Below are 72089 nucleotides of genomic sequence, written 5' to 3'. Positions count from 1 at the left end.
AAGGGATTTAGGATTTTTGACTTTTTGGGAGCTAAAGAGTTAAGGTTTCAAGAAAATAAAAACTTTTGAGAAAAATCTCCCGGAAATTTCGTGCATTATTCTCTCAGTGATGATTAAATTCACAGCACATTATCCGTACAAGTTTTCCTCTCGGATATATGCTGCGCTGCTGTAGTTATATAAATGATATAAATAAATATAATTATGCTACAAATCTAGAATTTAATTTGAAAATGTCCTATAATCATAAGGAATCCCATAGTAGAGAACAGAACACTGATGAAGTCTGCAAGTATTAGACGAAATACGTATCTGTCAAGATATTAAAATATATAGCGGAATTAAAAGGAACAACTCGTCTCTTTGTATTCATACCATAGCTTATAGGATTTTGAAAAAAAAAACTTTGCACATTAAATGAATGAAAATAAAGAGAGTCATTAACTTGGGCAAGACAAAGGGTAGTTCTGAAAAGCAAAAACATCCAGCACCTCCATTAAAGGAAATAACATAAATTTGCAGAAAGAATTATGCTGCCTCGATCGTTTTGACTTTGTAATCCTCAGTGCTACAATTTGGCAGAAATATCCAATAAAAAAATACCTGCTTTGATGATTGATTACAATGTTATACCGCACAAAGCATATCCTTTACCCCAAAGAACTTCGCGCTACAATAGATCACACACCGCACCGGCCGCTTTCACACACACATCCAACCCACCATTCAGTGTCTTTCTGCCAAGCAAAAGTGAGGAATCGAGAAATAAGAAGGACAATGATGGGGTAATTTCCGGTCAATCCCCAGTGAACCGCAAATCGCAAAACCCATCCAAGTGGGATGATGAATGATTGATTGGATCCCACGCAATGAGGTTTCGGCTCTGCTTTTGGAGCTAGGCCGGTGTTATTGCTTCTGTGTGTGTGTTCTTTTCTCGTATAACCAATGCCTGCGTGTATATTTATCCCAGATTCGCTCGTTCCGGCCAGCGTTGTTGTTTGGCGAGAAAGGATCCACAAACGAATAATGCTCACCTGGGAGGCCATAATGTGTGACATAAAGCATGTCCGTCATTTTCGGTTCCGGTCACAAACGATTGCGCCCTCTATCGTGTGGCAACAATCTTTTTCGTTGGGTATGTTATCTCTTTTTAAAGTAGGGGTACAGGATTATTTTGACATTTATTTTTATCAAACCAAATAAAAAATCAAAATCTACTCATGTTGTGCCAAATGTGTATGCTAGATTGTAAACAGTTAACAGTTCTAAAAAAAAAAAAAAAAAAAATAGACCGCTATTAGAAGAAGTTCAACTCATCTGTATTTCGGTTGGCCAAACCATTAATATTTATTTTATTTTGAGCAGTGAATGATGCGAACAAAGTTTGGTTAAAAATAAGCAGAAGTTCAGTTTGCAGGCACAAGTTATTTTCAGACATTTTCCCCTTGGACCTTTGCATCAATTACTTGAACTTGATCTGACCTGGTCAACATGCAGTGACATGCAGGCCATCCGCGTGCGGTCGCACAGTCCACGACCTGGTGAATGAACTTAATCTTCTTACGTATATCGCCGTTCAAGTTGCTCACTTCGATTTCATAGCTCATAAATCGTTTGTCCAGTCCCGCTGTCCGGCACACAGTGCATAAATGAGGAAGTTCAGTCCAGCCCGGGAGACACGCTGAATGGTTTGCCGGTTGATGGTGTAAATGCAGTGCCACTTGGCTATATCCATAGACTCCCCCCTCGAGGCCTGTTCGCGGACCCGGCTGGAGAAAGAGCGAGAAGTGAATTTAAAATTAATTGCAGGAAAATGACAGCACGAATATTGCGTCTGGAAAGGGAGTGCTCACGACAATGGACAGCAGATTGTCGACACTTACCGCACAGCTCCACATGCAGTCGGGTTGTGTTCTCTGTTTGGGCCGTTGGACGTTTCCTTGAAGTTCGTGTACAACAGTTTACATTTGCATTTCCTGCCAAGGATTAAGCTTTTAAGCTAATGGCTAAACAGATTATGCTTCCAACCATCCAAGATGTCTCAATCCGCTTCCGGCAAATGTTCTACGACGGGTGGGTGGCATAAAACTTCCTCCCTTGCGCTTTGGGCGAAGACAAACGGCCCTTCAAATTCTACACGCCTCGAGAACGGATCCTATTTAATTAGGTCGTGGTTGGTTTGCCAATTCTAACCGCAAGGTAAACAACAGCCCAGTTTCAACAACTGGAAACAACACGTTGCACTAATGGTGATTGAACAGCATTGACCGCTTTCGGGGTGTGCTCGTCCGTCGAGCCAGGCCGAACCGGGCCAGGCCAGGGCGCAAAAGCTATGCAGCGTACTCTGGTCTTCAATTATTCCGGAGGTCTATGCCATGTCGCGACCGAAATTAGACCAACCCCGGTGACTGACAACGACTGTCCAAGTCTCGTTTCGAGTTTCGAAATGATCGACCCAAGAGCAGAGCCGCCGCCGCCACACACCCAAATCAGATCAGTTGCTGAATGCCCTGCGGCACGACGATTGTGGCGTGGCAACCGGCAACGAGACGATGAAAATTATCCGTAAATATTTTCCTACGAGCTGAGGGGACAGTTGGGTTTCTCGAAGCTCTATAGATTTTGGCAGCATAATAAACACAAAGAGCTTTTGCCTTTCTGATTGAGAACAGAGTTGGATTTGCCAAAAATTGAAGTCTAGTAAATGAAATCATTCTTATGTTTATAATAATAAAGAGGTAACAAAATTTAACCGATTTTTTACAGCTGGATGCTGATTAATTTTTGCCCCTGCCTCGATCCTGAATGAAATTTTTATATTATTCGATTTGTATGAAACCCTTTCTTCAGGTTTTCTTCATACAAGTCTTATCTGGTCAATTTGATGTTTTGAATTTTCTGATTTTTTAGAAGTGTATCATTTTTTTTTCCTGAATGGTCCTTATTATAACCTACAACGATGCCGAAGACACCAAATAGATAAGAAATACCCTTCTCGAGGGGCAGATTTTCGTTTTCGAATGTTTCCGTAGCACTTTTCCATTGATAGCCCCTAAATTTGTAAATACTAATGATGATGAATGGCTCATTTGGATATTTGGAAAGTCGATTTGCGAAATTCTAGAGAATTGCTTTTAGACAACGGATGCTCTGACATTCAATGCGAGTCCTGTGATATTTGCATCGGATAAATTCTCTGAGACTTCGAAAAAGCGATAAATTTTTGCAGACGTTATTTTTTATGATCCTGTCTGCAACTGTATGAGTAGCTTTCCATCATTTGTCTATCCACACTCGATCTCAAAACGCTTTTTTGATCGATTTTGTGACTTCGGCAAAGTGATGTATTAAAATTTCTTAAAATATTTGATTCTCTCTGTATAAAAATAATGATTTGAAAAACATAATAAATAATGATTTGAAAAAAATAAAAAAATAAAAAAAATAAATTACAAACCTAGATTTCAACATTTGGATGAAAAAAGTGTTTTAATAGTAGTTTATGCAACAAGTTGCAAAAAGAGGATTTTTTCAGCACGAGTCGTACATTTAACCAACGAGGTTCACCGAGTTGGATAAATACGAAGAGTGCTGAAAAAATCAAGTTTTGCAACGAGTTCCATATAACATTTTTTGCAATTCCGAAAAACACCCATGGAGTGAAATTTTAAATCAAATTTTCATGTATTTTGTCAATAAATCGTTTAAATCAAAAAAATGTTGAAAAGTGTTACTTTTCGAAACAAGTGCTGAAAAGTTCAACTTTTCAGCACCCATTTCAGTGCTGAAAAGTAGAACTTTTCAGCATTTATTTTGAAAAGTGTTGCTATTCGATTCTGTTATTTTTGGTACAGAAAAGTAGGCTATTTCGTCGTTCAAGAATGACAGGAAAAGTAAGCAGTTTCACGACGGAATTGCAAAAAATTCATTTTACAGGCGTACAGTTGCTTTCCAATCATTAGTTTTAAAAATATCGAGGTATTGACGGATTTTTTTTCCGCAAAAAAAAACTTTTCGTGTACATTGGTATGGCGTCATCCATAAAGTATGTCACGCAAAAATCGGCCAAAATTAACCCTCCCTCCCCCCTATGTCACACAAGGTTGAACTTCCCCCCCTCAAAAAATACGTCACATTTTGCCAGACCCCCCTCCCCTTGTTTTTGATGGGATTTTTTTTATAGTTTTTATATCTTTAAACTCTCATAATTTTGGTATTTTTGGCAATTTTAATATGAAAAAAATAAGTTAAATTATTCTAATTATTCATTTCTTAGAATAAACATTGCGATATACAAAAAACAGTTTTGTATCTTTTAAAAATAAAAGACCTGGTATATTCAAGTATTAAAAAATCTCGAAAACTGTTTTTCACAGCTTTGTACCTAATAAGATCAACTTTCAGTTTTCTTATGAAGACCCTGCTTTCAAAGCATTTATTTTTATCAAGCAAGAATTTGCAAAATATTGGAGTTCCAGCTGAAAAAAAATTTACTATATAATAAATTATAACGTGATACCGTCATCAGCGGTGACATTGGGTCTGGGGGGTGAGTTTGCGTCATACAAAAATGCAGAAATTTGTATGACCCAATATCACCCCTGTTGACGGTACTTCGAAATAATAGTAAGCAAACAATTTTAGAAAAGAGGATTTAATTTAATTGTGTACATTTATGCAATGCAATATAATGCAATCATAAAAAAAAACAAAAAAAAAACGTGACGTCACAATCTCGCAAACCCCCCCCCCCCCCTTCGTCACATCTTGTCACACCTTCGGTAACCCCCCCTCCCCCCCTAAGAGCGTACGTACTTTATGGATGACGCCTATTTCATGAAAATTTAAAATGTTTTCAAAGGAGTTCAAACATGCTAAACATGATTTTAAACGCGGGAAATGCATTTTAACTGGTTTTCAGTTGAATAAACTTTAATTTTCATTAAAATTTTGAAGTTTTTCGAAACAATATTTTTTTTGCCCCTGATTATTCAGGCAAACTTTGAAGAATATTTGCAACGGCCTAAATAAAATTACGCAAAAAAAATTCTTTTGGGATGTGTTTAAGATTACGTTAAATGTTTGCTTTGACAATCAAAATGTGGTAATCGACCTTTTATATTCTTATTTTATGATTACACAATCCAATTAGATTATACCTTGAATTTCAAATGTTTATTTATATTATTTATTTCCATCATGATGTGCTTCTTTATATCGTTTAAACATCAACTAATTACAATATGATAAAAATAATTGAATTTCAAACTTACCGTTCCGAACAGTTTTTTTTTTAAATCTATTGAAGTAATATCAAGCTAGTTCGAATCCAAAACGCTACGTTGGACTGCAACGGCACACCAAGGGAGCTAGCAAACTGGTCCAAACCAGTTCGAACACTCGCTGTTCAAGACTTTGACCGAGATTAGTTACCGTTTCATAACGTCAACGTCTCTCGACATGGAGACAGAGTTTGTTGGTTTGCGCGCGAATGTTTGGCGATCACCCTTCCTTGATGGTAATCAAAGTAAAGATGCTGACCTTGGTCATCGTATCCATTGTACCGGCTCTGCTCGAACTTCATCTGGGCGTCTCGAGTCTAAATAAAGGCAATCTTACTTCTTTTTGCACCCCGTTGGGGCCGAGTCTAGAGGAGAGCCCGTGAAGTGTAGAATATCCGTCTCGCAGCAAATGACACTAACCGGTCTGTCTTTTCCTTGCATACTTCATTGATCCAGAAGATGAAAATCGCGCTGCAGTTTGCACTGATGAGCTATCCATTCAAGATCTCTGACCGTTCCACATCATCAGGGTAAGAGAGGGAAAGGTGGCTGACGAAACGAAAGGGAAAATTGCGCCTACAGTTTACAACGAAGATCATATTCCCATTTCCTCTCATGAAAGCTTCAATGTCGGTCGCGTCGAGTGGCAGTGGTGCAGTTTTATTTACAATTACCCTACTGCCACCACTCCCCTCCCAGCCGAGGCCATGAAGTGTCTGTGCATAAATAATTGAGGCATGAAAAGTTCATTGGTCTTGTGTCTTACATTCGATTTGGTGTGGTATTTTTCATTCCTCTTTAGGCTCTTGTTTTTGATCTGATTTTGAACATTTTTTTTTTCTTTCAATTCAGTTCGACTCGATCTGATACAGGCGACAGTATTGAGTTGTTTTTTTTTCCATGTGCGAAGTGTAATTATTGCATAACGTGATTATAACATAAGGTGTGAAACAATTTGAATCGTGATAAACAAATAAAATTCTTTATTTTTGTCTGCTCAGTTTTCTCATACCTTTTCCGGTTTCTGTACAGAAGATAGCTGTCAAAAACATGGGGATTACTACGTACACATCAGGTTGTTTCAATAAACTGATGAACTCAATTAGTTGGTTATCTTGCAATGAGCCCTCTCCAGTAAAATTTAATAAAGATTTTCTCTGGGATGTCTGTTGTAGGTGCAAGATAACTCTGTTTTATAACATTTAAATAATTTGGTCAGTTGCTCGATATGTTTCACACAACAAATGAAGGAACTGTTCTGGAATATAAAAAAAAAGAATTAAAACCAAAAACCAAGATGGCAACATGAAATTGTACTACACCCAAAGTTAAAGAACGAGGGGATAGTCCTCACGAAAAGAAACGTGAGGAAAGTGCTATTTTGCGAGAGTATAGTCCTCTCGCGTGTTCATTCGTTCATTGGAACAGTTCATCCTATGAGTGGCTTACATGGGCAAATGTCCGCCACTTAGTCACCGAACCATGGTGGCCCATACGGCAAAGGCACGGTTCAATATGCCGAAGGTCTTGGGTTCAAGTCTCGATACCGGTCCGTTTTTTTTTGATAGATGAACTTTTTTTGAAGATGAACCCATGAGTAAAGTACTCTAGGTAATTTCGGGAATTATCCTCTCAGTCCGCACACAGTACCATTTTACTACCGAATCGTGCTCTTTATCCTCTCGTATGCCGATGCCCAGTTCTGGGTGTAGTTCTAAAACAGATCAAACACAATTTGTCTTGAAATTTGAATCTCATTCGATGGTATCTCCAATTATAGCAACAAGAATTAGGCTCAACAGCTTCTGAAAAACTTTTATCAACATAAAAACAAAATTAAATGTCATCTGAAAGGGCAACCAAATTTAAATCCAGGATGCTATCGATATTGCTTTTATTGGCCAAATTATGTAAGCTCTATTAAGTTCTCAGGCAATATTAGCGCGATTATCAGCCAAAGTACTGCCGGAAGTTCTACCAAATAGGCTTTTCAGGATGACATTATCGATTATGCTTGTTAGCATTGCAAATATGGGCTGAGGCCGTGATTTATGGGATTTCAGCAGGCATCGAGATGTTTCTACGCCGATTCTGCCCCTCCGCGAGGACACCAGGCCCATGGCGGTTGACACGTTGCGCACGGGCGTCCTTTTTCTTTCGTTTTGGGACAACTTCGCAGAGTGCGTGCCAATAGCCCGTGGAAAAAAAAACAGAGACATAAAAGCACACTCGCCCAGTATAACTTTTATTTTGAGTGAAATGCGATCAGATAAGTCAGTCAGCGAGCGAACATAAGCGCGGCATGCTTTTACAGCAATATGATTTGAATTCTCGATTGAACGCGTCGACATTTTGTGTGCGATATTGTGGAGTAGAGGGGGGAACCACTGTGGGTGGGTGGTTGAGTGAGCCGTCAAAACGAACATGAGGTGCTGAGCGGAGCATTTTGTGCATTTGATGGGACGCTTTTCGCTCCAAACAACAACCACCAGGCACGTGTTGAGGGTGTGGGGTAGGGGGGGGGGGATGGGAAGCTACGTGCGGTTAGTGTCCCAAAGACTGTTTTTTCACTTCATCCAAAAACAATCCCCCGCGCCAAACGCCAAAATGCCAGCCCGGGGACCGTCGACGGAGCGTCAACAACGGTTGGTTAGGTTGGAACAGTTCTACGTGTTTTGAATACAACTTTTGTAAATTCAGTGTTTCTCGTCGGAGCCGCCCGCATACTGGGAAAGATTTCATGTACAATAATGGCCAAAAAAACACGTTTGCCTTAGTTTGGTCTTCAATGATGAGGAACGGCGTAAAATTATTAATTTTCCATTCTATTATTTTTGGTACACCCAGAACTGGGCATCGGCATACGAGAGGATAAAGAGCACGATTCGGTAGTAAAATGGTACTGTGTGCGGACGGAGAGGATAAATCCCGAAATTACCGAGAGTACTTTACTCATGGCTTCATTTTCAAAAAAAGTTCATCTATCAAAAAAAAGTACCGGTACCGAGACTCGAACCCAAGACCTTCGGCATATTGAACCGTGCCTTTGCCGTATGGGCCACCATGGTTCGGTTACTAAGTGGCGGTCATTTGTCCATATAAGCCACTCAATAGGATGAACTGTTCCAATGAACGAATAAACACGCGAGAGGTCAATACTCTCGCAAAATAGCACTTTCCTCACGTTTATTTTCGTGAGCACTATCATCTCGTTCTTTAACTTTGGGTGTAGAGACAAGTAGGCCGTTTCGTTGCTCTAGAATGACAAGAAAAGTAAGTAATTTTACGATGGAATTCTTAAAAGCATTTTTCTGAATAGCATGCTATGCAGGATTTCAGTGAGTTTAATAAACCGGACACAATTTTATGGAACAAAGTGTTTAGATCAAGTTTAGATAGTTTATTTAATGATTTTCACAGAGTATTCTTCAGTTTAAAATATAGCAACCCTATTTTATGAAATAGCCACTTTTCTTTATACATATTATTTTTTTTAAATGCAAACAAAATCATTGTTTTCATCATATGTGTATAGTCCACAAATGTGTGGAGTTAGGTAGTTTTTGAAGCGACTCCGGCTTCTCAAAATTTGCCGATTCCGACTCCGTCTCCAATGCTCTTATTTCATTTATAGTCTAAAGATGGGATTTGAGTGGAAAAAAGCTTGATTCTGTGTTAAGATTTTCAATATTTGAAAATAAATATTTATCATTCGACTAATCATAGTCATTTATTATTTGTTATTTGGTAGTACAAGGTATATTTAATTGAAAAATTAGAAAACCCATGTTGTCCGTCCAACTGTGCATTCGTACTCCGGGCTTCGGTGACAGAATGAGAATACTTTGTCGTTCGCGTTGCAGTTTGGCTGTTACGACCACGGTGGTGGTGGCGACCGCCGATCGACGCGATGTTCGATGCCCATTTGATGTGGTGGGTGCTTGCTGGCTCGTGGTTTTTGTTCTTTGATGGTACTAAAAATAATGATTATTTTAACGGAATCACATCCTGTACTTGACTTCGGGCTGTCAAGCTTCTGCCTCTGGCCAGACTTAATTTATGTGCTCGAAACAACGGCACTCTCCGTGACCGTGATTAACGACAAGATGTTTTTTTGGATTCGAAACTTTGAAGTTATTGACCTAATTTAACCGTTTAGGTTTGCTTGGTACTTTGCTGCATTCCAATTTGGCTGAACGTGATGTAGTAAGAATTGTTGGAATATGAGGCTTGAGGCAGTTCAGAACACACATGATTTTGCAGACAGTTTAACATCCCAGGAAGGTTAACACAGTGAAATTACAACGATATTTCGAATAACCTTAATAAAATCGTCAGAGTAATGTATCCTAGTGGTAATGCTACCTCCTCCTTCCTCTTAAATTAATTAACAAGAAATGTTAATGAACCATTATTAGCTTTATCTGGACTCCTTGGAGAAGTTGATATGGATAGTTAAGCTAAAAATAGTCACAGAAATTGTTTAGTAAATCGTCGCTTGTGTGCTATTTTGTGACACATCTGCTGATAAATGTTGCACCGATACTCTCAAAGAGTGTTTCATTGAAGGAGGCATTGGAAATCGGCAAACAAACAAACAAACTTGCCCTTTTTGACAGTTTGCCTGCTTTGTTTGTTTGCAGAAATGTTAGCCTGCGTACATTTTGCTTTGTTTGCGTATTTGCCGCAAATATGTTTGCGAGTTTGGCAAATTGTCAAACACGAAAAGTTTGTTTGTTAGTCATAGTTTAATACCTCCTCAAGTTTACCTCAGTGAAGAAGGCAACAAATAGTGTGAACATTGTTCACAATCTCCTTGAAACAAATATTTACCTACTGCTAGCTTTCTAAATTTAAAAAAACGTGCAATAGTGCCATATGATTGATTAATCTGCCGTTCCCCGGTTGTAGATTTTTTCAGTTGTTTATTCTAACTGCCGTCGGTGACACCCCAATCCCAATAAGCGTAGGCGACGAACCTGTTATAAGTTTCTCGCTCTTTGTTGGCTCATTAGTTGTCGGCAACGATCACAAAACGCGGATGAACGATTCATTATTGATTTCTTACTCCACTATTAAAGTCCAAACTCCATTCGCATTAACACCGTCTATTTCGATTCTCCAAATCTAATCAGGCCATTTTGCTCAACAACACATTCACTTTCACGCATCGTCAACCCACCATGAATAGTGATCACTCATGTTGAGCCGGAGAATCGGCGGTGGCCAACATCGTCCAACGCTCTCCATTCATACCTTTTTTTGCGTGGTGGATTTTCCACGCAAGACATTAATTGCTTGCGTCTATTTGGAATTTGCTCCACTCATGAAAATTTGCAGAAAAAACCACACACAATCGATTCTGCCCCAAACAGTGCTGTCTCGCCGGGTCGAAATGTTTGTGGTTTTTTCGTTCACTCTCTCAGTTGCAGAACGGCGACCGCTAATTTAACAAGCCGTTCCAAATAAACAGAAATTATACACATTCATCGAGTTATTTAATGGAGAGAAGCAAGAAAACTGAAAAATGCGGCCAGAATTTCAGTTCACTGCTGATCGAATGTCCAAATAATGAAGTCCTTTTACTTTAAGGGCGGTTCCACTCGTCGATTGGTTGCGCCTGGTTTATAATGAACGCTGATATCGATATCAATTAAGTTTGCAAAACGAACTTTTTGCGTAAGGACGTTGAAGTAACGTTTTTCGGGGTGTTCTGTGTGTAGCACACCGTTTACACTCGACCAGAGTCGGTCGATGGTTGTGACGACAGTGTGACACGTAACCACCGGAGTCGATTGGGGAGCAGCAACTGTTTTTGGAACTGGCCGGAGAACCAGTTTCCGTATGCTCTCACCCTAAGGAACTCGGCGCGACCTATTGGCCACTCTGTCGATCAATGGCTCCGCTGGCTGCAGTGCACTCCACACAATCAACCCTTGGTCGTTCGATTATCTAACCCGGCAGTACCCTACCCATTGGGTTGGACCAACCATCGTCAAGGTGACCGAATGTAAGATAACTGGACCTGGTGGCCACGACGGTAACTGCGACGACGACGACCGCTGAATGAAAGCACTATTATTTTTTTTCGTCAACCAGTGCATTATGTTTTGCTTTCATTTGTATGGAAGCAGAGTGGTGAATGCTGAGGCCACTATGTATTTTGTGCACATGTAGTGTAAGTTCACTTAACCGATCACAACCAGTCAGTCAGCCAGCCAGCCAACCCGAATGGAAGAAATTGGTTCCAATCGACCACCGTAAACCGACTTGTGCACGCGGGTGCCGTTTTTTCGCAAACACTTCGTCGACCAGGGGACCAATTTATGAGATTTCCGTCAACAGCTCAAACGACACGGCTGCTCGAAGCACCAGTGAATGGCCGTGGCAAGGTTATTTTCAATTTTACTTCTCGTTCTACCGGCTCCCCGGTATTTTTGCCTGACGTAACTCCTCCTGCTATCATTAATTTCGAACGTTTAACAGTGCACGATCAACTTGGTACGTTATGTAAGGCTAGCTTATTTTCCGAGTTTTGATCAAAAATCATTAAATCTGTTTCCTTTCGATTGATTTTTTTTTCAAATGCATGGCTAAACTCTTATATCTAAAGTTCTTTCTGAATAGGTCCTATAAGCATATAAAACACAATAGCTTATAGGACCTTTAAAAAACTCTAGATATGTTCTCAATTTTTATTTGATGAATCTTCATTTTCATTTCGCTTTATAATTCGTTTGAATTTGAAGCATTGACGTATTCAGTACAACTGATTTTTGGATCAAATTGGACATTTTTAGGTTAAGTTGACATTAGGGTGGTCGATATATTCGGTTATTTCAAGTGGACACTTTTTTTGTAAATATCAATAACGGATTATTTATCTGACTTTATAAATGGATCGTATTTTTTAAATATTTGTTTTAATTGTAATATGTAGTGCAATTCTTAACTTCAAAACCCAATTTAGAGATTGTAAATCCGTTTTGACTGCCAATTTCAACACAACCATATTTAGACTGATTTTTGAATAACATACATGGTCCCAGACGTTCAAGGCAGGGTTGCCAGGTTTCACCGTCGGTAAGACACATTTTGTTTACGAATACGTTCCGATAGGTTAATGTTTTTGCATGTCATTATAGATTTAAAAATCCTACTTAAATAAAAACATATAATTTTGCAATTCTTTCTGTACATTAAAGTTGCAAATGTGCTAAACAGTCCAACTTCTCCGGAATTGTGGCAGAAAGTAAAACATTTTAACAGTTAACCTGAAAAAAATATCATATCAGGACAACATCCCAGTCTACTGGATTGCAAGCTGATAATTTGACTCTACCCAAGAATGGTAACAAAATGAGAGGAAACATAGAATGTGGGTACTCTGTGGTGGAAGTAAGGGGTTTTCCACAGATAAATCATACCCAAACAATTTTTTTTTTCTAGGGAACTCGTGCTTAAGAATTTCATTTTGCAACTGATTTCATAAACAACCTTGTAGCTTAAATTGGTGGGTCTACCGTCGTTTGTATAACATTACTAAACAAAGGACAACTCATATATTATGAAAACTCACAAAAAAAATTTCGCAAATCACAAGAATCTAAATTTAAATCATATTATCTATTTAAGTCTTGGTTATGGCCTTGATCATGGCTGTTGACACTCGTCATATTGAATGTTTTCCTGATCATAAGAATCAAATAAGGATTATTCTATAGAAACAAACGGCGTTCGCATGATTATGATGCATGGCGGCATGAAAGTATATCAGAATCTGCATGAAAACTGACCTCATGCATTTTTTGCGATATAGGGGTATGACATTTTTGCCCGTTACCGACAATTATCGACATTACCGACGGCTTTTTGGTTGTATTTCACAAAAAAACCCTTAGCAGAACGAGGATTGAATCACCAACTTTTTGGTTATTGATCCGACACGCTACCACCGCGCCATGGACGCTTGATGAAATGTGAGAGAAAGAGCACCAACATATTCTTCTCGAGCCAGCATTATATGTGTTGGTGAGAACTGCAGATCGCTGAAATGTTTACACGCGGGCAAAAATGATCTACGGGCTTGCTGCAAAAAATGTTACAAAATGTGACATTTTCTGCAGCAAATCCACTGTTGCAGATTTTGAGATATATTTTTCCTTTGGGTGTACTGTAGTTAGAGTACTACAATCATTTCCATCGAATGAAACAGTAAATAAACGAAACAAACCACAAACGATGAGTCATAGCCGTGGAATAACTGTCTATATTACCATAATTAAAGTTGCAGATGCACACATAAGATTTCAACTAAACTCGTTAAATCATTTCCAAAACCCATTCAGCACTTCCTTGCATTCCTACCGTGTTTGCAACTTTGGGACCCGTGGCACGTTAGCCGGTTGGCTGTTGGTAGTTTACCTTTTTTCTAAGAAAAGCAACATCAAGCACGCTCTCTTCCAACACACAATCAAACTGCAGCGTGTGTGTGCAGTATGTTCTCTTGAGGCTCAATACTGTTTTCGACCGCGCGAGCTAACAATTTGAGCCCCCCTTCGCGATCTCTACCTCATACTGGGTACTCCCCGCAAAAGGAGCATCACACACTGCCAAAGAGAGTGAGCAAAGTCGAGTCCCACACCCGACTCGATGCAGCGCGCCAAGACCCCAAGCCGAAGGAGTGCGCTAGATCGGCGCGTTCGGCTTAGGCCGGGGGAACCTGAACCGAATGCGCAAACGACGATGTCGACGAAAGAGTGCGACGCGATCGACGCGATTTCGTCGCCGAGGATAGTTCGCCGAGGTGTCGTGTGGTGGCTCTCGGGTTGGCCTTTTCCACCTACTGGGGTATAAAAACCGATTGTAAAATTACCTTTTAATACAGTTTTCTTAGAGGTTTTGCAGCGTTCGCAACAATTTGGAGGTGTCCTTTTGAGAAGAAGCCGTAGTTTGGTGTGTGCAGACGGAGATTAGTCCCCGCTGACTCAAGGATTGTGTGTGTGTGCCGCAAGGATCAGGAAGCAAAGTGTGCAAAAATTGTGTGGACATTTGACGGTGGAATAACCCCCAAAGGACATTCTGTTTAGCTTTTTGATAAGCGAACGAAGAAGTGGTGTGGCGAAAATGATGAAGTACAGCATAGTTTTTGTGGTCGCTTTGTTTGGAGCCGGTATGTAGAAAATCATCAAAAAAAATTAACAACGTCTCAAAGAATGTAAACTGCTGAAATTGTGCTGGGGATGTGGACTTTGAAAACAAATCTGTGAATAATCGTTGCGGTCTGCAATCGGTTGCAAGAGTGAGACAACACGAGGAAATCTATGTGTTTTGCCCTCTAATGGATTTGAGCAGAATGATCTCAACTCGAAGATCTAAGATATTGTCTAGTGATAGCCGTTCAGGGAGTTGTTGTTTGCTGGCAAGTGAAAGGAACAGTTTCGTTTAGCCAGCCAGACAGAACAATTGAACGGCGTTGGAAAAAAATGCTGCCAAAAGTCTATTGTGATCTTTTCCTGCACGAATGCATACATTCATGGGCGGATTATTGATTGAAGTGAACGATGAATTGATTGTTGCACAATGCACTGGACTTGATTGATGTGTGCAGTTTTTAAAATATGTCGTTAGGAATTTGTGAAGAAATTTGAAAATTATGATAATATAATAATAATTCATATAATAATTCTTTGATTCATACTTTGATTTATTCAATAAATGGTGGATATTCCCAAGTGCGTTCCAAATTTTGCGTCAAATGTTTTGTGAGTGAAAACTGAGTCAGTTTGCTCTGCATTTTTATCTTTTTACAACATTGACCTTAAACATCTATATTAAAAATCGTATTATTAAATTATTTAAAAAAATACAAACTTTCGAATGGGCCTAAATGTGTAACAATGTTTGTAAGAATATATTGTAACAATATATTGTTACCGTAAACTGGGGTCAATCGGGACACTTGGGGCGAATTGGGACAGCAGATTTAACCATGTTGGAGCACAATATTTTGATTTTTCTGGATGGTTTCGGTTAGAACAGACTCAGGCCAACAAAATGTGTACATCCATTTCCAAATTTAAAAGCTTTAAGTGCTCTAAAAACTGCTGTCCCTATTCAGACTGTAGTCCCGATCCACCCCAGATTACGGTAAGAATAATTATATAATCATGCGAAACAACAGAATAAGTAAAAAATCAGACAACAAAAAAACGAAAGTAATAAAATTAATAAACGGATACGTCATATTTATATTCATTAGAAATTATTAAATTCAAGCTTCAAGCAAAATCAAATTATTCGCTTTACAGCATTGCCTTGGCGTTCTCGATTGCGAGATTCCTACTCGAAACTTAGTGTCCGAAGGCTTGATTGTTGAGGCCTCTTTTTACACCTAAGCTTCCATCCACCCCGGGATTCCTTTGGTTTGTGAGTCCAACTGCCTACCAGCGACTCCACCGAGACAGTCAATATAGTCAAGCTTCAAAATCAAACCATCCACATTAACGACCCTTGGGTCTTTTGTGGTCTCTATTGCAAGTTTCTGCTCGAACCTAGGAGTCCGAAGGCTTGAATGGGGAGAGCACCCAAACCTCTTTCTACTCCAAGGAACCTTCCACCCTAGTGTTTGAACTGACGACCTTCGGATTGCGAGTCCAACCGCCGCCAGCGATTCCACCGGAGTAGGCTTGGTTAGGTGTGTTGTTTGTCCTTATGGCATGGAGACGACTCCTACACCTGGAATGACTTAACGGCCTTACAACCAAGGCCGGGACCGACATTTTACTTCCTCATCCGATGGAAGGTTGGAGCAGATGGGAATCGAACCCAGAATCATCCGCTTACAAAGCGGGCAGCGTAACCATTCGGCCACGCACTGCCACATAGTCAAGCTTACAGAAATGAATTAAACATTCTGACCACCATAAATCATTACTATTTATGAAAATCTAAATTCTCTTGCCATGCAAATTAGCATGAGTTGACTATCAATATATAAAAAAAAAACAGATCTGATGTCATTTCGTAACATCACCCGGCACAGCCCGACTCCGAATATGTAAGTTAAGGTCAGCCACTTTTCGGAGAAGAGAGCAAAATCCCCTCACTTTGGCCGGTGTTGACCACACCAGCGTGCCCGTCCCCAACGCCCGTGGGGCTTAATTTGGGCGTGGTGTTGACTCTCAAACACGCGCGCTACGACGACCTGTAAAACCAGATCTGCGTGCGCAGCTGCGCGGCCGACACGGCTTATCTCGACACGGCTAAATTAGCAAAAGTCATTAGGATCGCACGGCGTGGCGTGGAGACCGTGGCCACATTTTGCCGACAGAGATTGACCTTGGACGGAGTGTGTCCATTGAGATTGTGGGGGGCATGGGAGGGGTCCACGGTGGATTATGTAACGATTGTGACACATTTTTTGGTTATTTTTTTATTCGGGGGAACCAGTTTTGAAGCAGTGGAATCGTGGAGATCCGCTTGGAAGTGGTGGGCCTTGAATTTGATAGTTCGGTTGACGAGTTCTGGGTGGAGATATTCGATAGTGGACAGGAAGGTTAACACTTTTTTCTCGGGGTTTTGTGCCAATTTTTGCATATTTTGTTGCGCGCCATTGAGTAACACTCTTGAATTAGTATTCATCAGGTCGGGGGATCTGAACGTTTTGTCGAGCTTCGTAGAAATAACAGGCCTATAAAGTAATTTTAGTCTGTTACGCTGTGGACATCATCCCGTATGCACCCGATCAACTGAAGGGGGTACAGAAGAGTCGTCACTTTTGGACGAATTTACGCGACAAATAAATCTAGCACCGAGCTTTGCATTCCCGGCACGTTCCGGATTATTCATGATGTCTCCGCGCGCCCGTTGTGGCCACGTCAGCCGCACTCTGCAGTTCGTTGACAGGGTGCTATCGTTTGACCATCATCGTCTGAAAACACCCGTCCCGTTGCGAGCCCTCGTTCACGGTGGTGCTCACAAATGCGTGATCAAATTAGTTAATTTGCCTGATTGAAATCTCGTCCCTCTGTTCCCCCTAAACTCAAGTGATGTCTCCCTTTTCTGATGTGCAAAAAGTACCCCAACAGGTTTCCTTCTTGTTGAGCGAATTACCCACTGTTGTGGAAAAGGGAAAAACCTCTTGAAGTAAAATTGACAAAGTGAACTACCGGTTCCAACTTTGTCGATGATCTCCCCCGGAGTAGTTCGTCTTAATGAGGCTTTGTCCGTCAAAGATAAATGAAAGTGTGTGTGTCGGTTGGGGGGCAGCAAAAACTGGTCACTTGTGGAAAGAAGCACTGCACTTGAAGCCAGCACCGGAAACAGTCGACCCCTTTTTTGCCCTGCTCTGAGCTCTCCTCGAGATGTAGTAGACGACAAACGACACAAAGTGCTTTTTCATTACTGTATCACTCCTTGTGGGTCGCTTCTTTTGCTGGAAATTGGTTCGAAGCAACAAGCTGATCCAGCTCGTGGCCAAACACACCCTCTCCCAAGGAAAACGCCACATCTTTCCAGTCTGGATCGAGATCATTGCATCAAGATAGTCATCGCTCCGCTCTACTGTGCTGTACACTCAGTTGCAAGTTTAAGCTTTTTTAATTTACGAGAACTACCCAGCAAAGAAAGTAGTAATCCAGCTGCATGTAAAAGGCCCAGGTGTAAAATAAATGTTGCATTATTTTATGCAATTCTATGTAATATTACATCCTGAAATGTGTACCTCATCAGTATGGGAAACATACTTGACCGAAATGTCAAGCTCATATATGCGTTTATCTTTTCCATTCTTCATCGGTATGTTGACCGAGCGGGCTAAGGCGCCAATCCTTACTGTTGGTGCTGGGTTTGATTCTTATGTTCGTTTTCGGTTTATATATTGCACTACTGAAATTTTATGTGACAGTATGTGGAACTGCAAAAGTTTGCTGAAATTTCAGCAAGTTTTCAATTGGAATTGGAAGGGAGTGAAGGAATGTTCCTTTCTTTTTTCCATAATTCAGAAGAAAGCATTACAATGTGCAAAAAAAGGCGAAACAAATTTTTCCACTCATAAGGTAATACTTTAGAATGATGAGGAAAAGTTTCCCCTCTTTTGAATGTTTTAAATTATTTTTTCAAGTAACTGAGTGTACTCTACTCCACACTATTTCGTCATCCGGGACCGGATTCGAGTCAGCAGCGCTTCCCTTCCCCACTCAATGAACCACTTTCTGGTCAAGACACACAGCAGTTCAAGACGATTTCCAACATTTTGTCCTGCCGCTGTCGAGTTCTTCACCCGGTTGTCGCCACCAGCTCGAACCGACTCGAAGAAAGGAAAAGCAGATAATCGCCTAATGAAAATTGCTGCAATTTTCCATCAATTAACTATCGATCGTGTTGTTGTGGTGTTGCACCTCGTTTTTTTTCTCTTGCTGCCCAGTTTCGGCATCGTCCAAACAGCTCTAAACTGTGAGATTTATTGTTATTGGGTATTTTGTTTTCATGATTGAGCTGCCGGCAGTGTTTCACCTGTGCTGAAAGTTTCGCTTGTTACTCGCATGTTTCCGAACACACTAAACCAATTAGGTCCGATTAGGCGAGAAGGGGAGCAGCGCACATCCCACAAGGCTGAACAGCACTCCTGAGATGCTGCTTTTGCTCGAGTCTTTGATGCTTCAAGAAGAAAGGTTTTTTCCTCCTCCCCGTCAGCCTCACAAGTACTATTTTATTCAATTATTGCAAACTTCACTCAAGGAGCGAAACTTCAACGGCAGTGTTCTTCAACGTCGCTTTTTCGGTTGCTGTTATTTCGCGCAGCAGTTTTTTTTCTGCCCCTCGACTCTCTTCCTGAGCAGCAGCAGCAGCCGGGAAGTGAATGGAGCCATGATTAAATTATTTTGCATCCACTTTGGCGCTCTGGTACTACTGCCGCTGGAGGACTTCAATTGCACTTCTCAATTTGCGGCATTTGTAGCAATCACGTGCAATTATCGCGGGGCCGTAACTATTCGGCGCTTCGAAGCCGGAAACTGTAACGGCAGAAGTAGGAGGAGTGGGGGAGATTTGTGCAATTTGCATCGATGTCATTAACGGGTCGAACTTGAAGCACTGAAAAATGCCACTGACAGTGATTTAATCTCGTTAGTTGGTTGAAGCATTTTTTTTTCTCGTAATTTCATTCAATTAGAATGCTTTAAACTGACCACAGAACTACTGTTGCACCTTCAACATTCAGTTACAAATAATGATTCAAGAATCGCTTAAAAACAAGCAAAAAGTGGTTGAAAAATAATTCATAGAAATTGTCACCCGAAAAAATCCTTTTCAGCTCGTATTTTAATTACTTTTCACATAGAAAACTGCTGTCAAAACCAAACAACACACACACACACCCGCACAGCCCACCCACCAGTCAATCAACTTGATGTCACCCCGTTTTGCTTGACTTTGTTCACGGCGTGGTGCCTGGTGTTGATGCTCCACGTGTCGCTGCAGGGATTTTCCGAGAGCGCGCGCTCGCGCTTCGTATAATCAGAGGAGGCCGTGTGTGAGGGCGGTGGGAATCCTTTTATCTTATCCTTATCTCGGGTGGCAGAAGATGGCAGCACCGTCAGAGTAACCAAGCGTGATGCTGAAAGGTGAAATTAATCTTTCACAGCGCCATCACAGCACGCACCAACACACACACACGTGTGTGTGTGAGTGTGTTTACTCAAAGGCTGCTTTTGTTTTGTCATTATGTTGGGGGCACAGCGCAATTTTTTTTTTAGAAATGTGACGCTTGCTGAATTTGAACCCAAATCTTTGCGCTGACAGGGTGTGCGCTAGCAGGAATGGCTATTGGTATAAGTTTTAAATGTTTAGCCTTTTCAATTCTTTGTCGATTTGGTCCTTTTCTTACAGTGCATTACATGAAGTAGCTTCCAGAATGCCTTCCGGCGCCAATCGAGAAACCACAATTGACTGCATGCTGGTAGTGACACCGCGCCGTTGATTATTGATTTTTGATATCTGCGATATCTCTTGATAGCAGCTCAACCATTCAAAGTGCCCCTTCAAGGGAGACAAATTTAATTACAATAATCAAACATTTGACGGATTTGCAAACCACCCACCTCTCCTTTGGCGGCTTCCCCAGGTGGAAATCATCTGCATAATAGATGAGATTGGCCAACACAGCACGCCGTCGTCGTCATCGTTCTGGGAACCCCGTACGGTGTCGGACCAGATTCACGCCGTGTTTAGAGCCCTTCCGCAGATTGAAGATTGATATGGTTGATTAATTTAATTACTTCAAAACTAACATGTCAAAGCCATTTACTACCGGGTTCGATCGGATCCGACAGTGAATCACGTGAGCGTTCGCACACACATACACACTAGGGTGCCACCAAGATATCGTTAATTAATCATTTTATCGCGATTATCAAGAGCTGCCCGAGGTGGGTGTAATTCGTCGTGTGGACTTGGCCCGACCAAGGTGTTGATAGATTGCCTTCAAAGAGGTCCAGCGTGTGTCCCACGGTTGTTGTTGTGGGTTCAGCTTATTGACACCCTCGGTGTGGTGCGTGGAGGATAATCACGCGCACCTAGACAGGGGAATTGGGGAGATAAATGATGTTAAATGAATGAAAGGTAATGTACGTGGCCGGTAGCGAGCTCACACAGATCAAAGTCGACCGTGGTGTGAGTAATTGGGGTTTGTGCTCTGATGGCCACGAAATTTGAACGTCTTAATTAGGCATTCGTGAATGTTTGACCTGTTTTGGACTTTACAAAATTGTAGATTAATACTCTCATACAAATCATAGACAAAGTTTGAACATGTTTGTTCAATTGATAAGCGATAGAACTACTAGACCACCGTTAATATCAAAAACCGCATGAACCCCACGTGACCGCGCGCGCGCACGCAGGTTAGTTAGTACCGTCCTTAAATAACTCTCGCACATGTTTCGAATATTTATGCTTGACATTTGGGCGGTATTTTACGCGAATCAGTGCCCACCGGATGGCCCCAAGATCTCGGCCTGACCGAAGTCAACACCAACGCCGCTGCCAACGTTGGTGGTTAAAGTGGGTCAGAAATGTGAGGTAATTGCACCCACTGTGAAGAACGGGGGCACCGCATGTGAGCATCAATGTATAATAGAATTTAATTAACACATAAATAAACATAGAATGTTTACCGCCGAGCTGCTCACACTAATTCTTGTCGCGGGCCACTAGGCTCCAAGAGCTGCAGCACTCTGATATCTCTCACATCCATTAGGTGAGAGGTATGCGCACCACTTACTGCGGAATGGCAGCCGGGTCTATAAATACATCTCGCTCCATAAGGAAGCGAAAGGCTTTCTAGCAGACAATGTCATTATCTGATTGGCGAACGGTCAGTGGGCACTGGAAGAGAATGGATGGATGAATCTAATTGAATGCAACTTAATTTATTTAATTTATGCACAATCTCTTCCCAATACAAACGGTACTGTGTTTGTGCGTTCGATGGATGGATAGACCTTTGAACATTAAATGTCAAGAGATTCTGACCTTTGCCTAGTTCAGCTGCGTAAGAGGTAATGATGGATGGCTATGGTTGCATGCACTGGTGATGAACAATCCTGGCCAGATATCCATCAAACGCATCAGCTAGCTTAATTTACACGGGAGATTTGATTAGCGGTCGAGTCCCACTCACTTGCGCTACAAAAGTGAAAGTTGTCTAATTTCTTGTTTATCACCCCCGCAATAAAAAAAATCTCCTAAAACCACAGATCAACGGGCGTGGTTTTCCTCCCATTTGCATTCGCCATATTTTTCGCAAATTCGAAGGGAGGTCGCTGCTCTCGTTCCATGTTAATGAATTGCGAAAAAAAAAATCGCGCCCGCCATACCCAGATTATATGCACACGGCCCCGACGACGATGATGGAGACTTTCACGAGTCGTTACGGCGTGCGCGGAGAGTTGCATAACAGACAACGAACCCGGTCGATCGCGCTCACTCTTCTTGCATGAACAAATGTGGCGGCGCGCGCTCGCCGTCGATTTGTGTACATTTTTGCCTTTTCTGCCTTCTTTCGGCAGCAGCAAAAACAACTTCTAGACCCCGGTCTAGTCACCGTACATGCCGTACGAGTGACACAACACGGCCGCGGCGCCCCCCTCTCCGGATTATGTCATTCTCGCCAGGGGTTGAGACCCTGCTCGGCGATAGAGTTGGCGACCTGCCTGGTGATGTGGTCAAATTTTTCTGAACCGTTCTGTTCCTGATCACCTTCATCGAACACCGCTCAAGTTGATCCACTTTTGACACGCGCGCGTGATCTTCGCCGCCGTGAAACTAGTCCGGAGACGGGTCTTCAAGTTGAAGGCTAATGAGATGTGACTCTCCGCAAACCCCAAGTTCGTGACAAGATCAACGGTGAAATTACCTGCCCCACGTCAATCGCGGTGAGCGAGTTTTGCTCGAGCAATTTGTCCCGATCGATTGGAATTAGTGTCAGTACCTGCAAAACCTGGCCAATTACCGCTTCCTGGTTTCAAGCGGAGAGTGGAAAGCTATCACTTTCGCTGCACTGTTCCACACTGTAATTACCTACCCTACTTCTTTCAGCACCACTTCACTTGGCTGCGTTGACATTGATAGCTCCCCTCTAGGACAAATCTCCCCCGGCATGAGTGAGCCTGCCCAGTAGACTAATGAATATTAAATATTAATGCTCAACCCCCAACCGGGCACTCGGTTGGACCGACAGTGTTGATGATGAGCTCTTTCCTCACACGTGACTGTTGGGACTGGGGTGGAAAGGGGCCCAACAGTTCAGATTACTGCTCGCACATGCACATACTCCAAAAGGGGGACAAACTCCTGCTGTAGTTTATCTCTATTGTCATGAGATCTAATGTGGATGCTTTTTCGTTGCTACAAGGAAGTAGCTCCGACTTCTGCTGCCAGTTCCTTCCTGGTAAAACGGCACTGGAAATGAAATATTAATACAGACTAGAGCGCGCAGCAGTAGTGAAGTGATGCACCTTCCAAAACCCACTCCACCCCACCGGAAAGAAATGCGACAACAGAGTCAACATTTTGTGCCAGAGTGTCGTCTATTTATTTATAGATTCCACTTCCGGGAGCACACACGGTACACCGGTGGGGGTGTGTGCAAGTCGTCGGAGACATCATCATCTTCCCGGGCACTATTATGCCATTTGGGACGGAGCGTGCAACCGGGACAATCTCGCCTTTTGTGATGTGTGCCGTCACATGCCGGGGAAAATGTCTCACGTTTCTAGAGCAGAAGCTGTTGCAGAATTTGCTTACAATTATAGTATTTATCTTTTCTACGTTCGTGTCCAAACGGCGACGCGCTTTGACTAAATGTTAACAATCGAGGCTAAGAAATTTGAGTAGAATGGATGAAATCCAAATCTTAAGTATCAAAATTTATAATTTTACCGCAAATTTAAATGCTGCTCTAAAAAATCAACCATATTTTTCAACAAAGTAGCCAGTTTAACAGCCTCACCCAAAGCATGCCAAGATTGCAAAATCCCCAAAGCCTACTTCGTTACCAAGCGGCACACCTCGCAGCCAAACATGGTAGCCGTTGGAAAGGTGAACCACCTACGCCAACCTATCATCAGTATCAAAACGCTCGGTTACGGCACACGAAACAGAAGTAACATTTTTCGACCGTACAAACAGTCAATTAGCCCCGCCGTTGCATTAGGGAAAAGGTAATGCACATAAACCATCTTTCTCCGTATTGAAACGAATACAATGTTGTTTCGGTTCACGAAAGCAAAACTCCGCGAAAAAAAAAAACAACAATAAACTGTACGGCAAGTGCCGCGTCCATTACCCAACTCGCGTTGTTTGCTCGACTAATGAGCAACATTGGGCAATTTTCCAAACTCATATGCGCCGACACGCTTAAACGCTGCTCATATCTGTCAAACGTGATTAGTGCCAAGAAAGTCGTCTACGCGACTTCGGTTGTCCCACTAACCAACCGCCGCAGCCGCTGCCGCGGCCAATGACCATGACGGCCGTCTGCTTCTGGTAAACTGGTTTGGCCGCGCGCGGCCACTCTTATCGGCCATCGTCTGTACGCACTTTGATGTGATGGTCGTAGCTTGGCGCAAACGCCATCTTGACCTGCCGAACGTGCAGAGCAAAATTTATCATGCGCCATCACAACACAACGTCGACGCCGACGTCCAACTTAAGCGTTCATCAACCTACTTTTGAGGGGTGAAATCGGTCAGCCATCGAACTCTCCGCACAGCTGCTGTCTATCTGACCACTTCTTCATGGCATGCTGCGACCCAGTTCGACCACGCCCGCCACCACGCTAATGAAAGCGAAATTTTCATCTCCGTGCCTGCTGTGATGTAATGGAGAGCGCAAAAGAAAACAACCCAAAAACAGACCCACATTCTGCGGTTGCTTGGATCGGGGTCATCGCCGAAGAAAGTGGGCGAGAAGTGGAGGTCGCGGAAAACAAGTTTCGATCTAGGTTTGTCTTCCCCCCGGGGGGCTCTCCCCTCTTTATGGAGGGGTTGTGCAATGTGGGTCCCACCTTGGAGTCGTAGGTGTAAACAGCGGCGCGGTGATCATCTTTCAATAATCCGCGCGATTACGTAACTTTTCAGGCTGTCATCACGAGCCGTAATTTTCATAATAAATTGACATAATCTGTTGAAAGTGAGAAGAATGCCAGATATTCGAGGGTGGGGTGACTTTGACACTGGTTTGCATAACATAGAGCGCGCGCGCGGTGAGTTGAGAGGTTTTCTTTCGATTCCGACGACGACGTCTGCAGAGGGCGTTACTTGGGGCGCAAAGGGGGCGCTTTACAAACCATTACAGCGCACTGCTGATCGGTTCAACCTTCCAAGAAATTGATTTTTCTTGTGCTGTTCGAGCACACATTTCTTCCTGCTCTTGCGGAAAAAACAGCTCCCTTGCGAAGGTGAATGTGTATTTCCATTTAATTGAAAATAAACAGACTTTTATTTACTCCATGTCTCGATCGAATTGTATCGGGGGCGCTGCGTCACCTTCACCCCACAAACGACAAAGCACACTGGGATGCCCTTTTTATGTTCTTCCTCGGAATTGAACCGTCGTCGTTCGCGGCGTTCGAAAATCAAAGTAGCTACTCGTTGGTGGACCCCTCGGAAGCGGAAAACTGCCAACGTCTGCTTCATTCTTCGTGAAATGCCGCCGCAGCCGAGTTGCTTGGAAATTGCCAAGAATAACAAGCTCCACATCCGCTGTAAAGGAATGTACTACTTTCTTGAGCGGTAAATTTTCGTCGGGTCTGCACTATGGAGTATAAGTTTACAGGTTCTCTGAATTTTGTTCTGAATTTGTAAACAAGGAGTTTTTTTTTAAATATATTTTTCTTGAGTTACATTTATTCTAAATGTCGTTGACACATTCTCCGGCAATGTACACCTGGGGATGGAAATTTGAAAAGCGTGTATGAGCTATTTGGATATTTTTCCTCGATTCTAGACTACTTAAAGCTTCAAAAATCATGGTTTTCAATAATTGATCATTTGAATATCGTTATGAACAAGTTGGTTAAGTTATGCATCAATTCGTGATAAAATCATCGTTTTAAAACATTTTTCTAAAAACTACTGGTTTTCAGCGAAATAAAATCCCAAAATTATTCTTTTGATTGCATTTTGTAGGTTTTTAAATGTACTAAACGGAAATGTAATGGATTTGCAGTTTATCTTAAGTCAAGTATTTTTTCAAACTAGTGTACTGCCCATGATCGCATAAATGTCCCATATGCATTTTCGTCACTTTTGAGTTATTGATGCAGTTTGGTTCAAAATCGTGTGCTCTTTCGAAAGAGCCTATAACATCCAGTACTTTGTTCCAGAAATCAGGAGGAAATCCAGTTTTTTCGTGAAAACTTAACACGTAGCCTTATGTGTGGGACAAACTTGTTTAGCGTTTTTCTCAGCTTGCTGTTTTTGCATATGGGACATTTATGCGAACATGGGCAGTGTAAGTTTACCATGTTATTGCGTTGCAACGTCACGAAAAATGGACAGTTGTTTATGCCAACAGAAAACTAAACATTCAATCATTTTGATATTTTGGATGCTCTTTGTACTTGGAAAGAGCTTTCAAATGCAACCTAGAGCGACTAAATTGGTTGTCTAGATCCAAAGTTACAACAGGTTTAAGTTTGCGTTGCAACGTCACGAAATTTTAAATCATATTGGTCACATGGCAAAAAAGGTGTATGCGTAGTTGGTTTTGAAGATAAAAGGATACTAAATATTATATATTTTTTATATAATGTTTCCGAGCATATTTACAGAAGAATTGTACATGGGTCATTCACAAATTCCTTTACTTAAGTTTGTATGCAACTCGAAAAAGTAGGTATTTTTAGAAACTTGTTGAACAAATCAAAATAGACCGATTCTCACCAGGTGTAAAAATTCTAAAACTTTCTAACAAGTTATCACGTTGTTACTGGATGGCCCTTTTATGATAACCTGATTCATCCCACACCCTTATGTAGGCCAAATTACAGTGAAATTCACTAAACAATTAAAAACCACGTGATTCGATTGTTTTTTTTTACAAACTTTTGTAACTTTGTTGTTGGACGAACCCTTACCTAAATAAGTTGTATGCAACGTTTAGTTGTTCGCAATTAAAAATGTTTTGTGGGGCAGGTAAACAGTTTTATTATTTCCTCAAATTTAATTTAAAAAGCACAAAAGTCAACAAAATAAGTTACGTTGTTTGCAGATCACCCCTTAGGGGCCATTAACAAACGATATGGGCACTTTATTTATAAATTTCAGCCCTCCTGACAACTTGAAGCTCCTCCTCCCTTCTAAAACTTCCACGTTTTTGTAAATTGCTGAAAACCATTAAAATATTAAGGGAGCGTTCTTGCATTACGTAACAAAACATTTATATTTTTAGACCCTCTCCACCCCCTGGTAATACATTTCCGATACGTTTTTTGGTATAAATCCTCGAACCCCCCCCCCCTTGATATTACGCAGTTACGTAATGCATGGACGTCCCATTACATGATAGAGGAGGGGAGAAGGGAGGGGGGGTCCTTCGTGATAATGGAATAATACAAATATTAATTTTTACTTTAAAAACACGTTGAAAAACTTCGTTAATCGTACTACTACTGTGCGGTATAGAGAGGGGGAGGGGGTTTTACATGGGCGGGCCAATTAATTCACATGTCCTTGTACTGTCTATTAATGTCTTATAATGAAATCTTAACCTACAGTTGTTCAAACTAACAAAAACTATGATTTATTTTGAAACTAAAATTTCGTGACGTTGCAACGCAACGAAAAACCCTGTTTTCGAAAACTGAGCGTTGCAACGTCACGAAATGTAAGTGGTCTTTAAAAATCGAGGTTAGATTTTTTCGAAAAACTAATGATTCAATTTGTAGGCCAATTTTACACTAAAAATGGAAGAAGAACTCCAAATTTGTCGTTTAACAGAGCAGAGTTAATGGCGAAACATGAATTGGGTCAGGATTGAGAAAAAGTCACGCGTGGCAACGTCACACTACATATTCCCCTCTCAAAAATAGAATATTCGCTTAAAATAAAGTTTCAACATTGTTTCTTATAGGAAATTTAATGTACTTTCCGAATCTGTAATAACATATGTACATTTTCAATGTATTTTTTGAGTTACAGCAGAAAAACTGAAAAAAGAAAAGTCAAAGCGTTGCAACGTCACGGCGGAATGTGTCCGTTTTATTTGTGTATCACAGCTAAAAAATTAGTAATCCAGCTGCGTGTAAAAGGCCGCGGTGTAAAATATTCTATGCATTACTTTATGAAATTCTATGTAATATTACACCCTGAAATGTGTAGCCCATCAGTATGGGAAACCTACTTGACCGAAATGTCAAGCTCATATATGCGTTTATCCTTACCATTCTTCATCGGTTTGATGGCCGAGCGGACTAAGGCGCCAGTCCGTACTGTTGGTGTTGGGTTTGAATCCCGTCGGTTGCCACTTTTTTTGTGTTTGCAAAAATTGTACATGCAGTGTGTAATATTAAGTGTCTTTTTTGACGAAGGTGATGTGCATGCTTTTGCATGCGATTTTACCATCGGATTTTTTGCTGTGTATGTTTGTGCCTTTGGCGAAAATGATTAGCTTTTTGTATATTTTCAAAATATTCTAAAAACCAAAACCTAATCATTTTTTTTTTGTAGTACAATTTGATTCAAAAAAAAACCCAACTATTTACTGTGACAATTCCAATTAAAGTTTAGCAACCTCTACCCTTTTCGGCAACCCTTTCTCTAGCAGGAAATCGGCGCCGGCAACCTTGACGTCAGAGCATTAGAGTGAACAGTACCCGCTCTATTATGCAGTCAGCTTTTTCACTTTCAATTTTTAATAAATTGTTGAAAGTGTGGCAAGAAATGGCATGGCAGCGCGGCAGAGCATGTTACTATTTTTTTGCTGTTATTTGTTTGTGTTTTGCGCACTTTTCTTCCTCAGTCGCGCGCCGCCACTGGAATTGAATCTCTTTCAAGCGATAAATTGAGCAATTTTGCGTCAGTTTTTTTTTCTGCCAGCAATGGTGGTTCGGCATTGTTGGCACAGAGGGGCCAACAATCGATAACATGTGTTAACAAACAATACAATTTTGCGAGCGCTGGTGTGCAGAAAAAAAAGCAGCCGTGGCAGGTGTCGATCGATTTGCTCTAATAAGCGAAGGAATTTCACACTTTTTGCTGGCAACACTGTTGAGCGGCTGATGGCAGGACTGTTGCAACAGTTTTGGCAGATGCGATTGCTCGGAACGGGTGAAGAGACGTTGAGGGGGAGTTGCATTTTGCACGATGCATTTCATAATTATCTGATAAGCATCACGAAAGCACTGCACCTCATAGGCCAGTGCTGCCAACCCGCACAGTTCATCAACCGGGGTGTTTGTGAGTGTGTGTGTGTGTGATGCAAATGATTATGAGTCTCCGGAGGGCCGTTCGATCGGACGGCAGGGTAGAACGATAGATGTGGAGTCCGCTGCGGGGGGCTCATTAAAAATCAATAAACTATTTAAAAGTTGTGTGCGCCCAACGTTATTGGCAATACTTGGTTACTGTGACCGGGATGCCAGCCAGGACATTAGTTGGACATAAATTTATGGGAAGAATTTTCCTCTCCGGTGCCCGTTTTTGTGTGTGTTGCGTTACTCACGTGAGCACGGTGGTGCTTCGAAAGTGTGAACATAAATCATAGATTGTGAGGGGGTGATAAAAATTGTGATAATTACTTATTGGTTACTTATTATCATCGAACATATTCTGGTGCCCGGGTGGTGATGAATGGGTGGTGAAGCTATTAAAAGCTCTGAAATTTTCGTGGAATCACAGCATTAATTGAATGATGTGGGATGGAGTTTTATTGTGAAACGCGAACTTCAAAATAAGAGTTTAAATATACGTTGTCGAATAATTGTTCAATATTACTTTGAAATCGGCTTGAAAATGTATTGAAAATTTAATAATTATTGGTCTTCTTGCAATAATCAGGCTAATCAGAGGGCTTCATTTTCTGGTGCGGTTCTGGAGCACTCACCAAAAATAGCATCATTGGTTTCAGTAGCAGATAGCACCATAAATTTTGAAAATTATAAAAATTCAGGTTTTGGAGTTCGGTTCGCTTCTTGTACATATTGCATGCATTTTTGACTTACATGCATCAGTGACGAACCACCTGAATTGAAGAATAAACTTTGTAGGAAAAGCATTTCCCAATAATTTGTTAAATTTAAAGGTGCCTTATAGTTTGTGCCTTCAGTACGCTCTGTAATCGGAAGTAGCTGAGTTTTCGGCAGGTAATGCAGTAATTAATTAATTTCTAGTTAATTAATTGAGATTTATGCAAGTTATTTAGTCGTAATTTGAAGACCCATTCAAAGTTTTTTTGAAAATGGTCAAATCCAACTTCAATGCAACTTCTGAGTGCCTTTTTAAAAGGTATTGGGGTTCAAAATTTGTACTAGTTCAGGTGGTCTACCATTTACTTTTCGAACGCTGACAAACCTAGCAAATAAATTCAATTCGAAATTTGGCTAGAGAAAAATGTGCTTTTAAATTTGTATTGTCAACGGTGGTCTACTAAACTAAACAATCCAAATTCAACGCCAAACTCAGGCTTGTAGCTTATTGTTTCATATTTGTGATGTGGTAATTTTCTCGTTACGCATATTTCATTCCAAAAATCCAAAATTTTCTCCCAGCCGAATTTTGAATTTGATGTATTGGTTAGGTTTGTCAGCGTTCAGTACAGTAAATGTTAAACGAGCATTGATATGGTGGAAGGGTCATGTTCATTAACGAAGTTCTGGTTTTGCTGGCCATGGTTTAACTTTGTTCTACTTATGTAATATTCTAATAAAACTTGGATTTATAATATGAAGGAGTTTAATGCGAAATCGTTACCAAACAAGAGTTCAGAACCACCGTGCCAAGCATTCAAATCGACGCTCAAAAGCCGAGTTCCAACAAGATAGCCCCCCCTAACAGAGAGGTCCACTTAGCGTTCTTAAACACACTTAAAATAGACGCCGGCCATCGCCACGACCACAGCGCACACATTTGTGCATATGAAAGCGCGTGTCCGCAATACGATCCGTACGAACTCAATTCACCTGGCGCGTGGTTTCCAGACAGGCTGCAGCTTACCGTTCCTCGGAACACCAGCATCAAAGCAGCAGCACCAGCACCTAGTGCACCAATTAAGGCAATGCAGTGCAGATTGGCTTTCGTGTTTATAGGTCCTAGACAAGATTGTTCTTGTTGTACAAATACATACACACACGCGTTCTAGTGGAATGTGTGTGTGCACGCGCTTAAGAGTGCAAGTTTCGCAAAATCACACACTTCACACCGCGCGTCCGCGTGGTGGGAGACGAGATGCAATTCCAAGGCAGTCTACCACCTTTCTCGGGGCACCAGGCCACCAAGTGGTCCAGCAGCAACCGCCGCCCCGTACGAGGGTGCACACTTCCCGGTCGACGCTGACGACACGACGTCGAGTGCAAATATATGCACACCATTATGAACCCTGGGTCGTCATCGCTGGTAAGGGTTGTTTGGCGCGAACGAATGTAACCCTTGGCGCGACTCGCAACCTACACACCACCACCCTCCAAGGAATTGCAGTTTGCTTTTGTACGTACGCCCCCGTCCGTTGGCACTTGGCGAAATGAGTTCTGGCTGCTGTTCATGATGAGATCGCGTCGGAACGGCATTCCTTTCTTGCTGTGAGCTGTGTTGTTGCTGCTGTTATTACATGCTCGAACGCTTTTATTGTTTGAGGTTTCGTTTGGCAACACTGCTGCTCCGTTGCAGGCTGGTGAGTGCCGGTGACGTCCCGACAGAGGACTGATTTGACTGATGTTTACCGTATTCACTCCCCGCGTTGATCTTAACGAACTGCGAAAACGGCAACAGTTTGCTTGACAGCCGCTGCTGCTTGATGTAAATGGCACTGAATCAACGGAGTGGGAGGACATTCTCCTCTGTTAGACCGGTGGAGTGGAAATTCATTTGCTAGATGTTGATTAAAAGCACATAAGGTTGCGCTTTAAGCTTCGTTTGAGATTTTGAATCAACTTTTAGTCCTTTCAAATTTGTTTGTCTGGTTTTCGATTTACACAGAACTAACTCTATCAAATATTAAACTAGTCAACAACCTACTTTTTGACAAAAAAATTGAACTCAAAAACTCCATCAACATTCACTCGCAAACCAAATTGGCGGTTAATATTCCACTTTGTCAATTTTGCAAAAATGAAAAAAAAAACTCTTCTTTGATTTGTCCAGTCAACCAATTTCATTTAACGTTCCATAACCAACTCTATCAGTGAATACCATTTCTGCAAAAAAAAACTGCACATGGCTTGTTTAAATTTTCCAAAACTATTGTGTAATCATGCCGCGGGCTAAATATTCGACACATTTTAATTCCACAAAAAAAAAAAAAACTCGCATACAATTTGTGAAATGTGAAACCAAACCCCGGAAGCTGGCGTTGACAGGCCGGGTGGGAATCGTTTTTTTTGTTCGCCCCAACGATTGACATTTAATTCACTCGTTCATCGCGTCCGTTGCCACCAGCTCTGTAATTACAGGGAGCCAAAATTGTACCTTTGTTTTTGAGGAGGAAATTACCAGGCACAGGGATAGCATAAAATTCCATGCAAAATGCGCCCATGTCTGGTGGCGATGAATTTGAGGTTGGAAAGCTGACTTAGCACAGCGAGTGAGATTCTTGATGGGATAACGAAATCTCTTAGCTTCTTGCTTCCTTTCAAAGATCACTTGCATTGGCAGATCGGCGCTTTGATGGTGCGGAAGCACAGTGAAGTTGCTAGTTTTGCATGAAATGTGTGTAAAATTCCGTAGAAATTTGCGTGACTTCTTTGAAAATAGTTGTTGCATGACATTCCATGTATTATTTACAGTATTTTTTTGCAGTGCAAAATTTAAACTTTGTTCTCGACGTTGAAAGAGATTCCACACTGACACAGTTTCCCGCTCCCCTGTGGATAAGACAAAGCTCCTTTAACCCTTTCTGTAAAGTTGCACAACATGAAAGGCAGCCAGCTCTCGACATCGAACACAGGAGATTATCTCTGTTATTGCTTATTTGTAATATCGTGCATTATCTTTATTCCTCCACCCCCATCAAATCCGATGTACCTCTCGGCAAAGAAATGCCACCCACCTCCCAGCGCAAAACCCCTTTTGAAGCGAGCTCGCGCGTTCGCTGGGTAACGAAATTGCCAAAAGGTGAATGTTATATTACATCAACTTTGTGATTCTACCTTTTTGCCAGAATACCAGCTCTCTCTTCTCGTGTAGTACAATAGCATAGTATGCACACACCGGTGATAGTGCAGCAGCGATTTCACTGCTAGTTTATAAAAGGGAAAAGAAGAGTGGAACAGCACAAGACCTTTCTGGTATGATGTTCCCAACCTAGTCTCCTCACTTGAACCTCTTCTGTGATGCAACGTTGTTCGACAAAGCTACCGTATGGCGTGACTACATCCAGGGGCAAATTTGATGTAAATTAGAAAGAGATTGCCAAATTCGCTACTGTTACTATTTCGTGGAATTTAGACGATGTTGCTTGAGTCTCTTGAAAGAGACTGTTCCCTTTTGAATTATGTCGGATATAAAAGGTTTGGAAAACTTTGCAAAGATCTTTCTAGAGTCCCTGTAAAAGATGTCAACCAAATTTCAGGATTAGACATTTCTTTCTTGTTTGATTTTCTCAAAATGTACCTCAGTCTCGATAATTGACAGATATTAGGGTGTACAATCAATACGATTAACTTATGCAAGACTTCAAATCAGACAACGATTCGCAATCTTCCTAGAAGGGGCACAAGTCTCCAAACAACTATACACCTCATACCTGGTAGCTCAATGAGATCAATGTATCGTTCCTCTCGCCCTGAAACGAGCCAAATCTCGCCATATCGGTGGCACGTTGTTCCAGTTGCAGTGCAGTTCAGAGGGAGGGATTTGGTGCATTATAAATTTGATTTTATTATTAGCTTCCCTTCACCGTGTTTTGAAGGTGCACTCGATCTTTTGCCTTCTGCAGTGTGGCTACTGAATTTTTCACACTGTACTCACCACAAGGTCTGATGGCAAACCTGGCTTTGTGCAAGAAAATGAATAAAAAAAAAGCATTCTAGTTTGTGCACTGTGATAAGTTCTAGCTTTGAGATTCAACTGCGGTAAAGTACATGTCTGATGATTTGACATAATTTTGTTAGACTTTTTTTGTTATGAAGTCAAATAATTGAAGATCTTAAATTGAATTCACGAAAAAACAATAATAGTCTACGTCAAACGATTGGGATTTTACTGCACTTTGTAGACGAAACAGTATCAGTTATTTTCTACGGTGCAAAATTGTGCCAAAGGCAGCAATCTAGCAAATAATGCATGACTCATTGTGGGGGCAACGCGGTGACTCACCTAATTTACACATATCAATCGGAATCGATTCAGAAACTGAAAGTATTCAGCCGCGTGCCCTTGTGCCAGTGACATATAGCGGTGAATTGGTCCACTTTTTGTTAACCGTTCTTTTTTTTAAATTGGACCCCCTAGCGGTGCTCAGTTATGGTTATGGTTTTCAATAAAACTCAAAGAGACATGAACTGCGATTGTTGTTGACACGCGTGACGGTACTAAATAAGCTTCGTGCTCTTTAAGACCGAAATTGCTTCGTCCAAAAATTTTCGAAATACCATCCAGTTGTTGAGCGGTGGTAAACCTTGAAGTTTGCAGCCTAATTTCCGACCCCCTTAGCAAATCAAGTCCAAGGTTGCTTCATCCGGGCTTTTTCCAGTCCAAAGATATCAGCCAGCCTGCGCTGAGTTCACCGAATAATCCAGACAGAAATCAATCATTTCATTGCCGGTTCCATCCTGCCCAGCATCGTGTTGCTGTCGTGCAATCTTGACACACTTGTATATCCAACATGAATAAAAACATAATTGTCTTGTGTCAAACCAGCCAAACTGATTAAGGAATCGAAAATTGATGAGAATTTTATAAAAGTTCAATGTTTGTCTTTTTGTCTCAAAATCTACCTGTAACAAGGTAGCACAACCCTGCGCCGACAAGCTGATGTTGGTCGCAATTTACCCTCAAGAAGCGACGGGAACACAAAACAGACGCAAAATCCCCGCTAAGTTCGCGGTTCACAGGGTATTCCGAATGACGGGAAGATGATGGCGGCGAGGGGCCAGGATTCGGAAAGATGTAGATTCTTCGAGTCGCAATGCCATGCTTCGTCTACCGTTTCGCGTTATCTTCAATCAACAGCTTCATCAGGCAAAGTGGCGAGAGTTTCGAGCGCGCGTTTGTTCTCGTGGTCTTTTTCTTTCGTTACTTTTTTTTAATACAAGGTGAAAATTTGTGGCAATCCATCGAATTTAGAAGTTCATTTATTAACAGCCACATTGTTCTCTAAACTTCAATAAAGGCTCGTAGACTCAAGACAGGGCAGGTGTTTATTCTCCATGGTGCGGGCTCCACGTGGCAGATAAAAATCGCGCTTAATCAAAAGTTGTGCGCCATTTTACGCGGGGGCGTCAAGTTTACGCGGTTAAAATTTTACGGTCAGAACCGCAAACCCATTTTGCGGGCGCACGGCGCCCCTTCCCCCTCCAGCACAATTTCCGGCTTCTGTGACTTTATGGTTTTGTCATTTTAATAATCCTTTTATTCTCTCTCCCTTTCTCCCTATTTTTAGCGGTGGCCCAGGACAGCTTCAAATGTCCAGACGACTTTGGCTTCTACCCCCACCACACATCCTGCGACAAGTACTGGAAGTGCGACAACAACGTGGCCGAGCTGAAAACCTGCGGCAACGGACTGGCCTTCGACGCGTCAGACTCCAAATATCTGACGGAGAACTGTGATTACCTGCACAACGTCGACTGTGGTGACCGCACACAGCTAGGTAATTACGACACGTGTCGGTGCACTTTGAATCGCGCGCGCACCTCTCTTGCCAAAAATAAATATTTTTGGCTTGATTTTGTGGAAAACCCACCACCGACTAACGAGCAGCAGCAGCTAACAAACGGAACTGGCTCTGTTTATTTATTTATTCTGGCCGTGTATTAGCTCAGGCAACTGAGCCAAATCTAGCTAATTATACACCAGTGACTTCCCGTATGCACCTCGCCAGCTGGTTTTTCGGAATAATTATGGGTTCTACAGTGGACTTAAACACCATTCTTCAGGATTTGCTGGGGCACGGGGTGTTATTATCGTGCAGTGGATTCAGACGTTCAAACTTAGCTAATTGATGTGGGAAATGGTGCATTTTTCATCCTTGTCCGAATCAAAAAAAACTTGAACCTTTTGCACGGTGCCAAATTGACAAAAACAAAAACTTCATAAGAACAAATATAATATTTAGCCTGGTGGCAACGCTTTCGCTTCAAATGCGAAATTTATAGAGTTCAATCTCCGGCTCAAACCAATACATTTGGTGATCTCATCCCATCTTGAATTTTAGTTTTTATCTTTCAATGTTTTTACTGAAGAGCCAATAGTTCAATTTAATTTTTTTTAAAATATATTTTGGGCTTTAATGTTGAACAAATATTGCATCCACAAAGCAGTTTTGTGTAAACTGAATTAGTTTTCAATTGAATACTTAGATATAAACTATTTTAACACTTAAAGATATTCATGAGATGAAAAAAACAAACATTAAAATAAAATTGTTATCCCTAAAATTAATAATAACTTTACATAACTAACAGAAAAAATCGGAATCATCAAATTGTCACAATTATTTAAATTGAAGTACCCTGTAAGAAAGGTCTGAAAATTTCGTTTGATGAGACAAGTATAAAAACTATAAATCGCTATTTGGATCAGAGATAGTAATTTTTTAGCTTTTCTTAGAATACCTGCTTAATTAAATCATGTTTTAATCTCATGTTAGAACAATTTAAGAACTTATCATTGCTGTCAAAAGTCAGCGAAATATCGAATATGAATTTTAATTTTTGTTTGTTACATTTTGAAGATTTGGTTACAAAGCATATTTTTGCTTCTTGTTTTTTATAATCAAGCTTTTGAAGAAGGAAATCAAGACATTTACGAATATTCTATACAGCTCTATAAGTCTTTCAAAATGTCGAAGAAAATTTATGTTATATAAGTCATTTTGGAAGGAATTTTTTGGTTTTAATGTTAAATTTAGTAAACTTTAAAAGAGAGAAACACATTTTTATTATCTTCACCATGCTTTATCTTTAAGGTATTTTTTTTTTAATTAAATATATGTACAGGAATAATTTTTTTTTGTTAATTTGTTAAACAAAATTAATCGAAGTTTTGGCAACAAGTTGCAAAAAGATGATTTTTTCAACACGGTTTACGAGGTTAGTCGTACATTCATCCATTACAGTGCTGAAAGGTAGAATTTTTCAGCACTGGTGTTGAAAGGTATTAATCTTCCATTCTGTTATTTTTGGTAGCAAAAGTAGGCCGTTTCGTTTCTCCAGAAGCTCAGGAAATGTTGACAGTCTCAGAGCGAAATTGCAAAAAATATTTCCGTCGTAAAACGACTTACTTTTCCAGTCATTTTTGAAAGATGAAAAAGCCTGCTTTTCAAGTTGAACTTTTCAGCACTTGTTTGGAAAAGTAACACTTTTAAAAAAAAATTATTTTAACGATTAATTGACAAAATACATGAACATTTGACTTATAATTTCACTCAATGGGTGTTTTTCGGAATTGCAAAAAAATGTTGTATGGAACTCGTTGCAAAACTTGATTTTTTCAGCACGAGTCGTATATATCCAACTCGGTGAACCTCGTTGGATAAATGTACGACTCGTGCTGAAAAAAATCTTCTTTTTGCAACTATCAAAAATCTATTTAAAAATTTCACTCTATTTTTGCTTTAGTTCTGTTTGTTAGGTAATGTCATGTTGAGAACAATCTTATTTTTCTTTAAAAAACAATGAAAATAGAAGGATTAATAGAATAGGAAGATTTTCTATTATCTATTTTTCATGATAAAACTGATGAAAAAATAAAAGTTGATTGAAGAAAAATGCAGAATAAGCTTAAAACGGACTTTTTGTAATTGTCCACGTTTTTTGAACATTTTTCACGTTCCGTGGAATTCTGTGTTTTGGAATTTTTACCGTGAAAAATAACTAAGCCTAGTCATTATTAATAACCGAATTTATCTGAAGTTTTGTTACAAATTTCATCTTCAAACCCTACGCACTTTTTGGTTCATCTTTGAGCTCAAAAACCTTAAAATACATCGTTTCAATAACACTTCTAATTTGTTACTTCAAAAATAATGTTAACTGTTAACTACAATGCATTCCGTTTTCCAATTTGAACTCGTTTTCAGGAAATCATGAAGTAAATCAATAATCCTATTTATTATAGTTATGGTAAACTGACCATGGAAACTTTTAAAACTTTGTTGAAAACTGAAAACTTACTTTGAATAATACCCTACCAATCATAGTATAGTTTCGTACCATTCCGTGCGGATTCAATTCATCCTTTTCATTTTGTTAAAAATATAGCTTCAACCTATCAATCACCCTGGTTCTTAACAAAGGGATTGAAACTGATCGATATTGATTAGGATAATAATATAATCTTTATCGCTGGAACTATTTCATAGGACGTAGTTCATTTACTTTACTGGTGATTTTCAAGTAAACCTTGAGTTAAGATCAGTGTTTTCCGGTGTTTAGAATAGTTGCATACGACCTTCCGAGTGTACTCAAACGCGTACCAATGCTCACTTTGGCACTCCGCTCCGGTGTGGCACTGTTGCTTACCTTTACCCCACCGCCGGCAACCAACCTGGGTAGCCGGGTACAGCATGATGGATATGGGGATTAGCTCTGCTTGTGCCAGGACCAGGGCCAAGCGGAAGGAACACCTACCGGGGGGGAGGAACCGGGCCGGCAATACACCAGCTGCTACTACTACTGCCCTGCTTTCCGGATGGGGTGGGGGGACAGGCACGGAGTTGCATACAATTTAGCAGAGAGCGATATGTACCCCCGTATGCACAAATTGTGTTGCTAATCTGCTTGCCAGGCTCATTCATACGGAGGCGAGAGAGAGAGAGAGAGAGCGAGAGAGATGGATGCAATAAATTAAATTTCATAAATTATATTAAATTCGTCCCTGTTCACTAGGCTTTTCCACCTCACCTGGCCACCGCCAACAAGCCTGCTGGAAAAGTTCGTCCTGACTTTCCCAGTGACATTTGCATATGTGAGTGTGTATGAAAGTCACTCAGCTACGGCACGTGTGGGTGGTGCACTGAGTCAGTACACCGTGCACGATGAATATTGCAAGTATTTAGACGTCGATTACACACACGATTTAATGTGGTAGGGGTTGCCGGGGGAGGGAGGAGAAGTGGTGCGTGCGCCCTGCAACTGCCGGCTGAGCTGAGTGGAAAGCCCAATTTTTGCGGTTGAGCAAATTATGAATTTTGAAACAGTTCGCACACTCTTCACAGCGAGTGGCTCTTTAGTTTAGTTCAGCTCGGTGGGCTGCTGCTGCTGCTGCTGTTCAAATGAGTTGGCTAATGGCAGGTGAACGAGCGATTAGAAGCTTATGCCCACATTAGAGAGTTTCACCCCATCCATCCCCTCCTTCACCGTGGGGTGCATATGGTTTTTCTGATGTGGTGCCGTGCTAATTCGCATAGTTAATGGATTCTGGGAGCTGGAAAATTTAATATTGAAGCATTTGCCAAACGTGTGACATTTGGAAAGGAAAGATTGTACACTATAGTTAATCCATGCAGGTGTGATTGCTTGGATATGTAATTGAAGCAAAACTTCGTCATTTGGCCCCTAATTCCTGCTAGATTTCAGGACTCATCAATCAAATAAAATTTAATTGTTATTCTGAAAACAAAAAATGCTTATAAACATCCTTTCCCGATTTCCAGAACCACCAATCTCCACTCCACACTGCGAGCGTCTGTACGGTATCTTCGCGGACGGTGCCAAGTGCGACGTGTTCTGGAACTGTTGGAACGGTGAAGCCTCGCGCTACCAGTGCTCCCCCGGACTGGCCTACGACCGTGAAGCGCGCGTCTGCATGTGGGCTGACCAGGTGCCGGAGTGCAGAAACGAGGGTAAGTTTCTCGAGCGATCGTTTACCAATCACTTAAGTGATTTCTTTTGGATTTAGAAATTTTATTCTTTTAATCTAACTTAAAAAAACATTTCTTGTACTCCGCAGAGGTAGCCAACGGATTCGCCTGCCCCGCTGCCGGAGAAATCTCCAACGCCGGATCGTTCTCGCGACATGCCCACCCCGAGGACTGCCGTAAGTACTACATCTGCCTGGAGGGAGTGGCCCGCGAGTACGGATGCCCGATCGGAACCGTTTTCAAGATCGGAGACGCTGACGGAACCGGAAACTGCGAAGATCCCGAGGATGTTCCCGGATGGTAAGAAAACCTTTCAATTGTGTGCAAAATTACTAAATTTGTCTCACAAATCTAAACAAAAAATACCCCACCAAATTCAACTCACAGATTGGTCACTAGTATTGATTGTTCTCAAAATTCTAACCACGATCATCAGTTTTCTAAACACTAATTCTTTCCGGCAAAAGAGAAACACTTACCACACCCAACCCTTTCCACCCACCCGTGCTCACCACACGTGGCATCACATTTAACCTCACATCTTGCATTTGTTTCACCTACCCCTACAGTGAAGATTACTACGGTGACTTGGACTTGAAAAGCATCCGTAAGAGCGAACTCCTCGCCGGCCTGGCCAACCAGGGTGGAGCTCAGGCTATCAAGCCCCATTCCAAATCCAACCGTCCGTCTCAGAAGGAAAACTAAACTGTAAAATCCGAGATAGAGAGAGATAAAATTTAACATTTTAAGAAAGGAAAAACAAAAAACTACAACAACAACAAAATAGAAACACAACAAAAAAACACTACAGCGAAATGTACTTCGAGAAGACCCAGAGACCTAGACGCTAGGGACAGTAGCGGAGCTAGTTTCTAAGAAGTAATATTTTTTTAAACTTGAAAGATCCTCCGATGACCATCCTGCTTGCTGCCCGCGCGGAGGATTATAGACTGTTATTAAAGTAAAGATTTTAGTTAAGTGATAGTCAGAGAGGAATACTCAAATCTGCAGAAATTTCCATAAAAAAAAACTTTAAACATCTGAGCAATATTTTTTAAAGAGATTTGTTTTGTAAAATTTTTAAAACTCTAGAAAAGTGAACTTCGCTAGATCAGAGAAACACAATTTTTAATTTATTTATTTTCCTCCCCTCCTTAGTTAAGTTGACGTAATTGCACCCAACCCGCCCTGTGTTCTGTTGTAATTCGATACTCTTTTTATGTTCTACTGTTCTCTACGACACCCTACCCTACTCTATAGGAGAGACCTCTCAAGTTTACTTGTACACCGACTGAGGAATATTGCCTCACCAACAAGCAAGTTTTCAAACTTTTCTATGAAAAAATACAGATTTCATTTGTATGTAAAAATTGGATACCTTATACCGAGAAAAACCTAAGAAAGAAAAAAAAACGATAAAATAAAGGGAAAATCTAAAAAAATCACAAAAACGCTGTTAGTTACTCCTTTTTTTCTTATCATTACCATACTAGTTATCATTATGTCACAAACCCCATCATTGCAGCCCTTTCTATCTTTCTATCTGTTTAATTGTACGTTGCATCACTCACATCACCCACATCCTCACCCTTCTTCAATGCAGCAACGGCTCTCAAGAACCTGATACTGGCTATTGGCTATGTGTGTTTCCTGTTCTAACCTCGTGCTAACCGAGTGGTGCTTAACACCTTGACTACGTAGTAGATAAACTTGGGATTAAATTTTAAGCATTTTAAAATTATTTTTCAAAGAAAAAATAATATTTTCCTTATTTACAGTAATTTCAATTTGAGCTTCTCTACCCTCAATACTACACTCCCAAGTAACATTTTTTTCCAGGAGTTCTACAAGAGCTCTTCAAGATAGCTACAGCATAGCAGTTTGGACCGCGGTAGGATAAAACTCTCTTTAAGTACTCTTCCAAACTCCTGAAGAAGTTTTGAAGAGAATTTTATCCTACCGCGGTCCAAACTGCTATGCTGTAGCTATCTTGAAGAGCTCTTGTAGAACTCCTGGAAAAAATGTTACTTGGGTGATTTCCGCTAACCGGTGTTGTTTGTGTTTTTTCGTTTTGGTGTGCTAAAACCGATGTTGTGACTTCCACGAACAATTCACTGTTTGATGCTGGATTTTGTTGCAAGTATGTGGGTGCGCCTATTGATTGTTTGTTTGGAAGTTGCATGGAAAATTGTTATCAGAGTGATTCAATAAACAGCGTGATAGTATTACAAAACAACGAGAAATTTTTTGCGGGAATTTGGGTGGCATCAAGTCAAATATGCTTCGTTAAGTGGAACTGGATTTGAAACAACATGATTGTACAAATTCCATGTTGTGTGGCCTTGACCTGGAATATTTGAAAATATGCGTAAAATTCAATATTCAATGTTCAATTTTGAATTGGAGTTGGAAAACCTTGTTTAACATTTAGTAACTCAGGCAGGCAATAAGTATTGATTTATTTCCCAGAATAAATCCTGTCATTTTGGCAGCTGTCTAAAGTAGAGGAACGTTTTTGACGAAAAATTAGCTCTTACAAAATCAACCTTTTGATATATTTTTATGAAAATGTTCGAAAAGAACCTCAATGTTTAAAAATCTCCACATCCACCATTTTTTTGCATGTTAATACGATTCCCTCGAAAAAGCTCCTAAATGTTTGAAACTTTTTTTTTATTTTTGAAAAATGTTTGAAGAAATCTTTATTTTCCAATTAATGAAATTAGGTAATTCCACCTCAATTGTGCACAAAAAAAGTCCAAAATTCGAATTGACATTTTCTGATCTAGCTCAGATTTGGTGAGGCTGTTGATTCCTTCAAAACAAGCAAGAATCTCGATTTTCGTCCTCAACCGAACCACCCCTCCTTTGTGAAACCACCTCAAAATTTCGCCTTTCGGAAAAAATGTTAAAAATGTTGATCAGGGCGGACACCAATTTCGTGAGCGGGAAAACTCAATAAAAGTCCGAATTTTCCATCGCTACTAAACTGCAATTTTATTGCACTCGTTAATTAACATAAAGTTCACAATATCACAAATTACAAACTGTTGTTTACTTCTGATTGTTCTTGAGCAGTAGCGCGGGCACGAGCCGCAAGCACATACAATAGAACGATAACACGACGATCTTGAGCAGCAGTGTCCGAGGGGTGCGACATTTGCGTTTTTGTCGCAACACCTAAATTTTCCAACTGCGATATCTCTGGAAGTCAAGCCAAGGCTCATGGACTATGCAAATCGATTTTACGTCGAATTTTCCTTCAAATGAGTTTTGATCAGAAAATGTTGATTGCGAGTGCTGTGTACGTTTGAGGTGGAAATAAACCACTAACATTATTTTTTAAAACATATTTTCAAGCGAAATCATATCACTAAAAATTTATTCTGGAAAAGACAGAATTATTTTATGAAACCCTTGCTTACTCATACAATTAAAATGTCAAATTCATTCATGTTCCTCAAAAAAGATAAACAGACAATAAAAAACACATTCTTCTTATTTGCCTTCCATACTAAGGCAAGCCTATAATCTTGCTCTGAAAGTGAACTTTTCGCAGTGAGGAAGGCAACAACCGAAATGGGTGGTGGATTAAGTTAAGTTAAGTTTTTTTTTTTGGTTAATTTTACTATTTTACAGAATGGAAAGTTAGTTTCTTTGATATCAATTTTCAATTTAATAATTGGATCTAATAAATATTAATTAAGAATAACATAGAATTAAATTCAAACCAAAAAAAAAAAAAATCCTGGAAAAAGATTTGGAACAACAAAATTGATATTTGAAAAATACATAAGCAGCATTCCTTAGTTGCTATGGGTCGCGGGTTCGATTCCCGCCTTATCCTCCTGGCCTTCTATCGGATGGTGAAGTAAAACGTCGATCCAATTGCGTAAAAGAGGTTTTGGGTGACTCACCACACATAACCTTTGGACGCCTAGAAATGAGCAGAAACTTGCAACAGAGACCACAAAAGACTTTGCTTTTTTTCAGGAAAATAAAACTCACCACCTAGAAACATATCTGATTTTTATATAGGAATTATTGACATTTATGCGAACTTTGTAGTCAATGTAATACAAGCGTTTGATTTTATATATGTTTTCTTTGCTTTGAATTCGATTAAATAATCCTTGATTTGAAGTTATTTGCCAAATGAATTGATCCATTGATCATCCGTAAATGGCGAAAGCTTTATATGAGTTTTTGAAGAAAACATTTACACATTTTTTTTTAAAAAATTAGGTAACTTATTAAGTAACTAAAATATTTTTCATCATAACGCTTCAGGCCTGAATTTTGAAAAACATATTTTTTGAGTTAATGGTGGGAAAATGTTGGCTATTTTTGAACATTTTGATTTATGGGTCATATGAAAGGGTTAATTGGGCCCTGTTTTGTAAAAAAAGCTAAGATTTATAAATTTGACCAGCATTGAAATTTTGTCGTGTGAAAAGCAAATGCTTAATTTGATGTTAATCCACAAATTGTAGATTAAATTTTCCATCCGAAACCATTTCGTCCATCGAATCATAATTACAAAACGCGAAATCTGTGTGAAATGATTTGTTTTTTCGCTGCTTTCACTCTGTGCTAATCAAATTAATTAATTTGCCGATGCTGTTTGATGTTGTTTGAGAAACGTGCCGAAATTCGATTAGCACTCGCACACACGCACACTACTGCTAATCCTAACGCATGTATCGTACCGGTCGTTCGTTGGAATGTAAACCAATTCGCGCATCCAATCGGTGGACCGAACCATTTCGCGCTTCATTGTATGGATGCTGCTGTCCGTGCGTATGTGTCTGTTGTGTGTTTGTGTGCGAATGACGATGAAGATCAGACAGGACCAATGAATGGCTGCAGTGCGTAGAAAGTGTGTGTGTTTGTGTGTGTGTGTGTGGGTGTAAATTGGCAGTATATTGTTGCGGGCTCTCGGAACCTGACGAAATAAATGAGTTTATTGTTTGAAAACGCACGCGAGAGCTAATCTAATTTAGTAAAACTGAGCGAGGAATGTAATTAAATTACCGTCGTGCACGTGAATTATTTAATGTTGATTTTCCAAACATATTAAAAGCCATTCGATTGCGTGTTCTATCCGCACTGCTCATCTGTGTGGTTGAGGGTGTGTATGTGTGTAAGGGTGAGATCTGATTAGCGTGGAAGTTTCAGAGAATCAGAAACTTTAGTTTAAATTCATTAATTGCACGGATTGCATGCACTTTTCACTCATGCTGATTATATGTGTTCATCGCAGAACAATTTAATTGCGCATTAGATGTCTATATTCTAGAGTATAACACCAATAACTAACGATTATTTTTTACTTTTTAATTTTTACAGCGAGGACTATTATGGAGATCAGGACATCAAGGCTCTGCAAAAGAAAGGGTTCTAAATCAAGTCATTAGAGTAGTGTAAGCATAAGGTATTAAGTTAGGTTTTAATATGAAAAAATAAAAAAAATAAAACTCATGTATTGATCATCTTTTATATCACATGCCTGACATAAAAGTGGCAACCCCATCTTGTTTAAAATCATATCTTTCAAATCTGAGCACGCTCATCAACTTTGCCCGTGAGTTTACATAGGGGAAATATACCCTTTCCAATCAAACGCCTATCTTCGTCATATGGAGAGTTTGATGCTCGATTTAAGCTCCAATAATAAAATTTAGGCTATGAACTTACCAGCAACAGCACCGCCTCGAGTAAGCACGCAAATGTATGCTACTTACTGGCCAAAAAGATCAAATTTAATGCACTTTTGATCATAATTTCTATTTTGCGAGACCATTTCTCATAATTTTGGTGGCACACACATCCACACGCAATATCAGAGGTTAACTGCTTAACGAAAGTCGCCATCAATATCTTTTCACTTGCGCTAACGATTTCAAAGCACTTAAGATATAAAATTGCTTCCAACTACCGGCAACATGTTCTTTTGCACATTAGTTAGTCACTCACTTGAAAAATAATCCCGAAACATGTAAATAATTAGCAAGCGCCATAAAAAAAACAAACGCGCTAAGTCTTTTGACGTTTCAATTTTGACGACCCATTCCAATCGAAGGCTGAAGAAAACCGAGCGAGAAGCGAAGGCAAATAAAGAACAAAGGGTAGCCACCAACATCACCAGCAGCGCCTGTGGAGTGAGCCAGTGATACCAGGAAATATTCTCTATAAATGCTTCTTTTCGTGAGTGTTCGCTTATAATTTCATCAATTTTGGCAGCACGAAGCAGACCCAAAAGAGTGCTGGAAGAAAAAAAGAACTAAGCTGAAAATAGGAAAATGGGCGTGGCCTAATGCACTCGACTGATTAGAATGCATTTGGGAAATATTTTCTTTTTAAATGCTTGTAAAAGGAATAGCATAACTTTTTAAAAAAGTGAAAATAAACAGAAATGTTCACAAAAAGTTGCTCCACTCGTTGGTGTACTTGGTTTTAGTGAATTTCTAGGAACATTCCAGATTATCCAGCATCATTCAAACATGACCGCTTTTTAGGCTTAAAATGGGTATATTTCCCCTATGTCTGCGATTTGCAGTCCTCCCCATTACACAATTCTGCTACACAAGACACTGGCCAGTGGGAAGAATATTCTTGAACTCTCTCTCTCTTTTATGGCATAAGGAGAAGCACAAATCTAATATGTTGCTGGTTCATTTTTCGCTCAAAAATAGTTTTTTTTTTTTGTAATTCCGTTATAAACCTGCTTACTTTACATATCTTTCCGGATTTGTGAAACGATACGGTATGTCCACCCATCCTTTTTCCCCTGTAGATTCTGTGAAATGTGACCCGTTCTCAGAATCCTCTCTGCGATAAACACAACGTAATAGGGCTGTCCGCTTTATTTTTGCCGTACATTTTCGGGTGTTCTCGGATGTACTGCAATAATTGATATTGACAAGAAAAGCGCTTGGGATGTAATCTAATCATAAGACTTTCCAGCATGCTTTCATCGTACTAGCTGCATTTGTGTTAGATTAGATTAGATTTGATTATATTAAATATGTTCAAATTTCTACCGGAAAGAGATGTGCATTCAACATAAATAGAATAAAAACGCAGTTTCCTCTAAATTACTTTGCACGTTTATTTTGGGCACACTCGAGTTAAAAACACCACCATGTTCCGATCAGATCGTGTTATCTTGACGCAAACTTCATTTCAGAAGCTCTGAACGTTGTTGTTGTTGTTAATTGATTTATTTCCGGCAGTTTAAACCTTTCGGTCATTCGCTGCCCAAGCTCTGAACGGTCAGCAAAATAAAACGTGTTTGTTTACATTGTGTGCTCTAGTTTTTGTTTATTCAAGGTCAAACATTAAAACACGTTTTTCTTAGCACGTTATAAAAAGGCTTCACGTTAGTTAAGGAATTCGACAAAATGGTGCTCGAAGCAATGGTTACCCTGAACAGTAAAAAATGTGTAATTTTATCTCTAAGAATGTGTTAATTTATTTCCTTTCCAGTGTTTTTTTTCCAATTCTCAGTCTTAATTGAGATTATATTACATCATAAAAGAAACCTCCATATATACACAAGCTTAACTGTGCCGGTTATTTTCAATGAAACTTGAATTTTTTTAATTTGGTTGGGTAAAGAAAATGTGAAGCAAACGCTGCTGAAAAAATCATGTTCCTAGAATAAATCCCGTCATTTTGGCAACTGTCTCTTTAGACTCTAGTGGCAGCAGGCTTAGCCGAATGGTTACGCTGTCCGCTTTGTAAGCGGATAATCGTGGGTTCGATTCCCATCTGCTCCAACCTTCCATCGGATGGGGAAGTAAAACGTTGGTCCCGGCCTTGGTTGTTGTTAGGCCGTTAAGTCATTTCTGGTATGGGAGTCGTCTCCCTGCTATAAGTACAAACAACACACCAAATCAAACCTGCTCCGGTGGACTCGCAATCCAAAGGTCGTCAGTTCGAACCCTAGGGTGGAAGGTTCCTGGAGGTCGTGAATGTGGATGGTTTGATATTTTTTTTGACTCTTTAGACTCTTTGTTTTTGGCCAAAAATGACCAACTTTTCTTTTAATTGATCGAAAAGTGCCTTTGTGTTTGAAAATCTCCATTTCTAACATTGTAGCATGTTCATGCGATTCCTTCGACCAAGTATCATTGTTGGATGATTTGTTTTGACCATTTTTTTATTTGGAGCACTGATCCAATGATTCCCACTCTGAGGTTCATCCCTTGTTTCAATTTTCTAAAGATTGGAAATTAAGGTAGAGTTTTTCAAATTACACCATATTTTAGGAAAAGTAGGTAAACTATCTAACTATTATAGCCACCACTACTGAAGGTACATATATGACAGCATAATGGCAACAAAGTTAAGCAGTATATAACTATCGAAAACGCCTTCATTTATGCTGCGGAGTTTGGTTGACGCATGTACAAGAAAACATCGAATCATGTTGCATGGGCGCTGCATAGTGACATCGTTCAAACCTTAAATATTTGTCACTCTTGAGTTTAACTTCATTTGTGCTCGGTTAAATCATAAAATCATCAATTATCATTTTGAAGCAAATAATTAAATATTGTTAAATCTAAAAATAATCAAATTGTGTTGACTCAGCACCAGGTCAGACTGGGACCAACATTAACTTCTCCATCCGATTAATGGAAAAGGCATGATCAGACAAACCGGGGTCGACTGGGACTAGAGTACTAGAGGTGGGCAAAACCACTCTTTTTCAAGAGCCGCTCTATTTTTTGCGTTTCTTTTTGTTTCATGAACGGTCATGATCAACGACGACCAACTTTTTCAAAAAAAAATAAATAAAATAAATGAGCAAACCACTTGTGTTTATAATTCAGGGCTGCGGAGTCGGTTCATGTTTTAGACGACTCCGACTCCGACTCCGGCTTTCTGAGTTAAGCTGACTCCGACTCCGGCTTTCTGAGTTAAGCCGACTCCGACTCCGACTCCGGTTCCGGCTTTCAGGTTATTACGACTCCGACTCCGGCCTGCCAACTCTAGCCGACTCCGACTCCGACTCCGACTCCAGGTCCTCAAAAAGACCCGACTCCACCGACTCCGGCTCCGACTCCGACTCCACAGCCCTGGTTTATATATATGTATATTTTTTGTAATTGTCTGTTCTACAATTTTGTATAACATTGTTCACTCTAAAAAATAACCTGCAAAGTTAGAAAAAACACGAAATTTAAAATGAAAAATTATGTTCTAAATGAAAAAATGGCCCTTCTGGACAATGTAGATTTGAAAAGTACATTAAATTTTCCTTAAAATGACACGTTCCAATTTTTTTTACAGTCGAGTAACGAAAAATGGCAAAGTTTTCAAAACTATTTTAAGGTTTTTTCCGATGAAAAATACAAATTTTCGGAATTTGGAGTACGCCATCAAATCGGGCGTCCATGTTTACATAAAAGTTCCTTTGACACCAAATTTCTATCTCTTCACCGTTTCAGGCTGCAAATAATTGAAAAACATGTCTTCTATGGCATGTTCAAAAATTTATAGAGGTCGTACCGCCCTTCCCGTCACGAGATATCAAAAAACGGTCCTCGAATTCGTGATCAGGGACAAAAGTTACCCCTGAGGACAAAGTTTCACGCAAATCGAAGAGGGGTCCGGGCAACTGCTGTGAGAGTTGGCGGAGAATTACCCAGGTAAAATAGCCAAATGATGGCAGCATTTTTTTTTCTAATCCAAATCGGCATCCAATCACCAGCTCAGAAATGTTATTGTTTATTTTGATGTAGCTGTTTTTACAATTGCTTTGAAAACACTTATAAATATGTTCGGTACAATCAATACGCTACACCCACAATTCAGAGTCGAATCGTTCTCTCAAAATTTATTGAGGGCTCAGTGCTAAAATCGAAAGTATAGTGCTACCAACTCACACCATCGTAACCCAGTGTGTTCATTCAAATATCCAACAAGTGTCGTACATCGACATCTGACCACTCCGTAGTTATCAAGCTGTGGTGGCCGAGGAAGTTAAGTCATTGGGTTAGTTTGTCAACAATTTTGGGTTTTTGTTTTGACGGATTTTTTTTTTTGCAAATGAACCTCGAGGGAATAATTTTCTGGCCCATCTCAAGCTGTGTTCTCTGTGTCCGTGAATGGTACCACTTTTCACTCGAGGCCATTATTCTCTCGGACGAGCATTACCCAGTTTTGGGTGTACACAAAAAAACAAATGATGGTAATATTCATCAGGAAATGGTGACAGATCTTGTGGCAAAAAAAATGTGTAATATTACATCAGAAATTGGTGAATTTTCATCAGTTTCTGATGAATATTCACATTTTTACCCATTTTTTGAGTAATATTAATCAAAAAATGAGTAATATTCAACCTACCAAATTTTCAACATTCCAAAATTCAACTTTTTTTGCTGTGTAGGATAACATTTTCTGAAAGAGTTTTAAAATTTTCACAGTAATGAATATTAGCTTAGTTGGCTGAAAAAGGTTATGTTGTGCAGCATTGAACCTAATTCAAAAACTGATGATTCAGCTTTGATGCACAAAAACCCGATTTAATATCACCAGAGGTGAAATAGAGCCTTTCTTACAAAATGATGAAACTCCGAGAAATATATTGGTGCAATTAATTTTTCAAAAACATAATGATACCATCCAGTGAGAATTTTACCTAAAGCTTTGAATCTTTTTAGGCTAAACCTCAAATGCCAATTTTTTTTATTTCAGAAGTACATTATTTGTCGCAAGACATTTAAATTTAATTAAGAAAAACATATTGGATTGACATTATTAGAAAAAAAATAAAGGGTACTCAGTCTATAATGTTAGTCTATGATTAACTTAAAAAAATATGTATCGCTATTGCACTTTGTCGATCAATTATTAGAAGCCAGAAAGAACAATTTCACGCGCAGCGTAAAACGCGCAAGCGTAAACGCGCTGGCGTTGAAGCTTCGACTTGACGACTTGTCGAGCTTTCGATCGAGAATGGGCTGGGACTTCGAATTTGATGTTCAGTATATGATTTTGTATAAATCCAAAAATTTAATAGGAAAAAATAGGGTAAAAATAAGACGAAAAACACTAAAATCTCTGGAAATACATTTTGGAAAAGCTTCAAATTTTGGGCCCAAACAGTTTATGGCGCATGTTTTCGAATGGCTTTTTGTTTGAAACTGAATTCTTTAAATTTGATAGTGTTATCTGTAAAATAGTCCAAAAAATACCTCTAAAAATGGCTTTGACCACATTAACTGGTCGAAAATTGTGAATCGAAAAATAAAATGTTCGTCTCCGACCCCACGGCTACAGATCTGACTTATAAAAATTGTGGGTTTTACAAGCGGTTTTCCAGTGATGGAAGACACAAATTTTTAAGAGCGGATACAGACATCGCTCATGTATTTCAGAAAAAGAGCTCTCAAAAATCATACTTTGAGTTCCGGGTTTCGGGCCAAAATTCAATCGAAAGAGCGCATCTAAACCTTCAATTTAGTAATAGGATTTTTTCCTGGGACGAATCCTCGCCGTGCACGATTTTTTTAAGATTTCTGAAAAAAGCGTTTTTCCAAAAGCAAACCTTAAACCTTTCTTTTGTAAGAAAGGCAAAAAGAGAAAAATAAGTTACTGAAAAATAAGATCAAATCACAAAATGGCAATACACAGCAAAAAATACTGTAAAAATGGAAGGTTGAAAACAGAATGTTGAAAAAAAGAATGATGAATTTTACCTCTATAGTTGTTGAATAACGGAATTTTTTTTTTGTCAAACAGGTTTTACACAAAAAATGTGTAATATAACCAAGGGTCCTGATTGCTCAAAATCAACCAATCCATTCGCGAGCACAAACAGCAGGCGACGCGATACTGCCCTGATGAATTCCTACCGTTTGTCACTTTCAATCCATTCGCTCCCGAACACTCTCTTTTCTACTCTCCTTCTCTTTCTGATCGGCTCAGTCTCCGAACTGCTCAGGCAGGCCGAACGTCGCCGATCACTCTGAACTGAACACATTTTTTCTCTCACGGAGAGACCGGCCGGGGCAAATCTAAGAAAATCTTGGTTAATTTAACTAAAAGTATGGGTTAATTTTTTACACAGCTTTTTTTCAACAATCGATTGTTGATTTTGTTAACCCGAAATTGCTGACCACCGGTAATCAAAATTTACTAAAAAAAATACTTGGAATTGCCATTTTTGTTGGTTGAATGGCCGAAAAAAATTCTAGCAGTCGACTGCTAGAATATTTTTTTCAGAAAATTAACTAAAAATTTCTTGTTTTCAGCTGAAATATTGTGGAATATTCTGTTAAAAACTGGCTGGGAAATATTTTTCAACTATTTTTCAACAATTTTTTTTCGTTGTATCAACCGAAATATTTTTGCATGCAGCAAATTATTAGTATTTTATAACAAAACATTTCTTAATTAGACATAATTTATGTAAGTGTTGTTATATATTTTCTTTAATTATCTAACGATATAGGCTGGGCCGAATTTCTAGCTATATTTTAACTATTGTCTTACTTGAATACAGAAAAATATTCGTACATGTAGTCAATAATAAGCTGTTGTTAGCAATATTTTTATTGAATTTGCAGTAAATTTTGTAAAAATGCCTCACAATTTAATGCTGAGTGTTTTTATTTTCGCATTTATTCTGCCTAAAAATTTAACGTTTTGTACTAATTTGTTTTTTTTTTTTTGCATGAAGTTGTTTAGTTACTGTTAAAAAGCATCAAAACAAAACTTTTTTTTAACTGTTGTTATAAAACATGTAAAGTTTGATTAATGTTTTAAAAAAATACGTTGCATTAAACTATAAATAATGAAAAAGCATATTACAAATTTTGTTAAACATATTCAAAAAAGATGTTTAATTTAACATGAATTCCTGAAAAATAGAAATCGAGCAAAATTTTCACCAAGTTTTAAGCTTATATTTTTATTATGTTGTATAAAATTAAGTGTTGTATTCACTTACCATCACTGTGAAATCATCTGATAAGTCATCATCATCTACAACGGTCTCAAGTTTAGTTATTTTTCTTGTGATGGGACACAGAATTTTCACCAAAGTGAACCTTTTGCTGGAAATAGACATGTGAAATGTATTAGTCATTTAATACAAAATTCTTAATTTCGGCTATAAACTGAAAAAAAGGAACGTAAATAAATAAAATTATATTGAGGAAAGAAGAAATATCAATAATGCTACTTACCAAGGTTGCATTAATTGAACAATTACTTTTGGCAACAAACATTCATTGCATTTGATTCAATGTATTCAACGCACTCCGATTCCTGAAAAAAATATTTTGAGTTTTACTTACCAGTTTATTGAGCAGTCGTATTGCAACAAATCTTTCAAGATAATAATTATCTTCTTTTATATATTTTATATATTTTTATTTTTTTTATATTTTACTTCATCTCTATTTTTTATGTTGTTTATGTTGCGTACACATGGCATTTCTATGTATTTTATAATTGATGATTCTGAAAAAAAATAATGGTTCATTAAGATTTTCTGCGTCGTAAGCACGAAGCATACTTACTTGGATTAACCAACATTTTGTTAAATTTGCCCGGGCTGCTTTATCCGTGAAGAGTCGGCCCGCATTTCCCTTCTATTGCCCTCTCGTTCCATCAAACATGCTAATAACGTGTTCAACTCACTCGCATTGGAGGTCCTCATGGCGAAGGTTGTCCTCTTGCTCTTCATATTTTATCACCTGCAAAGAAATCATCAATAAACCTACTCACCAATTCCACCTCCCCAGTTGCAACACTTTGATGTGCCACTTCAACATTAGCTAAATAGTGTAATTTTCACATCCTCTCACTTCATAATTAACAACACAAACTCAACAAATCGACCGCTCTCGTTCGAATCCTGACTTCAAATGACAGACGTAAACAAACCCAAGTTCATCTTTTAAATATTCAACCAATTGATATTTACATTTAACCAAAAAAAATCTTGATTTTTCTAAAACCAAAGCTAACAGTCGAGCACGTTCATTCGAGTTTGGGAAATCTGTTAGCTTTTTGCCTCTAGCATTTTCAACAAACAGGTTATTAGATTAATACTAAATTTTAGTTATTTTAACGGAATATTGGCAGTAACAAGTACGTTTTTGTTAAAATTTACGAAAGTAAAATCAACCATTTTAATTGTTAAAATTTCTGGGCACGGTCTCTCCGCTGATGCGCTGCGTTATACTCATTGATTTGGGTTACCTAAAATCAATGTCATCAATTAAATTGTGCATTTATTTTGATTTCATAACATTATAGACACCATTCAAAGAAACTTCCACAAAGAAAAAATCAAATTGATGGCAAACTGAGGGCGTGAAGACAAAAAGACTTCCGCGCTGGCATTTTGTGAGAGTGGCTCTTCGCTGAGCATGTTAGTGTGTGAGTGTCGTCGAACGGCGGAGTAGGCAAATATATTCACGATGTATTTGTTCGCTGAGTGAACAGTTCGGGCCACTCGCTGGATGGATGCGAGTCTCATTCGCTCATGAAGCGGGTTGGAATAGGTGACGAATGGATAGGCGATGAGTAAATGGTTTCTATTCATTGAGCCGAAAATCAGGACCCTTGAATATAACCTAATTTTTGATGAATATTCAACATTACTTTTGGTACTCATATACTTGAGTAATATTCATCAAATTTAGGTACAATATTCAATCATCTTTTGACCCAGGGACTTTGACAACTGTCAAACGCAACGTTTTGAAAAGTGGTTGGCAGAAGCCTGTCGGATCGTGATTCAATCGTCGCGTGTCCGGGAGTTTTGGTCACTCGTGCGTCAAACAATCGTCGCAGATTCTGTGGCGTCGTCGTTGTGTGTTTTGATGAGTTTGTGTTGGTGCTTCTTCCGGATCGGTTTGGAAGAAGTTGCCAGTGTGTCCGGGTGTTTACGTCTAGGAATCGTCGCCAATTCCATGCCGCCATCGTCGTTTCTTTTGGTGAGTTCGTGTTAGTGCTTCTTCTGGACCGGTTTAGAAGAAGAGTCCGGGTGTTTTGACCGCTTGCGCATCCAAGAATCCTTAAAAAGTGGTGCTTTTTTGGTTAAGTTTGGAGGAAGTTTTCTTTCTAGTTTTGTGGTTAGAACATGTCACGAAGAATCTGATGTACGATCCATCTATTTCAGGATAGTAGGTTAGTCGGGATGACTTGTTTATCGTACTTTTTAATCCAAAATTTAATGAAAAATTGAACTATTCAACAAACGTTTAATTTGAAGTAAATTACCATATGTTTATTTTGTTAGTAAAAACAGGACTAATAAATCCCTAAAAAATTGTTTTTTATTATTTCTCTGAGTGTTATCAAATTGGCTTGGTGAGAAGCATTATTTGATGGCCCCTCTCGCGTAACACGCATCACTTTTCGGTTTCTGTATTGACACCGCAACAGTTAAGAGTCCTAATGATAATTTTTTTATATCATTAAACATAATTATCAACTCATTTTTACAGCTTCTCAGAACAAACAACTCTTAGAAAATGCCAAAGCCAACGTGGAAAAAGCAGCCACCATAATTGTGCAGAATTAGTTTTTTGGATCTAATCACCATTAGTCGACGTCTATTTCCACTTTTAGATAAGTTTTGTTTTCTTAAGAATATGACACTTTGTAAAAAAATCATTTTTTTGCAGATGGATACCTCATGTCGGATAATATTGTTACTGTTACTGCTAGCAGCATTTTTTTGGGTAAGTACACAGCAAAAAATCCGATGGTAAAATCGCATGCACGTCACCATTTTGAAAAAAGTAATTTAACATTACACTTTGCATGTACAATTTTTGGAAAATTTGTCAGAATTTTCTATAAAACTTTCTACAATCTCACAAATTTTTGTCCAACATTAATCCCTTCTCTCTGCTACTTTTAAAACAATTCAGTTGGAATGTGTTACCTGCTGGATCAGACGGACCCTTTTTACGCGCTGGCGGGCAAAGGGATCAGAACAAGAGCCTTAATTTCAAGGGGGCTCGCCATCAAAACACTAAACGCCTAAACACAAAAGAGTTTCATGGTAAAACGTTTATTGCACTAACGATTCTGTATGTGTGTGTGGGGGGGAATATGGCTGGCCGGTTGGTGCTGGCGACGCTGCTGCTGCTGCTGGTGTCGACGGGGCATCCGCGCACGTGCTCCACGCACGCTCATCGACGATCTCCTGCTCTCGAGCTCGCGCTTCCAGCTTCGGGGTGCGGGCCGTCCACCAAGACAGTTTCGGCCTCGTGCACACGCCGGGTGTTCATGCGGGGGTGGATGCGCGTGTTATCTCGCTCTCGCTCGGCGGTGCAGCACTTGATCGACGGCCAATAGCTTCAAAACAGGGCGTTTAAGCTACAACCACTGGGTCCTGTCGTGGGTGGTTGATCGGGCCGAGATTAGCAATGGGGAATGAGGGACTACTGGGGCAGCACGTGGGTGGTTCGCCAGTTCGGCAATTACCTGATTTTCTCGTTCAACGCACAGTTCTATCGAACTTTTCCTTTTAGTTTTGCGGGCCAATCACTTGTAAAAACTTTGGACGAACTGAAACAGACGGTAGCCCTCCTCGGCTCTCGATCCCACACTCGCTCTCTTTATTACCCCTTTTTCGTGCAGATCTCGCGAATAAGCAACCCTTGCAGCAAATCTCGTTACAGATTCTGCTTCGTGTGTTAACACTTAAATGGCTATGGTTTGCGATCTGTGATATTTAGCTTTAATCTAACTGTGCTCCAATTTATTTATTAGTTTGTGTTTTAATTTAAGTTTTACATAAAGACGCTTGAAAAGACAAATACACAAACATCCTCATCCTTAATCCCTATGCATGCTACTGTAGTTACTCCCTAAGCTCCTATTTACCCTTAACGGGGCGGGGTAAAGGTACACAGCTAAAAAAGTAGTAATCCAGCTGCGTGTAAAAGGCCTGGGTGTAAAATAAATATTGCATTATTTTATGCAATTTTATGTAATTTTATACCCTGAAATATGCAGCCCATCAGTATGGGAAACCTACTTGACCGAAATGTCAAGCTCATATATGCGTTTATCCTAACAGCTTTTCATCGGTCTGATGGCCGAGTGGGCTAAGGCGCCAGTCCTTACTGTTGGTGCTGGGTTTGAATCCCGTCGGTTGCAACTTTTTTTTTGTGTTTGCAAAAATTGTACATGCAGTGTGTAATATTAAGTGTTTATTTTGACGAAGGTGATGTGCATGCTTTTGCATGCGATTTTACCATCGGATTTTTTGCTGTGTAGAACGATTTAGTCACAACGGTAACAAATGAATACAATTTTAAAGCGAAATTTGCTTTAAGCAAACACATAATTTAATATCTAGTTATATCAGTGCTTTTACTACAATTTATGCAAAATAATTTACTCTGGCTTAAATAATTTTCCGACTTCTGCTTCTCCAAATTTGTCGACTGCAAATCGTGAACTCGAGTTTTTGGAAGCACCTTTAGGAAAAATAGAGTAACTTACATGATCCGTTTTTTGCAGAGGCTAAATAGGTCGATAGCGAGCAACCTGTCGATTTCACGCAAAAAAAAGCGTTCTCGTAGCCATGAACAAAAAATCACGAATTTAGCAAACAAGCGTGTTCATGGAAACGTGAACAAATTCATGAAATCATGGTACAAAAATCATGAAATCATGATATGCACTTCATGGAGTTATGAACTAGTTCACGAATTTGTGATCCTTGTTTAAAGCCAACAGATTGCGTTACTTTTTCGAAGTCGACCAGTAACGCTTGGGAAATCAGACGTGTTTTGACGTGCTGGCCAGCTGGTTGGTGGAATTGGTGTGCGTGTTGATTTTCAGAGAGACTTTTGAGGAAGTTCTCTTTTAAAATAAAATAATTATATGTGATTGAATTTATCAAAACCCTTATTAGTTTTTCGACAGTTTGGCCTCTGGGGCATGTTCGCGTGGTTAAGGTAAGTTATGTAAGGGGGCAATTATTCGCATAGATTCAAGAAAAAGTACAGTCCAGACTCGATTTTTCATTATTTTGAGCAAAACTGCTGGGTGACAATGCATGTGGGCATTTATGTGAAAAGGGGCAGATCAAGTATTTTCAGTATTTCGGAAATTTCAAGAATTTCAGGTATTTAAAGTTTTTAATAAATATTACAGTATTTAATGTTTCCAAAATAGGTAATTCAATTCAAGTGTTTAAAAATTCAAGTATTTCGAGTATATATTTCAAGTATAACAAGTATTTCAAGTGTTTAAAGTATTTCAAATATTTCAAGAATTTCAAGCATTTCAAGTATTTCTTGTAATTAAAGTTTTAAAAGTTTCTAAGATATTCAAAGTATTCAAATTATTCAAAGTATTTGAAGTATTCGAATATTTAATATTTAAAAATTATTTAAAATATTTAAATAATTCCAAGTATTTAATGCATATCAAGTTCTTAATGTATGCAAGTATATTAAGTATCAAAGAAGATCAAGTATCTAAATATTTCAATATATATGAAAGCAGGGTTGCGAAGTCAGGTGAGTTTTGATGAAGTCAGAGTCGACTCTGCCTTCTGAAATTTTTGCGACTCTGACTCCAACTTTGTATTTTTGTATTTTTGTATTTTTGTATTTTTGTATTTTTGTATTTTTGTATTTTTGTATTTTTGTATTTTTGTATTTTTATATTTTTGTATTTTTGTATTTTTGTATTTTTGTATTTTTGTATTTTTGTATTTTTGTATTTTTGTATTTTTGTATTTTTGTATTTTTGTATTTTTGTATTTTTGTATTTTTGTATTTTTGTATTTTTGTATTTTTGTATTTTTGTATTTTTGTATTTTTGTATTTTTGTATTTTTGTATTTTTGTATTTTTGTATTTTTTGTATTTTTGTATTTTTGTATTTTTGTATTTTTGTATTTTTGTATTTTTGTATTTTTGTATTTTTGTATTTTTGTATTTTTGTATTTTTGTATTTTTGTATTTTTGTATTTTTGTATTTTTGTATTTTTGTATTTTTGTATTTTTGTATTTTTGTATTTTTGTATTTTTGTATTTTTGTATTTTTGTATTTTTGTATTTTTGTATTTTTGTATTTTTGTATTTTTGTATTTTTGTATTTTTGTATTTTTGTATTTTTGTATTTTTGTATTTTTGTATTTTTGTATTTTTGTATTTTTGTATTTTTGTATTTTTGTATTTTTGTATTTTTGTATTTTTGTATTTTTGTATTTTTGTATTTTTGTATTTTTGTATTTTTGTATTTTTGTATTTTTGTATTTTTGTATTTTTGTATTTTTGTATTTTTGTATTTTTGTATTTTTGTATTTTTGTATTTTTGTATTTTTGTATTTTTGTATTTTTGTATTTTTGTATTTTTGTATTTTTGTATTTTTGTATTTTTGTATTTTGTATTTTTGTATTTTTGTATTTTTGTATTTTTGTATTTTTGTATTTTTGTATTTTTGTATTTTTGTATTTTTGTATTTTTGTATTTTTGTATTTTTGTATTTTTGTATTTTTGTATTTTTGTATTTTTGTATTTTTGTATTTTTGTATTTTTGTATTTTTGTATTTTTGTATTTTTGTATTTTTGTATTTTTGTATTTTTGTATTTTTGTATTTTTTGTATTTTTGTATTTTTGTATTTTTGTATTTTTGTATTTTTGTATTTTTGTATTTTTGTATTTTTGTATTTTTGTATTTTTGTATTTTTGTATTTTTGTATTTTTGTATTTTTGTATTTTTGTATTTTTGTATTTTTGTATTTTTGTATTTTTGTATTTTTGTATTTTTTGTATTTTTGTATTTTTGTATTTTTGTATTTTTGTATTTTTGTATTTTTGTATTTTTGTATTTTTGTATTTTTGTATTTTTGTATTTTTGTATTTTTGTATTTTTGTATTTTTGTATTTTTGTATTTTTGTATTTTTGTATTTTTGTATTTTTGTATTTTTGTATTTTTGTATTTTTGTATTTTTGTATTTTTGTATTTTTGTATTTTTGTATTTTTGTATTTTTGTATTTTTGTATTTTTGTATTTTTGTATTTTTGTATTTTTGTATTTTTGTATTTTTGTATTTTTGTATTTTTGTATTTTTGTATTTTTGTATTTTTGTATTTTTGTATTTTTGTATTTTTGTATTTTTGTATTTTTGTATTTTTGTATTTTTGTATTTTTGTATTTTTGTATTTTTGTATTTTTGTATTTTTGTATTTTTGTATTTTTGTATTTTTGTATTTTTGTATTTTTGTATTTTTGTATTTTTGTATTTTTGTATTTTTGTATTTTGTATTTTTGTATTTTTGTATTTTTGTATTTTTGTATTTTGTATTTTTGTATTTTTGTATTTTTGTATTTTTGTATTTTTGTATTTTTGTATTTTTGTATTTTTGTATTTTTGTATTTTTGTATTTTTGTATTTTTGTATTTTTGTATTTTTGTATTTTTGTATTTTTGTATTTTTGTATTTTTGTATTTTTGTATTTTTGTATTTTTTTATTTTTGTATTTTTGTATTTTTGTATTTTTGTATTTTTGTATTTTTGTATTTTTGTATTTTTGTATTTTTGTATTTTTGTATTTTTGTATTTTTGTATTTTTGTATTTTTGTATTTTTGTATTTTTGTATTTTTGTATTTTTGTATTTTTGTATTTTTGTATTTTTGTATTTTTGTATTTTTGTATTTTTGAAGAATTTTGATACGTCACATGACCCGGTTCCTTGCAAATTCCGAAGTGTCCCCAAGTGGCCACCGGTAACCGGTGACCCGTTCCGGAGTGGCCAGGTTGGGCCAGAGGACATTCGTTTCACTAAAAACGGTCACAGTTTTTAATTTGAAGAATTTTGATACGTCACATGACCCGGTTCCTTGCAAATTCCAAAGTTTCCCCAAGTGGCCACCGGTGACCGGTGTCCCGTTCCGAAGTGGCCAGGTTGGGCCAGAGGACATTTTTATCACTTAAAACAGTCACAGTTTTTAATTTGAACAATTTTGATACGTCACATGACCCGGTTCCTTGCAAATTCCAAAGTGTCCCCAAGTGGCCACCGGTGACCGGTGTTCCGTTCCGGAGTGGCCAGGTTGGACCAGAGGACATTCGTTTCACTTAAAACGGTCACAGTTTTTAATTTGAAGAATTTTGATACGTCACATGACCCGGTTCCTTGCAAATTCCGAAGTGTCCCCAATTGGCCACCAGTAACCGGTGACCCAATCCGGAGTGGCCAGGTTGGTCCAGGGTCCGTTGGCTGCCCTAGAATTGGGCAGTTTCCCGGTATTTGTCATTTGCGGCCAAAAATAACAAAATCTGTTAAATTATCTAATGTTGCCATCCGAATAACTATCCGACTATAGAAAACTAAATCCGTACACGAGCCAAAATTAAATAGTTCGTCACGTAATCAGTGAATGATACCCTACAACTGTCACTTCCCCGTTTAATAATTTCTGAACGTTCTTCGTCTCTGTTTCAAAGCTGTGGCTACGCCCACAATTTCGTGTTTTTTGTTCGCATGAGCGTGAACAAATGTATGATTTGTTTCCTAATACCATGAACGAAGTTTATGATTACGGGAACTAGAAAAACGTAACCAGACCAGGCGTTACGGTTTTTCGTGAACAAACGTTCATGAAAATCGATTGCAAACATGCATTTGTTCACGGTGCAAAATCTCATCATAAAATTTGCTTTGTTTCCATTTTCATGGTACGTTGTTCACGTTTACGCGAATGGACTTTTTTGCGTGTTCAGAAATTTATTTAAGTTGAACAAAAGTTGTCCAAAAACTGGCGTTCCGTCTAACCTTAAAGTAATATTTGCTTAAAAACCAACCCGGGTCCTCAGAGCGATCAAGCAGTTGGCCGCTAACTGATTGCCGCCCACAAATTACCCTGAAACTCATGAAAAAATATTCAAATGTTTTATTTAAGTTCTCTGAAATGAATGACAGTTCGATACAGCTATCTTCCACTTTCTCAGCCACAAATTACACATTTTTTAATGCAATAAAACACATTCTTTTGTTAAATTCAACATTTTTTGCGGTAAATTTCATAATTTTTTTAGGTAAATTTCATAATTTTTTGAGGTAAATTTCATCATTTTCTGATGAAAATTCATCATTTTCTAAGGTAAAATTTATCATTTTTTTACCACAAAATCTTTCACCATTTCCTGATGAATATTACCATCATTTTTTTCTGTGTAGATACATATTTCATTTTACTATTCTCTACTCTCACAAGTGAAACATAAAAATCCTTCAAAAATAAAGCTCGCTACGAACAATTAAAAATTATTTTTCATAGACAGATCAAGCAATATACACTCAAACCCCGATGGTTTGACACCAACTGTTGTCAAACGAACGGGGTCACGTTTTAGTTTGACACCCCTTTTACACGGAGTTCACACACACTAACAAACGTTTGTTTTGATAGTGTGCGTGAGCGCCGTGTAAAAAGTGACAGTTCATCACTTTTTAGTTTGACTTTGACCAACCAACGGGGTACAAACTAAAAAAGTGTCAAACGAAAAAGTGATCAACCACCGGGGGTTGAGTGTTTTTCATGCCGTCATTTGTCACATTGATTTGATTTTCACGCTAGCACACCAAACCATTAATTTTCCATCACATTCGTCAGAGAGACATCATAATAATGCCTCCCAAAAATGTTACCTTAATAGCCAAAGACAAACGCAATTGAATACGTGAGCTCCATTTGTCACACTCGCGCAACCGAAACGTGACAAATCAATCTGCCAACAAATTCATCCCCATCATTTCTACACCAACCAACCAACCATATTGATGCTCGTCGCATCTTTTCGTCAAACAACCAAAGAAGTAGGGAAAGAAAAATCGTCTCAACTCGTCAAAATTCTTCACCATTCTCGAGTCATTTTATTATCTTTTCGCACACTCACACCCACAACTCCTTCTTGCCAAAACTGAAACACTTTTGTTTTTCCACCCTCTCGTTTGTTCTATCCTCCTCAGAGAGATTCGGTTGAATAGCAATACTGGGAATTTGGGGACACCTTTTTAACTGTCACCCAGAGAGCATTACATGTTGCACACTTTGGCAGGAGGGCACGCCGAATATGGGTGGGTGGTAAAAGGGATGCCGTGAGTTAAAAGGAAGATTAAATTATCGACACGACGCATGACGCCAACTCCCAAGTTGGAGGGCCTAATTCGGTTAGTAGCTATCCGTCTGTGTGTGGATTTCAATTTTTATTTATTTCGGTCAAGTCCCTGGCGGATTGCCATTGTGGAGGACGTTACCGTTTCGCGGAGATTGAGATTGAGAAGTTAAACTTTTTATGTTTGTTTGCACACCAAATATCGTCTCAGTTTCTGCTACCGAAAACCTACGCTGTCATGCTTGTGTGGATAGAAAAGAAAACTAATTGCACGTTTCAGGAACTAATTGCTCACCTCTCGCGCTGAGTACAAGCGCATAATTATTGCCCGACATGAACTTAATTACGATAAGGTCATGACTAGCCACTTCCACCGTCCACGTGGGTCGTGCCACCGATTCTGGTTCGACGCAGCGAAGAAGCTGCAAATCAGCGTGATAGGACACTATCTAGCCGCTCTACACCGCACGAAAGGACAAAAGTGACTCAATCAACATTGTGGGGGTGGTTGTGGGCTATTTGATTTGTTGAAATTAAACCCATAGTCTTTGAAATGTGAACTTTTTCTCATATGTGAGTCTTTCTGGTGGAATTAAATGGCATAATTTTTCAAAGTATTCGTTTTCCTCCACTTTGAAATCGTTGGATTTCTTTTGCTGCCTTTTTTTTCTTCTGGAAATCGTTTATTTTCATCCAGACGTTAATTATACGACAATTAATTTGTCAATCTAGCTTCTGTGAGTCTTGCAAGCATCCTTCTTGTGAGTCGTTTGTTTTTAGTGAGGACAATCTCCTCGTGTGACATTGCTGCGCTCACTCGGTGTAGTTAATTGATGATGAACTTTTTTAATTAAAGTTCGAACACATCTTATTTTCCGCAGCGCCCGCCACGGGGCTTTTTTAGCGTCCAAGACACTTTTCGCTGCTTGAAACTATATGTCAGGGATGGTAGGTGCAGTGAACTTAAGAGATTTTTTTTTGTAGGAAAAAAATAAAAATAAATTTTACACGAAGTAAGGGGGAAATTTTGGGCCTTGAACATGAATCCGAGGTTCATTTTTCAAAAAGTCGTGACGGAGTGGCGGTTTAGACAAGCTTTTCTAAAAATAATTTGTAGCCTGAAATGGTGATGATTACGAAATTTTGTATTGAAGGAATTTTTATGTAGACTCTAAAATTCAGGCGCTCAAAATTTCGAAAATAAAGTAATTTTTCGCTACTCAAATGGACATGGACGTTTTTCAAATTATCCTCTTGATTGAGTGCTGTGCTGCTTTGAGTGCAGTATTAAAAAAAATCAGAAGTTCAAATTTCACGTAGCAAGGCCGGGGCAGCTTTTTCCCGATGTCATGTCGAGTTCTTTGTAAATTTCCCATCGCTGACGCTATTCGCGGAAAATCGCTCTCTTGGGTGGAATGAGTGTATACCATGCCAAGAACGAAACATTTAGCAGATGGTGGCGGCGGTGGGTAGCACTCAGCTGCAACAAGAACCAGAACACACCATGCTGCCGAGCTTCACAACACTCTTAAGGAGTCGAACCCGAGCCCGGGAATGAGACTGTAAAAATTGAATTACATAATTACGCTTTCGGTCTTTCGAGTTTTTCAATTCGTTTTTAATCTTTTTCTCATTTGCGCCCTTGTTCTTGCTCGCGCACAGAAAAAAGAAGCTCCCAGAATGGAAAACAGAATGACACGCTTCGAGCGCAGAACATAGCAATTAGCCAACGGAACGGCACTAAAGTTACACTGGCTGAGCTCCACCGAACTGTCCTCTGGTGAGAAGTAGCACATTGTCATCGTGTTTATATTATCGCCGTTCAATTTCCTTTCCGATTTTCCACGTGGTCGTCGTCATCATCATTGTCGTCGTCGTCGCGTCGTAATCGTTTTCCCAAGTCGATATGATTCGCGTTTGTTTGGATAGAGGAGCTCAGCGTCAACTGGATTATGAGTCAGCGGAATAAAGTGGTGGTGGTTGGCGGGAACGACTATTTAGCAATAAATATCATCTTATTTGGAGCTTAATCTCCAGTTTGGGTTGGTCTGCGCACCCGATAAGTATTCTGAATCGTCACTGTGGGATTGAATCGTAGTGAAATCGAATCATGGCTGCTCGATGTGCAAAAACGTTGGTGCTCTTCGGTGCTGTCCTGGGAGTTGCTGTTGTTGTGTTGGCGGACGTTACACCCCGTCGGGATGCTGAGGTTTGTAGAAAAAAAGGCGATACGATAACTAGCTGGTCTTTTTGATACCTCAAAACTCATTTCTTATTATTTTATTCGGAATCAATTCTCATTTGCACTTGAGTTAATTTCTTCTTCATGATATCTACAGCATAGCAGTTTGGACCGCGGCAGTATAAAACTCTTTACAAGTACACTTCCAAACTCTTAAATAAGATTTAAATAAATTTTGTTTTGTCGTTGTCGTGCTATCTTGTCACACGTGCATTTTGGGCAAAATTTAGTTAAGAACGCTATTTTGAGCAATTTCAATACCTCAACTTTTGATCTTCACAGATCCCCAAATTTCGATTTCAATCGTGAGATATTCACTAAGACCGAAAAAACTCCATGCATTCTTGTCACTCTTCATATGAAAGAAGATTCAATCTTATCGTGTTATCTTGACACACCCTGAAAATTGCTGTAAGTACGACAACTGGACAAGGAATTTCAGGTCAGAACGCGATTGACACTCGTACATGCCAGACTTCTGCAACATTTTTAATTAAAACTCGATCACCGCAAAGAACGGCCAGCGAAACAAAACGTGTTTGTTATTGTTAACCTTGCGTGCTCATGTTTTTGTTTACAATTTAAAACAATTTCAACCATAAATCTTAAAATTTTCATAGAATTTTTTCTCATTTCTTTTATTTTCACTGCAAAGTGGACGATTTTAACTCTATTGCCGAATAGCTGACCTACAATTCTACCGGAGACACCAAATCGACCAGAAACACTTTTCTCAAGAAAAGATTCTAAGATATTGTAAATGCACTTTTGTATGGGCACTACTCATTATTGAAAATTCATCTTTTAGGCCAAATCAAGTATTTCGAGAAAAACGCGTCTCGGTGTTCGTCACCAAATCTGCGTCAATTTCTCATTTTAACTGTTAATTAGAAGTTGCATTGGAACATTCCGGAGCAAAAATCTCGATTTTGACAAAAAAGGATTATAGCCGTTTTTCAATGCAAAACTGTGTCTGTCGATACAAAAACTGGATGGACAAAGTTGTATCTAAACAGTTTAGTCTTGGATTATGATAAACAGATTGCTAAATACTTTTGGATTGAGATTTTTTAAATCTTCGATAATAAATATTCAGCTTTAATTTTTCCTATTCGTTAGGGTGGTCATGATCCGGGGCTACACCCTGAAATCAAAGTTTGGCCCATTAGGGTGTAATAACACAATCGATTTTCCAGCACAAAAATTTTTCAGTTCATTCTGGGGTTCAAAACAACTCCCCAAAGTAGAGCTGGGGCTTCGGATTTCCGGATAATTTACATTTTTGTCTATATAAAATCAGATATCATCTTTTTAATCAAACCAAATCAAAAGAGATGTACGAAAATCGTATCTGAACTGAAAATTATTTGGATAACATTATTTGAGGAACCCAAAAATGATTTAAGAATAAAAATTTAACGGATCGGATAGTTTTTCGGATAATAGTATTCGACCATAAATCATGTGATATAAAATCAAAAGTCTTTTGAATACTTGTAAAATTATTTTGTTTCATCTTAATGTCACTCCACAGTCGTTAGACAAAGCAGGCATGTATGAGTTATTTCTTTTTCTAATATAATTATCAATGCTGCAAATTATACTGATATCCGAAGTCCCAGCTCTACCCCAAAGTTTGATAACGATTGGTTCAGACTAGAGACCCTAAATAGGGAGACTGGTCTAAGTTTGCCAAATCGATCTGGCAACGTATGTTTTGAGCTTGACAATACTGATAAATTTCGCTGGGCGTAAAGGCAAAAGCTCGTTTGGATACGTCAAACTCGTGTCTGTTTGGGTACGTCAAATTCACTTCGACCAGTCTCCCTATTTAGGATCTCTAGTTCAGACCTCCTTTGCGCAATGCAATTAAATTTTCCATATAAATTAGTACGGGATTTTTTTTTTTGAATTTTGATATTTAAAAAATCTACGTTTCATGCTATATCAAAACCGGACTCATTTTTGGATGCTCTGGAAAGTACTCTACAACTTTTCCGAAACTCGTCTAAAACGAGATTTTCGAGCAAAAAACATGTTTTAGACGAGTTTTGAATAAACTGTATCTTTTTATAGGAGCAAGTTAGCACCATACTCTCTTCGGGAAAGTAGAGCACATTCCAGAGCAACCGAATATGAGTCTGGTTTAATACAGCGTAAAACGTGGATTTTTGAAGAATCAAAATTCAAAAAATGGGTTTCCCCCTACTAATTCACACACAAACTTGAATCGCTGTGCGCAAAGTGGGGACTTAACCAATCGTTCCCAAACTTTAGGTAGTTGTTCAGGACCCCAAAAGGAACTGAAAAGTTGCTGTGCTCACTATATTTGGGCAACTTTATTTTTTCCATACAATCATATTACACCCTATCACTAGACTTAATTCCAAATTAGTTTTCACAGATAAAAACTGAAACAGTTGCTTTTCTCCATACATTTGGAGGATTTTTCCCATACAAACTTCAAGCGATTAGAGGGAGGGGTTTCCGTGGTCAGAATGAGTTTTTTGAATTGTGCATTGAAAATTTAACTAGAGACATGATTTTTTATTGTTTTACATAAAAGTTTAGGTTTCAAAACCATATTAACATTCCATTGCCCAAGGCTCCAAAAAAGTTGGAATGGTAACTTCAACTCAATGGTTCTCGGGCATAACTCAACCAATCAAGATGATTCTTCTTTCCAGTGATTTGTTAGGATGTCTAGATGATTCTAGAACTTTGCAGAACTTAATTTGATCAAATCTGTAATTTTTGCGATCAAAAACATCGTTCCAACTTTTTTTCACGTGCAGAAAAAAATTCGCCAAAAAATTCGCGGAGGCAGTCGTTTTAAAAAAAAGTTGGAACGATGTTTTTGATCGCAAAAATTACAGATTTGTTCAAATCAAGCTCTGCAAAATTTTAGGATCATCTAGACATCCTAACAAATCACTGGAAAGAAGAATCGTCCCGATTGGTTGAGTAATGCCCGAGAACCAGCGAGTTGAAGTTACCGTTCCACCTTTTTTGGGAGGCTTGGGCTTCCGTGTAAGTTGGACAAGCGTTGGGCGTTCCAGTGTTAAAAATGTCATGATGACACTGACATCGAATCTCTTTCATATATATGTTTCTAGTACCCACCCCCAGAACTACTGGAAGCTTTGAAACCACTGCATGACATTTGTGCTAAGAAGACTGGAGTTACGGACGGTAAGAAAATGTTCGAAATATTTCAGCATGACGGTTGATTGATCTGTTGTCATTTCGGGTTTCCCTTCTCACTGACAGAGGCCATCATTGAGTTCAGCGACGGCAAGATTCACGAGGATGAAAAGCTGAAATGCTACATGAACTGTCTGTTCCATGAGGCCAAGGTAGTGGACGATAACGGAGACGTACATCTGGAGAAGCTGCACGACTCGCTGCCCAACTCGATGCATGATATTGCGATGCACATGGGAAAACGTTGCCTGTATCCAGAGGGGGAAAATCTATGCGAGAAAGCTTTCTGGCTGCACAAGTGCTGGAAGCAGGCCGATCCGAAGGTAATAAATCTTGATTATTCGATACAAATCAAAAGGTGCCTTGACCAATGAATGCTACCAAGATGTTTTCCAAAAAGGCAACTTATAATTGGTAAGTTCAACTTCTGCTTACTTCCAATGTTTGTTTCTCTCTTTTTCATTTCAGCATTATTTCCTGGTTTAAATTTACAAGACAAGTTGGGGAGATCTCGGAGATTTCTGCAGTTACGCGAGAAAGAGCAACTTTGGGATTCGCTAGCAAAACTTTAGTTTAAGATTCAGCACGTAGTTATTGTGACTAACCCTTCGAGCCAAACTCCAAATTTATTTTTAAACGAAAATACTAACAACAAGAGCAGTGTGGAAGAAATAAAGAATTGCATTCCACTAATGAACTTTTTTTATGAATCAAAAAAGAAATTCACATTTCCACACAAATCATTTATCAATTTGTAGCTCAAAATTCTTTTTCTCGTACTCTCATGCGTACAACTTTCCTGTGATAGTTTCAAAACAAAGAGAATCACGAATGCCAAATTTATGCAACTGGTACATTTTTGAGGTTCGCGGTTCCGTAAATTTGTTTTTCGTGCCATGGCATAACTAGAGCTGGTTAAGCAGGGCAGACGAAAAACACCCCGAAAAAAAAGAAACACAGAGTGTAGTGCGAATCGGAAGATACAGAAAAAAAAAAGTTTGTTTCAATTTTTAATTAAACGCCAGTCGCCATTCCGGAAGGCACGTGTTGGAAAGCATAGAAATGAGTATAATTCCTGGTTAGGCTTTCTGAACACACACACATACACCTTGTGATTTGGTCACCACCCGCTTGTTGGGTGGAATGATGATTTTAATTGCAAGCTTGGGCCACGCAAAGTATGATGGTTGGAACCTGCTGGTCATCGGGCGATGGTGGAAAATTTTCAGGCATGAATGGAAAAAAGCCCGTCAGTGTTTGTTTTCCGGTAAAACTGACTGTGACACACTGGCAATCCCATGAATCGACCAATGCCGGTAGTTGACGGTGTAAATGAATGATCAAGAGACTGTAAATCAGGGGTGCTCAAAGTTTTGGGATACCGGGCCAAATTTGAAGCTCAAATGAGCTTGCGGGCCAAATGAACAAAATAGTTAATTTATTAAAATGATATCACGTTATTTTAATCTAGAAGACAAAAAAATATTTTTTTTCTGTTATTTTTTGAACATTTTTGCCATAAAAATATAACAGAAAACAGAAAATTATAGTTTACAATCGTACTGTTTCCATTATTGTTTTATTTTAAAACCATAGTTCTTGTGTACTCTTTGAAATTTGAAACCTGAACAATTTATATAACGGCGTAATTCTATCTTTGAATTAAAAATCGTTGCGAAATTATTTTCCAACAATTAAGCCGATGCAAATATTTCAAGAATTTTTTCCGGTACTAGTAATCGAAAATTCACTAAATTCAAACTATTTTTGAATAAATAAAACATGCTCAAAATGAGCCCAGCTGATTGCACTTAAATTTTTGCTTTTTTGCATATAATTGGCGGAGGATGTTAAAATTTGAAAAATATTTGCCACCGCCTTATTTTATCCGATTTAAACATAAATTTTACATTTAAGGTTGTAGTCAATCAGATTCGTTATTGAGTTCGAGTGTCCCGAGATGGAAGGTTTTTAAATTCAAATTAAAATAGTAGTTTATGCAACAAGTTGTAAAAAGAGGATTTTTTCATCACGAGTCGTACATTTATCCAACGAGGTTCACCGAGTTGGATAAATACGACGAGTGATGAAAAAATCATGTTTTGCAGTTCCGAAAACCCCCTTTGGCCAGAATTATAGGACAAATGTTTATGCTTTGAGTCAATGAATCTTTTAAATTAAAAAAAAATGTTGAAAAGTATAACTTTTCCAAATAAGTGCTGAAAAGTTCAACTTTTCAGCATCCACGAGTATAGTATTTTTGCAATTCCGTCATGAAACTACTTACTTTTCCTGTCATTCTTGAACGACGAAATAGCCTACTTTTCTGTACCAAAAATAACAGAATCGAATAGCAACACTTTTCAAAATAAATGCTGAAAAGTAACACTTTTCAGCACTGAAATGGGTGCTGAAAAGTTGAACTTTTCAACACTTGTTTCGAAAAGTAACACTTTTAAAAAAAAAATTTATTTAAATGATTTATTGACAAAATACATGCAAATTTGACTTAAAATTTCACTCAATGGGTGTTTTTCGGAATTGCAAAAAATGTTGTATGAAACTCGTTGCAAAGCTTGATTTTTTCAGCACTCTTCGTATTTATCCAACTCGGTGAACCTCGTTGGATAAATGTACGACTCGTGCTGAAAAAATCCTCTTTTTGCAACTTGTTGCATAGCTACTATTTTGCTATTATTACAGTTTTCTACCTTAGTTAAATTTGAACGTTTAATAATACATTTCCGAAAATGTTTCATGGATATTAAGACAAAATTTACTGTTTTCACTCACATTAAATCGGCTAATACTAGAAAGATTTTTGGAAATAAGTATTTATGTCGTTTGATAGGCACCAACAAATTAATAAATCAATAGTTTTGTATTAACAAAAAAAATAATGCTTGGCATAAAAGTTAAAAATAAATCTTTATTTTGAAAACAACAAATCACTTTACGAATGGTCAAAGGGCCATTTTACATGATCATTCAAAATGGGTCCGCGGGCCACAAAAAATCACCTCGCGGGCCACGTTTGGCCCGCGGGCCATACTTTGGTCACCCCTGCTGTAAATGAATGATCAAGAGACTGAATAATGTTTTGATATTTTTTTTTTTAAATTTCGCATAAATTACGGTATTTTGGCAAAAAAATTTGTATTTTGTGATAGCTGATCATCTTTATTGTCTTTTAATTAAAATATGAACTCATGGCAGGATTCGCTTATAGTCTAACAATCACACAGTTTATGTGATTCTGAAGTAACTTTTCTTATAGTTAATATCATAAAATACCACACTTATAATTGGCAGAGTTGTTTTCAGAAGAGCTCCCAATTTCGTGCATAATATTTGGCTAAAATATTTTGTTAGCTGATTGAAATTAAATATTCATACTCTTCGATTTTTTCATTCAGAACTTGTCTATAATTTTCATGATTTAATAAGACCACTGCATATGTTTTTCATTTGTACAATCGTGTATAAGGATCAT

The 72089-nt window shown here is 38.6% G+C and overlaps 2 protein-coding genes across 3 annotated transcripts; both read left to right on the top strand.

Annotated features, from left to right (window-relative positions):
* Positions 1–14162: 14162 nt before the first annotated feature.
* LOC120430535 (protein obstructor-E) lies at positions 14163–45500 on the top strand. Of its 2 annotated transcripts, none has more exons than XM_039595649.2 (5): positions 14163–14454; positions 35598–35807; positions 39813–40001; positions 40109–40319; positions 45369–45500. In XM_039595649.2, the coding sequence occupies exons 1-5, from the start codon at positions 14409–14411 to the stop codon at positions 45421–45423; spliced, it is 711 nt and encodes a 236-aa protein (XP_039451583.1). In that variant the 5' UTR covers positions 14163–14408; the 3' UTR covers positions 45424–45500. The 2 variants fall into 2 exon arrangements, with proteins under 2 accessions (XP_039451583.1, XP_039451582.1); XM_039595648.2 differs by lacking the exon at positions 45369–45500 and adding an exon at positions 40589–41470 and having other exon boundaries at positions 14164–14454.
* Positions 45501–65171: 19671 nt separating this feature from the next.
* LOC120430536 (general odorant-binding protein 83a) lies at positions 65172–69289 on the top strand. The gene is made up of 4 exons (XM_039595650.2): positions 65172–65359; positions 68509–68584; positions 68663–68919; positions 69065–69289. The coding sequence occupies exons 1-4, from the start codon at positions 65261–65263 to the stop codon at positions 69080–69082; spliced, it is 450 nt and encodes a 149-aa protein (XP_039451584.1). The 5' UTR covers positions 65172–65260; the 3' UTR covers positions 69083–69289.
* Positions 69290–72089: the final 2800 nt, after the last annotated feature.

The sequence above is a fragment of the Culex pipiens genome, chromosome 1, assembly GCF_016801865.2.
Source record: "Culex pipiens pallens isolate TS chromosome 1, TS_CPP_V2, whole genome shotgun sequence".
In the NCBI taxonomy this organism is placed as follows: Eukaryota; Metazoa; Arthropoda; class Insecta; order Diptera; family Culicidae; genus Culex; species Culex pipiens.
The sequence above is the reverse complement of the archived record's forward strand: the minus strand, read 5'-3'. Positions and strand labels throughout refer to the sequence as shown.

Excerpts from the sequence above, each read along its gene's own strand:
- LOC120430535 (XM_039595648.2), top strand. The coding sequence starts at position 14,409 with ATGATGAAGTACAGCATAGTTTTTGTGGTCGCTTTGTTTGGAGCCG. Across the intron at positions 14,455-35,597 it reads GGTCGCTTTGTTTGGAGCCG|CGGTGGCCCAGGACAGCTTC; the intron begins GTATGTAGAAAA and ends CCCTATTTTTAG. Across the intron at positions 40,002-40,108 it reads GCCGGAGTGCAGAAACGAGG|AGGTAGCCAACGGATTCGCC; the intron begins GTAAGTTTCTCG and ends TGTACTCCGCAG.
- LOC120430536 (XM_039595650.2), top strand. The coding sequence starts at position 65,261 with ATGGCTGCTCGATGTGCAAAAACGTTGGTGCTCTTCGGTGCTGTCCTG. Across the intron at positions 65,360-68,508 it reads CACCCCGTCGGGATGCTGAG|TACCCACCCCCAGAACTACT; the intron begins GTTTGTAGAAAA and ends ATATGTTTCTAG. Across the intron at positions 68,585-68,662 it reads GAAGACTGGAGTTACGGACG|AGGCCATCATTGAGTTCAGC; the intron begins GTAAGAAAATGT and ends TCTCACTGACAG.